The 72089-nt window shown below is 37.1% G+C and overlaps 1 protein-coding gene across 2 annotated transcripts; it reads left to right on the forward strand.

The window, feature by feature from the left end:
• Positions 1–245: 245 nt before the first annotated feature.
• On the forward strand, positions 246–41879 carry FHL5 (four and a half LIM domains 5). 2 transcript variants are annotated; one of them, XM_014843238.3, is made up of 6 exons: positions 246–504; positions 25958–26128; positions 26994–27168; positions 28126–28295; positions 33303–33489; positions 38122–41879. In XM_014843238.3, the coding sequence occupies exons 2-6, from the start codon at positions 25970–25972 to the stop codon at positions 38283–38285; spliced, it is 855 nt and encodes a 284-aa protein (XP_014698724.1). In that variant the 5' UTR covers positions 246–504; positions 25958–25969; the 3' UTR covers positions 38286–41879. The 2 variants fall into 2 exon arrangements, with proteins under 2 accessions (XP_014698724.1, XP_070352261.1); XM_070496160.1 differs by lacking the exon at positions 38122–41879 and adding an exon at positions 34442–34614.
• Positions 41880–72089: the final 30210 nt, after the last annotated feature.

Here is a 72089-nt window from a genome sequence, read left to right on the forward strand (position 1 = left end):
AAGAAAACAAAAACAGCTTAATCAAGGAAACAGAAAATACATCATCCTTTTAGTGATTTTTTAAAATTTTTAAATATGCCCTTAATAAGTTAGCCTAGGCGGTGGGAATTTCTCAAGTATGAGAGAGTCTGTATGTGCACTTTGTATTTTAAACTTTTTGGAGCTTATCCAGATATTTCAAATACTAATCCTAGCAGGATTTCCCTTTAAGGATGTCCTTCAGAGAATTCGTTACTTGTAATTTTAAGGAAAAATTGACAAAGAGTGCTTTTCAGTCCAGTAGGAGTCAGCTATGTGCATGTCATAAGACTCGGAGGAAATACACTCACCCTGCTATTTTCTTCCACAAAGCTGAAAAAGCTGCAATTGAGAGGGACGCTCTGATAGCTCTGGTGGCCCATTCTGTTCCTTCTGGAGTTGACTTACAATTGTGTTGGAGGGAAAAAATCATATAGTCTCTTTTCACACTGTTTAAATCGCAGGAAGAAGCAGCTTTAAGAAAAAGTAAGTTTTGTTTTCCTTGTTTCCTTTGTGTTTTTTTATGTGGTATTTTTGCTTCTTTGTTTTTTTTTTTTTAAGTAAAAGAGATTCTTATAAGCTTACTAGTGACTTCTTAAGAGAAAACTTGTACCTGGCAAATAAGTATGTATCTTGAAGTTTCTTAGAAGCTTTTCAAAAACCATTTGAGCCAACAGTTATTGTTTTATACACTGAACTTTTCAGATATCTTATTTCGATGATATGCGTGTGGAGGCAATATAGTGGCCACGTAACTCTTTGGAGCTGCCGCCTGAGTACTGAAAATGGTCTTTATACGTGGGACATAGCCTCATTGTCATAAAAAAGGGTGACAGGATTCTGGGATTTTTTTTGGTTTGATTTATTTGAATGACTAACGTTATCACTGACCCTATTTTATGAATGGATTTATATATCCAGAGCACAATTTCAAGTCATTTACAGATTTTAAGTGAGTTAGTGAGTGTATAATATGCTACGTGAATCTAAAGCATTGCCTCTTGAAACTGAGAGAGCGTTACTTAAGCAAAAGCGTGCATCCCATATGTGTTTATGCTTCCTCTCTCACTATTTTAGTCAGACCTTCCTTGGTGTCTGTCATCCATTTGAAATCCAAATGCGACTCCTCAGCTGTTAATTTGAGTTTCAGAAATGTGGTAACTAAAAAGAATCATTAATAAAATCTGTAATTCTTATAAATAAAATCTAAGAAAATCCTCATCATTTTAGCCGTCATTTCACATCTACAATACTGTCATGTATAAATTCTAGCATTTTTATTAGCAAAACATATGGATTAAAAATTAACACAAATATTGCAAACATATGTACCATACAAGATATTTCTTAACATATTTGTTATGATATATGCCTAAAGCCATAATCCAAACTGCTTAATGGGGAGGGTAAACTCTGATGTCTTTTTTCTACCCTTGTTCTATTTATTCCCACATATTATCATTAGTTGCCAATTCTGGGACCATTCTTCCTAAGCAACAGCAGCAGATTTGTGTTCTAATGTAACATCACCTCACTGACCAGTTTACCTCTTATTTTTGTTATATTTGCCATCAACATTTTGAGTAAAGCTAGATTAATTTGCGTTCCTCAGGCAAGCCTAGTAGCTTTCTACTATAATATTGGAAATAAATGTTTGTCTAAAACACATTGGAGAAGCTTTGATTTATTTTTTGTGTTTTCAGTCAAGGAAACATGATCTCCTTAGAATTGAAAACAAAATACTTGGGTTCACATGGGAAGGTCTGAGTCAGATGTGAATTCAACAAACTTGTGTTTCCATGTTCCTGTAGTTGTCTTTTTTCCTTCTGGTTGTCATCATTTTTCTTGGTTACCTTTTGGTACCCTGTAAGGAGCTGTGGAGAGGAGGAGGGGAAGGAGGAGGACTCTTTCCTGCCGTAACACCTCGAATCACTCCAAAATGATCAGTGTGAACGTTTATCTCCACATCAGACTACTTTGGGATCACAGAGCCCCTTAAGAATCTAATGGAATCAGTGGACCTTCTTCTCAGATTGCACATAGATATTTCAATGGCATTTCTGGGGTCGATGGACTCCCAAAATCTGTCCTTGAGTCTTCTCTGGGGTCCTGATTATGAACTGCTGTTCTCCATGAAGCTGTAGACCTCAGCTTCAGACATACCCTGGGGCCAGTGATTTTACCAAAGCTTTAAAGGGCTTAGGGTGGAAGTTTGCCTGAACTGTCTCTAAACTGCCTCACCTGAGGAGAGAGAAGACTAAGGCCAGGACTTTAGCTGAAGATGAAGTTTAAGGGTTAATTTTCAAAGCAGGTGCTTAGTTAATTCGTGGCAGTGTGTCATGGAAATAAAAGTAGAAGATTCAAGTAGCAGAACAGCTCCTTTTGTGGAAAGCAAGGCTTAGACCGGAACGGTGATAAGATTAAGCCTCCAAGGACCCCAGAATGTGGAACAGATGACTGCAGTGGGGTCTTCCTGTTTCTCTAGCCCTCCTCCCAAATCCCCATCCCGACCTATTGGTAGATTGGAACATAAAAGGGAAAATCTAAACTAGTGCCCATTATCTCATACCCTCCACTTCAGGGATGACAGTCTTTAATTTTTCCTCCTTTATTGGCTCCTTGCATGAGCATTTAAACACGCTCAAGTTTTCCATCTTAAAAAGTTTTTCCTTTATTACTGAGCTCCTCCAGTTACCCTCATTCCTCAGCTTCATAGATCAATCTCTTGAAAGAACTGTCTACACTCTATTAAGAATCTCTACCTCCTTAGCTCCCACTTCTCAATCTATCGCGGTCTGGCTTTAGTCCTCATCAGTTTTCCCCAGCTCTTACTGAGGTTATCAATCACAGCACAGTGCTAAATCCAGCAGAACATTTCTCATTCTCTATCTACTTGGAGTCTCAAAAGCATTTTATCCTGTTCTCCATTTTCCCCATCTTGAAACACTCTCACCCAGGGCTTCCATGAGAGCAAACTCCCGGTTTTCCTCCCACCTCTGAGACCACTGTTCTCAGTGTGCTTTGCAGATTCCTCTTCCCCTACCCCGTATCTTAGACTCCTGCTCTCTCTGTAGGCAATTTCACTGCTTCAATTATCATCTATTCTATGTGCTTACAAATCCAAAATCTGTCTCTCTAGCTAAGATGTCTTTTCTGAGCTACAGACAGATGTGTGCAATTGTCTGCTGAATACAGGACTGCCTAGAGCCAGCTTGGACCGCAGCAAATACAACGCAGGAGTGGGGAGGGGTGTCAGAGGCAAACTAGGTGAAAATTTTGATATAGAATTGGCCCTAGGACCCCTTCCAAAATGCCCAAGTAATTTATATGGTTTCCCTGCCCCACGTCTTTGGCCCCGGCTGAACAGATCTATTTGACTGTCAGACAGTCCTCTCGAATCTCATTTCAATCTAAAAGTAAATTCATCATTTCCCTCTCCTGCTCCCCACCTTCCTACCCAAAGAATCTCTAAGTTCGTCAATGCTACCTCGTACATTCACCTACTTCTCTCCTTTCTCACTGCCACCACTCTATTTCGAGCTGCCATCATTTTTTATGTGGTCGACAGCAGTCCTTTCATTCATCTCCCTGACTCCAGAGTTGCCATCTTCAACTGAATTTTCCATAGTGAAGCCAGAGGGGTTGACCTAAAACAACTGGTCTAAAAACAATTTGATTTTGCCAGTCTCTCACTTCAGACCTTTCCCTGACTTCCACTGGCCTGAAGATCATGTCCAGATTCCTTCTCAAGGTTAAAGAGAGGCAATAGAGTGTAGTGGATCACAGCAGATCTCCTCAAACTTTAAGGGGCTCAGGAACCACCTCTGGGTCTTTGTTAAAATGCAGATTCTGGTTCTGTAGGTCTGGGTTGGTGCCCGACTTTTCGCATTTCTAACAAGCTCCCAGGTGATTCTGATAACATCAGTTCATGGCCATACTTTTCCTGCCAGACTAGCTGGAGCTCAAGTCTCAGCTGCGTCACTCACTAGGTCTGTAAACTTAGAGAAGTCACTTAGCCTCTGTATGTCTCATTTTCCTTGTAAACAAAATGGAGATCATGATGGCGTACCTTTTCCTTAGGTTTGTTATGAGGAATAAATATGTGGTATAAAATTACTTGCAACAGTGCCTGGCACAGAATAGGTGTTAAGTGCTGGTTGTTATTATTACTAGTCAAGACCCTGAATAATTTAGCCTCTACATTCTTCTCCAAACCAATTTTTACTACAGCACTGATACACATGCGCGCGCACGCACACACACACACACACACACACACACACACACTACTGCTGAGTCATGCTGAATGACTTTCAGGAAATTAAGAGCAGGGCAAATGCCTCTTTTCAGCCAGGCCTCCACAGACACTTTTTCTTGGAGCTCTCTGCATGCAGACCTAACTCCCCTCAGTCACCCTTATCTTTTAGATCTTACCTCACATGCTGCATCCTCTGGGAATTACTTACAGACCACCCTGAACCCATGTCCATGTTTGGTACCGCTTTTGCATATCCTCATACTACCAATGTGCCCTCTTGGGCTCACATTATAATCTCATTTACTTGTCTGTATCTCTTATAAGACTACGTGCTCCATTAGAGCAAGGGGCTGTGGCAATTACCATTGAATTTCTAGCATCCCACACACTCTTTTGCAGGTTGTAGGTGATCAGTAAACGATGAATGCATTTTATAGACAGATTTTCAAAGACCTGTAAAATGAGACAAGAAACAGAAAGCTTTAAGATCTGTTTTGAGAAAAGAGAAATATGGATACAATAGAATGAACTTCCCTCCAAATGCTACCTCTAGATTGGATTGTTAAACCACTGGAAAGGAAATGAAAAAATTTTTCGTTCGTTAAATAGACCCAGGCCTGATGGCCTAGTGGTTAAAGTTCAGCGCTCTCACTGCTTCTGCGACCTGGGTTCATTTCCTGGTTGCAGAACCACACCACCAGTCTGTCAGTTGCCATGCTGTGGTGGCAGTTCACTCAGAAGAACTAGAAGGACTTACAACTGGATATACAACCATGCACTGGGACTTTGAGGAGGGGAAAAAGAAGAAGAAGATTGGCAACAGATGTTAGCTCAGGGCGAATTTTTCCCTGCCAAGAAAAAAAATAATTAAATTCATTAAATAAATAAACAAGGCTAGAAAGGCAATGCAAGAGTGATAGTGTGATATAGAGAAGAAAGTCAAGACTCTGAAGTCTGGTCCATGTTGAGTCCTCTGTGAACTGGGAAAAATTAATTTGCCTCCCTCCCTTAAAGATGGAATAAATACACCCATCCTGTAGAATTTTGTATTAGTGTAATGGTAACAGGAGTCACTTTTATTTTTATTTCTTCTCAAATTCTTCTGTTACGATCCTGTTGCTACTGGCCCTTAAACCCATCTCACTTGACTCTTAGCAAAGCTTTGAGATATTCCTTTGCTAATTCATTTTGCTAGATATGCGCTTGCCAAACGGATCCTGAGTTTTATTTTTCAGTAGATCATTTTGACGTATCAGATGCTCCCCAAACATATTTAAGAATTCACTTTTTGATTTTATTTCCAATTTAATTCAATTATAGAACTCAAGATGGTGGGGAGATGGGCTTTTGTGTTTCTCGTTTTCCAGCTTCACTCTGTTCTCTAATGATTTCTTACAATTGTTCATAAGACAATTTCAATAACGTGTCATGGTCATGTAACTCCTAATACTTTTTAAAAGAGTATTAGTAGTTATCCTGATCACAGTATCAAACTATTTATCTTTTGTTTGACAAAGCCCAAAAGTCATACATACAGGTAATTCATTTACTCATATATTCACTCATTCATTCAACAAGTTGATCAAGTCAATATAGTATCAACAGAAAAACTGGTGAAGGTGTTCAATCTTCTTTACATCATGAATCTCTACATTGTGCTGATGACCATTTCATGAAGCTCCTAGAAACAAGGAGTTGTCTATCACAAATTTTGACCAAATGCTCTCTGTATAGAAATAACAATGCTTCAATTTTGTGTAAAATTTTTTCTTCATGTAAAGATCAACACTTCTTTAGCAGAATCATGGGTATAATTTGCATGCAGGAAAAAAAAAGCATCTGACACCAAGCTGCCATGCTACCTAAATGAAGTAAGACAATTTTTAAAAATGATTTTCGATCTTAGAATTACATTAACTCAATTAATTCGTTCTCTTTAACAATTTTATAGTTATACTATCACATAAGATTCTAATCTTTGAGAATTTTTTAAAAAATTAAACAATGTACTCAAATTTTGTTCAGTATTTTATTTTTCCTTATTATCAAATTGACACATTATACATTGTACAATTTAGAAAGTACTGAGAAGAAAAATGTTGAAAAAATTTTATAACTTCAATCAAGAGGCTTAACATTTGAGCATATTTTCTTCTAAACTTGTTTTCTACTCTTTAAAAGTGTTTGTGTAGTTGAGATCACACTGATTATTCACTTCATACTCCTTTTTTTTTACTTAAAGCAAATCAGAAGCATTATGTCATGTCATTGAATACTTTTCCAAACACCATGTTAATGATTTCTAGCATTATTTTCAGTCATTTAGTAAATAATTTTATATTCTTTGAAGCAGTGTGTAGAAGTCCTTTTCAAGTCCTAGTTAAACTTGAGCATAATTTTAAAAACACTCAACACTCAACAAAATACAACTAAAAAACACAAAATATACTTCCAAACTTTAGATCAGGAGTCAGTAAGTGTTTTTGTAAAGGACCAGATCATAAATATTTTAGGCTTCAATACTACTCAACTCTGCTGTGGTGGTTTGAAAGCAGCCACAGACTTTATGTAAATGAAAGAGTATGGCTATGTTCCAATAAAACTTTATTTACGGACACTGAAATTTTAATTTCATATAGTTTCACATGTCAAAAAATTTTTCTTCTTCTGATATTTTTTTAATCAATTTAAAATATATAAGCTATGTTTGGATCTCAGGCCATACACACACAGGCTGTGACTAAATTTCGGTCCTTAGGGTGTAGTTGGCAGCCTCTGCTCTACAGCCTGCTTCCAAGAACCCTGGCTTTGCTAGGTTTGAGAAACTTCTCTGAGCATATGCATATGTATATATTCTTAAGAAGAAGTAAATAGCTTTCATTAGTTGCTAAATAAAGTCTTAAACCAAAAATGTTTAAGAACCACTGTTCTAGAGAATATACATGAAAGCACTTTGTAAACAATAAATCATTATTAAAATACATATTGGTACTTCATTTATGATATTATTCGCTTAGACAACAAATGATCTGAAAAAAATATATAATAGGAATAAACGCATGCCATTATCAGAATTCCACCTGGGAAACTGATACTCAAAATCCAAAAATCTTGTAAACTACAACCTAAAGAGGAAATAGATGTCAAATTCCCAAACACATTTAAAACAGGAATTAACAGTTATTTAGATCAAGGTTATTAGAATATTTCTTGTTTTGTTTGTTTTTTGACTGAGCTGAGAGTTTAGAAATAATGCTATTCGTTCCTTCATTTTGTTTTTTGTTAAATTTTAAACTACAAAGGCTGCATAAAGCAAAAATCCTAACTTAACACCCTGGTTAATAGAAGCTAGTTTATATATTATTCTCTCTTTTTCTTCTCCTCTCCCCTCACATACACATACACACACAATATAACAGACATAATAATAAAACCGCCTTTATTGTGACATCCTTATGGATTTGAAATTTTCATTTAATCACGTGCCTCACTTTCAGAGTTTTTAAGAAATTGTGAAATAGACACAGGTGTTACATATGAGATCAAGTTATTACCAATTTTATTATTGTTAAAGCTGGGTTGGAAAACAAAGCTTTTTCCAAAGACCGCCCCTCCCAGCCTGCATTGCGCTTTCCCAGTGTGGGTAGAGAACTTGGACTCCCTCCCGCAGTGCTCCCTCACCAGGCTGGGCAGCTGCAGTGGGCTCCCTCCAGGGAGGGGAGCACGGTTCAGGCCTGCACACTGGTGGTTCCCACCGGAGCGAGGGGGAGAGGCACCTGAGAGGCCCCTTTGTCCAGTTACTTATCAGTTAAATCACTCCCCAAGTGGAGTAGAATCAGGGAGCCAGGGGAGGGATGCTTTATCCCCACACTTTCAAAAAGAGAGAAATTCCTTTAAATGACAAGCATAGAAACCTGAAAGAATGAGAAATACTTTCATACGATTTTTAATTCAAAAAAGCACTCCTGGTTTCTTATAAATTTAAGTCATCAATTTAAATTGTTGAAATGCTAAGGAAGAGAAATTTTTAGTTGACAGCATATGTCACAGACCTGCTTTTACAGTGTGGTCTTCCTTTGGCCAAGAAGAAAACAGCGGGCTAAATATATTCATACCAATGTGTAGCTGAGTTTTTAAAGTTCTGACATGTAAAAATACTTCATTTCATATGTGACCTTTCTATTATCCACATATGGACGTAATGCTGCCCTTCAGGTATGGTCCATCTGGCATTTCCAGCAGTACTCTCTGGATGTAGTCCACACCTCTTGGCATGCTGCTTCTCTACCTCAACTGTGTGGACCCCCCCCACCCCCACAAAGACTGCTTAGGAACCTTCCCGCACCTTTTCTTAGAGACTGGCTTTTATTCAATCTTCAAGTTACAGCTCTAGAAGAAGCTTTACCTGAAATTTTCTAGAAATTTCCAGAGCAGCTTGTGCATACGTCCAAGCATTTCCACATGTCCTCTCTCCTTCCTTCCCTCAGTTCCTTCCATCCACGGTATTTACTGAGTGCTCAGCACATGCTGGTAATATGCTGGACACCAGGAGTCTGGTGGCAACATAGCATCTGTCCCACCTGAAGCTTACTGTTGAGCATTCACTAGGACTAAAGTGTACTGGGTGTTCAAAAGAACCGAGAGCCATGAGAACTTACAGCTAGGGTCCCGATCTGGTGGCAGAGTGATGGAGTGAAGAAATCATTTGTGAGTCTTTCTCGCACGCCAGCATGGAAGCTTTTCACGGGTAGAGAACTGGCCTTACCTGCCATGCTCCAGGAATGGCCCAGAGTTGGCACTCAAGAGCTCTTTGTGAAACCTACAGAACTAAAGTACACTGTGCTCAGAGAGCTGTTTGCTATTGTTGGGTCTGAAAGTGAAAGAGCCAGATCAAGGCAGACGCCAGATTGTCAAAGGTCTGAAATACCACGCTAAAGAACTTGGCCGATGAAGGTCACAGAAAGTAGTGTGATTCAAAGACAAGGCTGGCTCTGGGTCAGCCTTTTTATGTATAAAATGGGAGGGAAGTGACTGTGTCTCTCTCAACCTTCAGCTTTCCGAGGCCCAACATCTGACTTCTTCCTTCTTGCATTCAGTCAACACATATTTGTGCCAGGCTGTTTTAAGTGCCAGGGACACAGCCCCGAACAAGGCAGGAGAGGTCTCGGGTCCTGTTTGTGTGACACATGGGCATGCCTTAAAAATTCACACATTGAGTGATATTTACGGTGAAAATGAAACTAGCACTAAATTGGAACCAACATTTGTCAACTAATACTGTGGACATTTGGTTTTCAAGGGAATAATAACAGATTTTCCCCTTTACTTTACACACAGAATTAGCATAAACAACCCGAGGTTAACAGGTTTTATTTCCAAAGCTGTGAACCCACGGCTGCCGAGTGAAGACTGTACCTGGGCTACAATCATTTTCCTTTGACAGATGCTGAGAATCAACTTTGCTTAAATCTTTGAGACTGAGAACAGATAAAAATTAAATTAAAGCTGACTTTAAATATCATCTCGTGACCGTTTAAACGGTCACCCCCTCCATCACCAACAAATCTTAAACTGTCAAAAGAGTACCTTGTAATTAGTGATTAGTGCTATCACCAAAGCACAGGATATAGCTCTGCCTTGTATCTTTTTAAATCTCATTCTGGTAGCAGGAAGATTATTTTTCCGCAGGAATAAATACTGGAAAAACTGGTTAACATCAACTTCCACTCCCCTCCAACCTCAGCCCAAATACTTCCCCACACATACTCAGATACACACAAACACACACACCACACGCACACACATCACTACCTCATTTTTTAGGTGAGGATCCAGAAAAAAAGACAAATGTGGTTTTGGGCTTTTCCTCCCAAGCTCCACAGTAAACCAATAATAACTATAATAAATAAAAACTGATAGAAATGGAGTTGCCTTGAATGTTGGAGAGGACATGTGCTTGCTTTTGAGGATAATTGGTTCATTTTGTGCAACTAGTGGCAGCTTGGCTTCAACAGAGAGGGACGGACTGCGCCCCTCTGTTTCTGCAGGAAAGGCTGTTACCTGGTCCACAGCTAAAAGCTGGAGTGTCAGATACAAATAAGCAGAGGGCTTTCATCTCTTCTTTTTTGGAAAAATCACAGTAGTAACCAAAACTTTCATTCCAAACAAATGACTTCCATTAGGAGCCTGGAAATCTGAATTCCGGTTGAAGCTTTTTCACTAACCACTTTGCCAGCTTTAAAAAAATAAGTCAATTTTCCTTGTTGATGAGAAGAACAAACTAGAGAATTTCAAAATCCCTCCCAGCTCTTCAATTTACTAGTTCTGTGAAAATGGGCTTGGATCAGAAACATGCTTTTACAGGGAAGGAAAAATATCAAAATGATGCGGCACTAAGAGGCTTTTTCTCTAAATATCTGGCCATATCCACAGGGGATTCCTTTTACTGAGTTTCCCTACAATCTCCTCTCCTGGGCCTCCCCCTCCTCTTCCACCTGCTTTCTCTTTCTCTCCTCCTCATCTTCCTTGTTCTAATGCTTGAGATTTCATTTTTTTAGTAAACTATTACGGGAAAGACTGGCTGTGCAACTAATTTATTGGAGAGTGGAAGTCCATTTTTTCTTTCTCCTTGAGAAAATGAGGTCACACAGAGCAAAGCTTAGAAGAAAATTGGGCAAAATTACCAAAACGTTGGTAAATGTAAGAATCTTTAAACGGATCAGTAACTGGCATCCACTTTTGGCTCATCTTAAAAAAAATTCTTTCATTTCTACTTAACAATCTGGTCCTATATAGGTCACTCACTACAAACTAGTAATCTAGTCCCAAAAGAAGTTTGATAAAATTCATTTTTATTAGGAATGTGGGCATTTCCTATTAAGTATTTATAATATTTTATTTGGAAGACATATTTCATTTGTCCAAATTTTTCTGGAAAGGTATACTAGCTATATGAATACCCTTTTCAGAATTTAGTTTCCACCTTTGTAAGATATGGAATTGAAGCTGATCCATCTCTTATAGTTCTTGTGTCCTTAGATCAAGAACAAGAGATTTAAGAGAAATAAGTTTAGTCTTTTGAGTTATATTATGGCTTCATTTAATTTTTAAAATAGGCTACTCATGCATTTAGTACAAAATTCAAAAGGTACAAAAGCCTATACAGTGAAAAGTAAATCTCACGACCTTCCCTGTCTTGTCATCACACTGTTCTGTGGTTTCTTCAAGAGAAACTCCAGGGATTTTTAAGTTAAATGTTGCTTGATGAGAAGCCACGTTTGGTTTTGATCAGTACCAAATGTTACAGCACTACTAGGATAACAAGCTAAGTATATTCTTAAAATTTTGTTATTTTCCTTCTACTGTTATTTTAATTCCTGTATACTTTCCTTCTCAGCAATGTTTATATTTGTGTAACTCATAATGGTTTTTAAGGTATTTCGATATATATTATCTCATTTGCTCTAAAATATCATTTATGGATATAATTTACAATATTCTGCCTTGCAAGGAAGAATAATAAATGTCATCTTTTTTACCATATATGTATTTAGATGATGCCAAACTGTCTAATGGGATGCTGATAATGGAGTGGTTTTGTAAAGTGTTACTGTGACCAATCCCCAAACATCATGAAAATGATCAACTGAGGGTTAAGAATTTGGAGACTGATTGGAAAGTTCATGCATATGATAAGGGGCATATATGCCTTAGGATCAGCCCTGAGTGGCAGGCTGCTGGGCTTCACAGAAGTGCCTGTGGTTAGAGCCTCCCCAGGTTTGTGAAGGGTCAGGGAGAGCTCCTGCTGTCAGAGGTCTAACCCTAACCTTCCCCAGCCCTCCCAGGCTCAGTAGGAGTCTAAAGGCTTCAGTGGACCACTATTTTTTAAAACAGAATGTAACGGTCTAAAGAGATAGCAAGTACCTACTCCACACCTGCGTCCATCTGCAAAACTGCTGGTAGCCTTGCAAAGAGAGAGGACACTTCCTTTGACTTGCCCTACCAGTTCAGAGGGAAAAGAAAGTCAGAGTCACTGGAGCCTTCTCTCTAGAAGTCAAGGGAAGAATGCCTCCCTGGAGTGCATCTAGTCACTAGGGAATCATAATGACGTCTCCAACAGAAAAGCCCAAGACTGGAGGTGCTTCAGCTTATTTTCCTGGTCTTGAGCCATCATCACTTTCAATAAAGTAGAAATCCTTTCAAAATTACCATCAGTTTTATCTGAAACATTTTTAAAGATCAACCAGTAAGTATTGGGCACCACTAGGCTCCAATTAGAGTACAGAAAAGAGTAAGACACAATGGCTGCTCTGCATGAGTTTATGTTATGGTTGTAAGGAATATAACAAACCCCAAAATATTTATAATACAAAGTATAAAATTTTAAAAAATCTGAGAAACACAAAGGGCTTTCATTAAACTTATCATAATACAACTTACAAATGCTCCCTCATATACCTTAAAATTAAAAAATGACTGAAGCTGTAAGTCATAGGTGAAATAGAAATTACTGAGAGACTCTGCTTATTTCAAAAGGGCCAGAAATGAGCTCTTCTTTCCTCATTATGTTTTATGAATTTGAAGAAGATAATAAACCAACAGAGTCTATAAAATGCATTAATACCAGGATACATGAGAGCCAATATGTTATATGCTTAGACTTGGGATTATTCTCAGGAAAGAATTAGGTGACTGATTGTGACATCTTATTTACTGCTCCTAGTTGAGTGGCTGAAAGTTCTTCCTAACTAATTTATTTAACTGGAGTTATCATTTAGGTAAGTCATGGATTTAAAAAGCTACTTTATAGGCTCTATTAGATAAAGAATACATTTATCATTTTTTATTGGCCACCTTCCAAATAAAGCACACACTTCATTTTATTGGACACTTTCTAATACAATCCATGTATTATCAGAATAGAAATGGTTTCTTATATTTAAAAACACATTTGTCTAAAAGAAGATCACAGAAAGTAATTTTTGCTTGATTCTCCTATATTATGAGGAGCATGTACTTTTAATTTTTCAAGATTATATAGGGTTAAGATGAACCAACTGTACTGTGATAATTGGAGAACTCTGTACAGCTCCTCTGAATTCCCAGATCCATGGTTATTAAACTAATCTGCTCTCAAGTCATTGTTTAAATTGAATATGTTTGTCATCCTGTAAGGTGAATTAATTGTATAAGGATTGAGTCTTCTCATCACTAATTATGGAAGGAAATTAGAGTTTATTTTAAAACATCAGGAAAATAAAATAGCCATGTTGGTTTTACAGTGATCAATTTACAATCTCTTTATAACACGCAATATTGAATTCAAAATGGAAAAACAAAAAAAAGGTACAAAAAGCATTGTCTTTCCTCTCTGATAAAGTATATTTCCCTAGACCATAGCAAATTTTTCATGTGACCGTGTGCACTCGAATACCTGGCCCTGTGGGGTTATTCAACTGATGTGGCCCAGGTTGCAGATTTAGTCCTTCCTCAGTAGACGTAGTTCCTACAATGGCACATCACACTTCTTGCCAAATAAGCTTACATTTGTCATTAGATGCAAGAGAACGCAGATAGAAACAGTGTTGAACAGATGAATCAATGGAGCTCCCTTCCCACAGCTGAGAAAACAGCTACCAGGGTTCAGATACTGATAATAGTTAATGGGCATGATGAAGGTGATCTTCAAATAGAAAGGAAGACCAACAAGACAAAACAGAATAAAAAACTGACGCAACTACTACCCTTGAGGAATTCCAGAGAGTACGTGTTGAGTTTTCCAAAAAGCACAGAGAGGAGGCTGGAGGAACACTTTCAGATACTTATATTAGATCTGTACTGTCCTCGTAGACTCCAGCTGTAGGAAATGGGGTTGATTAGGGGATTCATATACAGGAAACATTTACCCTGCCCTTGCTATGTGCTGACCCTATGCTAAATACCTTTAGATAAATTATTTCCTTTAGTTTTCAGTCCTTATATCTACCAAACCTCGGCACTAAATCAGAACCTCGAACAAGACTTTGAGGAGACACTGAGGCAACCTAGGAACTAGATTTGCTCTTCCTGAACACCTTTTGCAGAAATAACGGCAAGAGTACAGGGAATAAAAGGGAAGACTTGACTTATACCTACTGAAATGATTTGGTTCCTTTGGGATCAAAATCATAAAGGCAAGCCTAATGATGGATTTAAAAGCAGAAAATTGGGACCTGGATAGACAGGGATCTAGTTAACCCAGTTTCATCTCAATAAACAGTGCTCTGTTTGTCTTGAAAATGTTCTTAAACCCCAGTGAGGAAAAAACCAAGGATGGTAGTAAGCCCATGTATTTTTTAAGAGTTCTTCTTTTTTATTTTTTGAAGAATACAATGTTTGGTATGATATAGTTATACTTACACATTACCATGAACTATATTTTACTTCTATTTCAGTAAAAGCTTCCATAATTTCATGATTTTAAATGTAACCTCTCCAGGAAAATCACACAAAGCACTTTTTTTCTTTGTTAGCATCCACAGAACAAATTAACCAGATGGAAAGCTCTAGTCAGCTGTTTCGTTTCATGGGAGAGTAGTTCATCAGCTCTCAGGAGAATTCGCATTTGACCTCTCCACACAAGACATTCAGCTTCCAACAAACTGGGCTTGCAAATATGTCCCTAGAGACTAATATCAAACATTCCACTACAAATCTATGATGCTGGTTTTAGGTTATTTTTGATTGATGGCCTGAAGTTACGGCTCTAGTTATTTTTAATATTGTTTTTGAGTTTTTAAAAAGTGGTGTTTGAGAGGGGAAGAAAATAGCCCCCTTCTTCAAAATGGGATATACAGTTAAAATTTCACATTTTCCATCAAGTCAAGCACACCTACATCAATTTACCCACGGCTTTCCATTCTTACATCTCACTTGATCCTCAAGCAGGATTGTAAGCAGCTGATATCGCTCTCATTTCACAGGTAAGGAAAGTAAGGGCTAGAAAAGTTAAATGGTTTCCACAACAGTGGGTCACTTATATGCTAGTGCTTAAAGCAACCAGTGCAACAATCTACAGCTTCTGCTTTCCAACCCAATACTCCTCTCACTATGTCTTGGATTACAAACAAAAACCAGGTAATGAAGTATACACAGTTCTTCTCACTGCACCCTCCAAACCAAGAAAGAAAAACTTAAAAGTAGAGTTTCTGTACTAGTTACTCTAACTCCTTCATATTTTTAAAATACGTGAATTTTAAATTAAAAATTTTTTTTTGCTGTAGAACATATATTTATCCCATCTGACCTAGTTTACACAGACTTTGGAGGATCTATTTTTTCATATGTCTCATTTAACGCCCCTAAATTTTGTCAAACTCAGTCACTCAGTCAAACAACACTTCAGTCAAGAAACACTTCAGCCAACATCATAGATCTCAGGAGACGAAGACCTTGCAATCTTGGTAGACATGGTTTGTCTCAAAATGTTGTATGCGTAGACCCAGAAAGGTGGTGTAGCTTCCAGTAGAGAACTGAACTATCCAATCAAACAGTCCAAAAACTGTTCATAGAAGCTTACTGGTGCCCCCAGTTTAGAGAAAAGACTTTTAATGCTGTCAACAGTTTAACTGCCTACTTCTGCTGTTTCTTGATAGCCTCCTGGCTGGTATTTGGAGAGCACTCCAGCTGTCTTCTTCAGCTGTCCTCACAGGGAAAGTGAAAGAACTCTCCTTGCCATGGGCAGGCCCCATGGGCTTTACCTTCTGTTCTCTAACCTTTATTCTCAGCCGTTTGACATATTTGCCAGAGATATAATAGATATAAATTAATTCACTACTCGAGTGAATATGTAGCACATGAATTCTTAACTCTTTTATGCTTGAGCCTTTATCCTTTATTCGGTTGAGAGAATCTCCTTTGCATATGTATTTCATTAGTACTTGTCTGGGACTCCAAGCCCTTAGAGAACAGACAGTTTTCCATTCATTTGTTTCATCAGCCATAAAGCATGTTCTGAGGTTCTGCTATGCTCAGACCTGAGATACACAGATGAAATAAGCAACATCCTTGCTCTTGAGGGCCTAACAAATGAGAGACAGACACACAGGACAAAACAACTGTTAGAAAACGTGGCAAGAGAAAAACAGACAGATATATGAACTAATGAGAGCAACTACTCTGTCCTGAGAGATCTGAGACAGCTACAGAGAGAAGCATTTTCAACCGCACCTTGATGGATGAGGAGAATCATAAGGTGGACAAGGTCGGTAGGTGACAAGGAGGAGGGCATTGGAGATAGAAGAAAAGTCACATATGAAGGCTCAAAGGCATACAAGGACATAGTGTATTTAAAGAATAAGGAGTCACTGGAAGCGGCTAAGGCATGGGTGGAGTGTGTGAGTGTTGGGCAGTGTGGGATTGGGAAAGGGCTGGAGAAAGAGTGGGAAAAGCAGACAAGTAGTAAAGGGTCTCTGTCCTACATAATGGAGTTCACACTTTATTTTACAGTCAAAGAAGAGCTGTTGGAGGTTTGTCACCAGGGAAAGGAAATGATCACAGGAGTCTGAGAAAGATTTTTCATAAGTGTTGTGGAGGATGTCCTGGAATGCCCAGGGAAATGGAGCTTATCCTTAGAGAACAAAAGCCATGTAGTAGAAATGTGTTTAGTTCCACTCAATAGAGTAAGAGATCTTTAATAATACCTTCAGCTCCATGTAAGCCACTAGAGTCCATCAGAGACATGAGGAGGGCCTAAACTAAGATCCGAGGGATGCTTCTGATGTGAAATCAATAGGTTGTGGTCCCCAAAAACATGTGTAGGGGATGCAGGCAGGGAGGGGCAAGAGGAAAATGATTGAAACAGTTGCCTTAGGAGACTAAGTATCTAACTGTGTATTGTAGATGTTTTCTATAACTCTTTATAGAGCATAAAGAAATATACTTTGCTCAATGAGGCTTCCAAAATGCTCTTGACTGGCTGTCAGAGCAACAATTCAAGTTAAAATCCTAAATAGGAAAATGACCATAGGTAAATTCAGTTAACTATAGTTCGAATTAAGATTCTTTATCCAGTTTCTGTCTTCATCCAACTTTGGTATATCAATCACACAAACTTCAAAGACTTCAGCATTTTGTACTGCATTTCCCAGGAGTATTTTAATATTCCTTACACCACTTAGATTTAAATTCTTCCAAGTTCTTTCCTAAAGAAAAGTGAAAGCAAATCTACAGAATCAATGAAAGACCAAAATGGGCACTTGAAATAGTTGCACAGCACTCCCAGATGAGCAGAGATGTGTTTATACAGGCTGAGGGAAGCTACTTTGAATAACCAGATGAAAAGCCAGAGAGCTCAACAAACTTTGAATTAAAGCACAGTGTGCTTTTTCGTTTGGGCAAAAGTAGTGGTTATGGCATTATTTGCATCTATTTAGCAAAACTTGCAGATCATGTGTTAGAGATAGAAGCAATCTTAAATACCATTTGCTGTACATCCTCTATGCTGTAATCAAATCAATGTAGTAACTTATAATTGATATTTAGAATAAAGCATATATAGTAATTCAACTCCCTTGAGTAAATAAAATTCCTCCAAACACACCAACATAGGGACATTATTGGAAACCAGAAAGCCCAAATTATATCCCAGTACATTTCAACTCCACCATAAGAAGGAAAAGCCCTCTCACTTTTGAAACTTGTAAGCTATAGCAGGAAACTCATAAGACTTATACAGATCGTCCTTGATTTCCACAATGCTCATGCAGGAAGCTTGTGCATACTAGAACCATGTCCTCGCTTTGCACACTTCCAAGGTGACTGAGTATTGAGAGAGAGAAGGAGAACTTTATTGTCTCCCTCTCCCCTCTCTTCCATCTAAAATGGTCCCCCTCAGCAGTCAAGCCTTTGATTCAGCCCACAAGCATCCTGGATCTTCCCAGTGTGAACAACTTCCATGACTACCATCAGCATACCAAACCCTTCTCTGGATATTGCTACACCCACATGGATTATTTCTCTGGTTACAAACATAAGGAAAAGATGGTTTAATACATACTACTTCTACTTATTTATAATCCACCGATTTTTTGAAAACCTTAAAAAAATAAAACATTACAAAAATAAAAGAGAATATTTCTAATATATATGCAAAGCATAAGAAATAACAACTTGGCTTAAAAGATCAAACATTTCCTACATATTTGAAACCCCCTTTGCAACGTCTTAATCTCCTATCTTACTCCAGAAGTTAATCTTATATTGCATCCTGACTTTGTGTTTATCATCATCATGCTTTTTAAAATAGCTTTAATAACATATATTTTCATGTATCAAATTTCTATATATATGTCTGATTTGATTCTCTGTTTTCTTCCACTGATCTTTTGGTTTATCCAGCTGCAACACTACATTATCTTAATTACTTTAGGTTTCGGTGTTTCATATGACGTCTTCCCACTATCATAAAGTCTTTAGATATATTGCATTGCATTTAATACAAGCATTATGTTTAGTGCTTTCAAACACTGTATTTTTTAACATCATATTTCAGGTACATAGGAATTCTATGATTTTATAATCTAATAATTTATTATATAATCATTTGGGTTTTCCCTACACAGAATCAGTCATCAGCAAATAATTATATTTTATTTGTTCTTCAATTCTTATACTTTTTTTTCTCGACTTAGTGCACAGTCTATGACTTCTAGTATAAAACTAAATAGAAGTGGTGGTCATGGCATTCTTTTCCTGTTAGTAAAAGCTATCAGCATTCACCATTAAGCGTAATGTTTGCTATAATTTTTTTTAAATTAAATTGAGGAAATTCCTTTTATCAGTTTGCTAAGTTTTTAATCATGTGTCGAAGTCAAATTTCATCAAGTGCCTTTTCTGCATTTGCTGAGATAATTACATGGCTTTCTTTTTTATTTGGTAAGTGTGGTGAAATACAGTGATTCTCTCTCTAATTTTAAACCAAAATTGGATTCCTAGGATAAACTCAACTTATCATACTATTAACATTTTCATATTTCACTGGATTCAATTAGCTATTATTTGGGGTAAGATTTTTGTATTTACAGCAAAATTTATTTTTATGAGTGTGATTGGCCTATAAATTTTTTCTCATGTTTTCAGATTTTGCTATCAAAGTTTTAATAGGTTCAAAATTAACTGGAGCATGTTTCCTGTGTCTAATATTTGGAATGTTGGTTAAGATTGGCGTTATTTCTTCCTTAAGGCTTGGTAAATTCACTGGAGAGGCCACTTGGACTTAAATTTTACTTTGTACATAGGCTTTTTATTACAAATTCCGTTTCTCTAATAGTTTCCAACTAGTTGAAATATTGTATTTCTTCTTGTGTCAGTTTTAATGTTTTATTTATCATAGAAGTTTCCTGTTTTATCTAAATTTTCAAATTCTTTAGCTAAAGTTTTTCTACATAGGTAATATTTTAGATTCATCTACATATTTACAATTTTTGTTGTTTTTCACTCCTCTCTTCATCTCTGAGCTTCAATCTGAGATCAACGTCCTTTTGCCGGAAGAACACTCTTTGGTATCTATTGTAATATGGGCATGATATTGATCTATTCAGTTTCTGATTATCTGAACATGATTTTTTAACCTTCATTATCAAAAGATATTTTAACTGACTGTAAACGTCTAGATTGGCTCCTAATTTCTTTCAGCAGTTTTAACTTATCTTTTCATTGTCTAGCTTCCGTTTTTTTTCTGTTGAGAAGTAGGCAACTTCTAAATGTGTTTTTACTCTAAAAGTAGTATTTTTACTCTAAAAGTAGTATTTTTTAGATGTTATTTGTCTTTGAGTTTTAATAGTTTTACCCTGAGGTGCCTATGTGTGTGTGGTTTTAGTCTTGCTGAGGTTCATAAAGCGTGCTTTTTAAATTTGTGGTATGATGTAATGTGTCAGCTTTGGTAGACTGGGATTCCTTCAACACGATTTCTCCTTCATATTCCCCCCAAAACACTTTAAAACAACACTTTTTACGTAGGAAGAGCAATAATATTTGTTCATTAAGTAGAATAGTGAAAAATAGACTCCTAATTGATTTCTTTTTGTGATATACCTCCCTTCCAATCTCTTCTATCACCATTTCCAAATTAATTTTCATAAATCTCAGCTCAAAACATTTCACTCGGCTATTCTCAATCAATGGTTATATCTTTTCTATAGAAAAAAAATGCATTCAACTCTAGCTTGAAACTTAAGCCATTGATGATCTTGCCCAGTCTACCTTTCCAAACTTGTCTTCCGATATTTACCTTCTCATGCCCTGCATGCCGCTTCAGAGAAATTACTTGCTGTTTTCCACGCATGCCTCAGATATCCAAACACAAATGTCTCCCTTAATTCTGTTGCTCTAGCTCAACTGTCCTTCCCTACATCTCCAGGAAGGGACAGGTTTACACAGGCTAAGATCCTGGGCTTCAGTTGCTGATGGCTGTGGGTTAAATCCTAGTTCCAGCACTTTTATCACCCAAGTGATCTTGGCCTCTCTAAGCTTTGGTTTCTTCATCATGGGGATAATATTAATCACTGGAATAATAATAAAAGACCCCGCCTAGAGGTTGTTGTGAGGATTAAACGAGACAATCCACATAAAGTGGTTGACACAGTACCCAGCACTGAGGAAGCACACAGGAGTATTAGATATCCTTGTTGGTGTTTTTAATATTACTCCAAGAGTTGTAGAGAGTGCACTTTGTCTTCCTCAATATCTGTTCTGCCCCATAATCCAGAGGTCAGGAACCTGCTGCTGCTGCCACCAACACCACTACAACAATCTCTCACAGCCAAAAAACTAGTCACTGGACTCCGGAAAACCTGAGTCCAGGCATTCTGAATGGTAGAAACCACTCACATCTCTATGACCCGGCCTGCCAACATCAACAGCAGTGGGAACATGTCTATCACTTCACTTCCATCTTCCAATTTACACACATGTTTTGAGTTAGAAGAGCCAAATTTGCACCTCGAACACTAGCTGTAAGAGGGTCCAGGAAATGTTTCTAGCTACCTGGCCTCTACAACTAGAAGGAGGACAGAGCCAAGGGTGAGAAAATCAATCTGTGCTATCTACCACATGATCCATTCAAATACGCCTTCTCCGAGTTGTCCCTGAAGTTTCCCTAGCTAGAAGTAAGTGATCCTTCCTCCTTCTCTAAACTGGTGCTTTCCAACCCTTGCTGGACATTAGAACCAACTTGAAGCTGAAAAATATTTGTTCTCATTCTCCACCTCCAGAATTCAGTATAATTCGTTTGAGGTAAGGGTGCACTTTGGAAATTTTTAAAATTCTAATGTTCACTCTATGTTTAGAACCACTGACCACTGCTCTAAATTCTTATAATCTTTCATTTCACCTTATCATTTCCTAACTTTCATAGTTATTTTAGTTATTTATAAAATGTCCTTACTCTTCCTACTAGATTATAAATTCTCTGAGGATAGGATTTGAATCTAATCTACTTTTATGTCTGTCACAACTTCTAGCAGATTACTTTGCAAATAAAAAATGCTTATATGGTTATTGAAAGCATGAATAAAAGAACAATGTGTGATGCCTTGCAAACAAAAGCATATTAAAGATACCAGGCATGGCATCAAGTCCTTGCCTCTCTCCTGCTTGTCATTGTCTCAAGTACGCTTCTTGTGAATCTATTACTTCCACTCAGCATAGTAAAAATTTAAGTGAATATACTGCTCACAGCATTAACCTTCTAATCAACAACTCTCCATAAAATATCATTTGATACAAAATTATACCTGGTTTAAGAAATAACATCTAAGAAATGACATTCTCAGCTACGGAAACTATAACCAGTGAACTCACATCTTTTAAGGTATAAATCTAAAATCTAAAGGAGGGACCTGGAAAAACAAAGCCAAATCCACTCATGACATTGGATTTCTGAACTAATTATTTTCTTCATGAGTTCTTCACGGGTACCTCTAAATCAATCTTCTAAACCCCGGTATGCGATGATAAAAATGCTGTGCTTAAACTGTTATATAATTGTAGAATGACTTTGAAAGAAGTTTGACAAGAATATCTAATTGATATTAACAATAGCATTTCTGAGTTCATACCTAGAAAAGTTAAATACTATCCATTTGGGGTACGTTGTTAATGTTAAGATTTCTTATGGCTAATAATTATGAATCAGCTTTGCTTGAGGATTTTAAATCTTTGAAAGCAAAAATTTCCCAATATTTTTGCCAAATTAACCCTCAGATGGGGGCTCCTGAGATAAGAATCACATAGTCCTCATCCTCTTTCCTACAGCTTTACCTGTTACAGAATGATTAAAAACAAGCCATTTGGTCTTCTGCTCTGGGAATAACACAGAGTTATTCCCAGAATATTTAAAAATATTAGTATTGGGGTTAAAGAAGAGGAAAAATTACACAATGATGTTTAGGAGAGAATAAGGTGGCAAAAAGTGATCTGATTGGAAAAATTCATACTCTTGCCTCTTTTGCTTGCTCTCACACAATTTAGAACTGCTTGTACCAAAGGTTCAAATAGCTTTAAAAAGTTTTAAATTGTTTCAAGGTCTTCCTTTATCCTGAATCTTCCCAGGTGAAAATCTGTTCACAGGACTCATCATTTCCCAACTTCAGATGAGAGCCTCTGCCGTTCTCCCATTTGTCTTTTCCCCATCCTTTCCTGCCAAATCAAGATTGATCCTTCCTTCCTTCTTCCTTCCTGCCTTCCTTCATTTCTTCCTAACAGATTTACAACACCTTTACTTTCTTAAAGTCTTCCTAGAAAGGTCTCTCTGTACTGCAGCTCCTCCTTCCCCTTTCTATTCATTCTGTAAGAACTCTATATGGTTCTAGGGGATGTGTATCATCTGATTGGTTATAATATCTCTATTTAAGAAACTTTATTTGGGCTTATTCCTATATCTGTAGTTAAATGATAGACTTCATGAAAATGAGGACAATTTCTCAGTGTATTTTCTCCAACCTAGAATGAGAAAGTGAACATTCAATTTATTCTCTTACCTCAGTTATATTCACATTACAAACGTAAGAGATAAGCTAAGAGAATCCAGACTTCTTGAGGACAGGAGTTCAAATATTATGAGCAGTTAGTCAATACGTGTTGACCTGGCCTAAATGCCTACTCTCACTGTGTAGTTCTATAAAACACAAAATCTCAAAGTTTTGAGATATTGAACTGACTGTTCTCACCCTACCCAACTCCTTTATGTTGCTTTTAAAAAACAGACGGAATAAGAAGTAACTTTTTCCTTTAAGAAAAAAAAATGAAAAAAATATGGTCTATTTTGTTAGGAATTTTCTTTTCTTTTTTTAATTTTTTTATTTTATTTTTTTAAAGATTGGCACCTGAGCTAACAACTGTTGCCAATCTTCTTTCCTCCATCCTCCGCTTTTTTCTACCCAAATCCCCCCAGTACATAGTTGTATATTTTAGTTGTGGGCCCTTCTAGTTGTGGCATGTGGGACGCCACCTCAACATGGCCTAATGAGCAGTGCCGTGTTGGCACCCAGGATCCGAATCCTGGGCTGCCGAAGCAGAGCATGTGAACTTAACCACTCAGCCACAGGGCCGGCCCCTGTTAGGAATTTTCCATGGAGCAAGGCCTCTTACGTGGTTAGGATGGGGATGGGAAGGACCATCTCTTCTGGTACTTATATTTAGACAAATATTTATATTTATTGATATATATTTAGATATCAATATTTATATATTTAAAAAATTAATATTTATTTAGATATTTAGATTTTATATATTTAGCCTTCTGACCTGATCACCAAATGAGGTACAAGTATTGTAATGTTGTTCTTTTAAAGTATTGTTTAAAATAAACACTTGAAATACTATCAATCTTGTAATTTTCTTGTTTATTTATTTTATAATATACTAAAATCCTCACAAAATAGAAGTAGCCTGAGAGTTCCCAACTCCTGAGAGGCTGTGCTTCCTGATACTACTGTGTACACCTAAAACTAAATGGATAGCAATTAAAATGTCATTTTCCATATTAAGTTAAAGGTATATATCTTATTTCACCATTGAGATAAACACTTGATCACTGTAAATGTGAATAAAGCTATATTCTAAAACCTTCCAAGTGACTCAAATCTATTTTCTTCCTGTTTCCAAACCTTCGGTAACCTTTTGAGTGTGTTTGTATTCACTAGGAGGGGACATTTCTGTGGAATTAATCAAATGGGGGAATTCAATGTTCCTTGCAGATAATTTTGGCATGTTCCATTGGGAACTTTCTAGTCTAAATTTTCATCTTTCCTGGGAAAAGATTCACATGTTCCAAATCCTCAGTCTTTTCTCTCCTGTTTGTGAAGAACAACATAGTAAAACTACCATACACAGAATTAATAACCATGTATATTCAGCAAGACACTCTGCTGGAAACTTTATCCTTAAAATAAAAGAAAGTAAAATGTGCGGGAATACAATTTGAATGTAGTAAATAAAAACTAACATTAAAAATGTTGTAAAAAGCATCATCATAATTGATTTTCTGCTTTTGCTAAAATTAAAAAAAATAAGTTTCTCAGGTGCAGAATGAGAAAATATTCATAGCTCCTAATATAGTCCAGTGAATCCAGAGATGACAAATCTCATTTTCCAAGAAAATCAGTGGTATTGCTTTTGGTGACAATGAAAAGCTCATGTTCAATGCTAATTAAACTTTTTTAAATCCATATGTTTTGTTCTTTAATGGTTTTTCTAAATTTACAGAATAGCTAGAATTCTTATCCTGGCCTTGACTTTATGTTTCGTATCAGTTTTCATTCTGTAAGATGTAGCTGCTATTACTCATTCTATATACATGTTAGCCTATAGCTCTTTTCTACCACTGATAGTTTTAACTGTATTTCTACATCTGGGCAATTGATCAACAGCAGTCACAAAGACCTTGCACATGGACTGAATCTTACCTGCCGAGGAGTTTTATTTGGCCAGCTTGGTGTGGGACATTTAAATGGAGATGCCCAGGAGGCAATGGACAGATAGGCTAACACTAGAGATTTTGGAGTCAACAGCATATTTGGGGAGGTTAAAGCTACAGATAAGGAAGATGTCCCAAGGGAGAGTATATATATATATATATATATAGTTCTGGAAGGTCTTGGGATTAATGTGCAGAACCCTCGTTAGGTTCCTAATAAAGATTTGAGAAAGAAAACAATGGCCTAGAAAATGACAATGTACTTGATTATTAATTTCTATTTCAGTTAAAGTAAAAAAGACTGTTGTTATTTCCATGGAACTCCGCCTTCAGAACTCTTCAGCAAGATAGTAAGTGATGACAGTTAGTGAAAGCCCTGTCAACAGTTCATTTTTATATCCTTGAGGTGAAACCATCCTATTTCAACACATATCACATTCTCATTGAATCCACATTAGTGAATGATGAATACAAGATGTTTTCCACAATCTGGCTCCTGGCTTGATGCATTTTGTTAGCAAAACACACAAGAACTGCCAAGAGGGGAAAGTAGCCTTTCCCAAATCACTCCAAGTATTACCATGACTACATCATATTTGCCTAAATTGGTGGTTTTTCACTTAAGAAAATAAGAATTCATTCAAGTGCTTGACTCATATTGAGACTTTATAATTTGTCTTATCAAAACATTCTGCTTTTATATACATGGATCATTTTCTTGTTCACAGGATTGAACCAAAATGACGACTGCTCAGTTTGATTGTCAATACTGCACAGCATCACTTCTTGGGAAAAAGTATGTACTAAAGGATGATAATGCATACTGTGTTTCATGTTATGATCGTATCTTTTCCAACTATTGTGAGGAGTGCAAAGAACCAATTGAATCATATTGCAAGGTACGTCTTACCTCAATTCACAGAATTATCACATATGAACAGCAGACAAAAGCTTTGGAATGTCTCTTTTCCTTTAATGTTGACTGTTCACACACTGTTGTCTGCTACTGGAATAAAGATCTTCAAAGTTTCCATCAATCAAGTCCCAGACACAATGCTTAGTCCTATGAAATGTAACATATACTTTAATCTTCACAATGATCTCAGGAGATAGTTTAGGATGCTAAAGGTCAAAGAGGATAATTTATTTGCCCAAAGTTACACAGCTAAAATGTTGAGTTACTCATGGAATGGCAAGAGTACAAATGAATAAATACACAAATAATTGGAGACATAATGATTCAAAAGATATATTTTCTGACTTTAAATCAACCTGATCTCCACTAAACCAACTGTGCCAATACCTTCAACATATACAGCCCACTCCTTCCGAAATGCTTATTACTGTATTTTTTTCCTTTTTCTTTTCTTTTTTTTTTTTGCCTTTTGTTTAGTTAGGTGGTGTTGAGATTTTGTTTAGTTAAATCTCAAACAGTAATACGATATTACAACCTAAAAACAAAAGTCATTCCATGAAAAACCTCTCTTGTAATTTATAAAAGAAAAGTAGAGGCAATTTGAAGAAATAGAGAGTCCATTTATTTTTCTCTCTGTCTCAGCAACCAACCAAGAAAGCCCTAGACTCTAGCTCTTAATTGCCCCAGAGAGTCTCCCTTCTATGAGTAATAGTATCAATAACAACTTTCCCTCAAGCTACCAGCACAACCTACCGGCACCAGAGTCCCAGGAGTGTTCAGTTTTATCTTATAAAATGGACTGTTTTGTCACAAACACACTTAATTAACTTTTATTTACTATCTCAAAGGATCTTTGTTACAAAGGTCTGCACTGGCATGAAAGATGCTTCAATTGCGCCAAATGCAATCACTCTTTGGTGGAAAAGCCTTTTGCTGCCAAGAATGAGCGTCTGCTGTGCTCGGAGTGCTATTCTAATGAGTGCTCCTCCAAGTGCTTCCACTGCAAGAAGACCATCATGCCTGGTAAGATCACAAGGGAATTCCGGTCTCTACCTGAAGCGGCAATGCTTTGAATTAAGCCCAAGCACAGGAAGAGTATAGGAGCTAACAAAACTCTGCTTTTGAGAAGAATGTCTTTCTTGCTATCTCTTGATCTCATTTAACGTATCTTAGAAATTTAAAAATTATTCTTTCTGCTTTGAATGGATAAATTACAGCGTTCTGTGTATTTTCATGAGCCTAACTCATAAAAACATTTCAGAATCTGAACCACAGAATAAAGATAAAATCTATACCAATAATACTAACACTATGTTAAACATCCTAGCCTAGGCATAAACAATGGCATCAGAAAGCATAATCCATCACAAGAGAATGGGGCCAACCATTGTTTTGTAGCTTGACACAAACTGGTTGGAGGGTCAGTCATCTTTATTCTCTCTTATGGAAGACAAGGATCTGGGTAAATTTTTACACTTTTAGACAAGCATTATTTTTCTGTGTTTTGTTTCTCTTCTCAAGCAGTATGGACAGCAGCATAAGAACACGATACTTTTTCATATTCTTATTGTGGATTCAAAAATTTTCTAGGAGACCATAACTGCACAACACTAGTCTCAGGAGTTGGTGCCCCAGGGCATTCCTAATATCCCTGTAATATTATTATGGCCCAATTTAGCTAAATCATGTGCAGCCTTTCAGATTCTCCACTTATAGGACTTTCATACCTCAAAATTTTAGCTTACATACAAGTGTTTCAGTGAAAGAGTGATTCACCATCATCATGGCTGAACTCTATCTACCTTTTTGTTCAGATAAATGTTTGGAAACTAACAAAACACTATTTTTCTATAAAGATGATTGGTTTATTGCCTTAACTTTAAAATATATTTTTTAGGTAATTTTGACCTATGTTTGCTTTTAAAAGAAAATAAAATTATGCTCGATTTATACTAACAGGTTCTTACTATTGGGGTACAGGTTCCCGCAAAATGGAATTTAAGGGACACTCCTGGCATGAAACCTGCTTTGTGTGTGAGTATTGCCGACAGCCAATAGGAACAAAACCTTTGATTTCCAAAGACAGCGGCAATTATTGTGTGCCATGTTTTGAGAAGGAGTTTGCTCACTACTGCAGCTTTTGTAAGAAGGTAATTATCTAAAGAGAATGAAGCTGGTGGAACCTTCCAGACCATTGCTTTTTAGCCACACTATATACTTGGAATGAACTGATACTATCATGTTATATCTGTCTTTACAAATTCATATTAGTTTTGAATTCCAACATGTCCAAAAGCACTACCTGTCACAGTGAGGATGGCCATCTATTTTTATCACCATGAAATTCCACCCAGAACATGAATTTAATACTCTAAAAGTTCAAGTGATTTAATATTCCAATTCCATTCACTGGCACTTACACAAGATTTCATGTTTTCTGGTAGAGGGAACACGTCTCCCTTTGAATACAAAATATTTCTTAGAAAACAATTTTTGATCCATTTAGTTTCAGAGAAATATCGATTTGTCTCACAGAGTAACTAAGGGAACCAATTTAAACAGGATATTTCACTCCTCACATTATGTCCTAGCAACGCAAATGTCTTCTTGGCTTGAAGCTTTTATCTTCCTCAAGAGTAGATAGATAGGCTCAAAGGAGTGACAAATCTTTAGGGAAATTCATCAGACACAAAGATGGAAGGAAAACTAAGAACTGAAAGTGATTTCCTTCACTTCCAGTTCCATAGTATCATGTGGTACCTTTCGACTTGGATACCCATTCAAAACATATTTTCCAATAGGAAGTCATTGTTTTTAAGTAAAATTTGTCTAATTCTTTTTTATCCTCTAAGCTTTTATGTGAAAAAGTCACTCATCTCTATCATCTTGTAAAACCTGTCTGTATTCCATAAAATGTATATTGATATTCTCAAAGAAATCCTTGACATGTGAGGCATCCTAAGTTTAACATAACATTATAAATTGTGGTGAGAAAGCTGAATCATGAAAACGTTGGATTAGTATAGCGAACTACTTTGATTTATGAACTACTTTGGCATATCTCTTAAGACCGTTTGTCCGCTTGTCTCTGGACAGCTAGAATTCTCACTGCCACTTTCTACAAATGAATATAGAAACATACATGCACACACATAACAATTTTCTACATATATTTACAATACTAGTACTGCATTTGAGAAGGCATCAATCAACTCCTAAATTATAATTATTAAATTACTCTACAATGATAGCTGAAAATTACAATTGATAGTAACATGATATAAAACTATCTTATACTCGGAGACTTCCATTAGTCTACCAGAAACACTGACTTAGAAAACGACTTTACAAGCAACAATCACACCCTATGACCCTGTAACGTATGAAGCTCCAAAGAATTGCCAGAGTCAACAACATGCATTTAGAAACAGTACTGGAAATAAAATGGATAGATTTATCTCACTATTTTGAGGGGCACCTAGGCTGGCCATTTTTAAGCTATATTTTTTAAAGACTTACGCTAAAATATTACTGAGACTTGTGGGAATTATCTCAAAATCATTTATTGGGCATAAAATATAAAGTTTCTTTTGATGCTATAAAGATTCAATAGGAACTGGCTTCATGGCCTAATGGTTAAGTTCAGTGTGCTCCCTTCAGTGGCCCAAGTTCATAGGTTTGGATCCCAGGCGCAGACATACACCACTCATGAGCCAAGTTGTTGCGAAGACCCACATACAAAATATAGGAAATTGGCACAGATGTTGTCTCAGGGCTAATCTTCCTCAAGCAAAAAAAAAGAAGAAGAAGATTGGCAACAGATGGTAGCTCAGGGCAAGTCTTCCTCAACAACGACAACAACAACAACAAAAGATTCAAGAGGGGAACTTCTCTATTACAACAGTGCTGAGTAGTGTCTGTCTGAGGCCAAAGCAGTGTCCTTTCCCAGTTTATAGGAGCCTGTCCTATATTTAGGACATGATTTGAAGTCACCAAAAATTTATGAAATGTTTATATTGGGTAGTAGACAGACCATCACATACTAGGTTATTTTTTATTTAATTTTTTAAGCCTCAAGTCCTCTAGGGAAAGTTAGATATAAATGTTTCTGATCAAGAAGATCCAAGCTGAAGAAAAACAATCTGTTTCAAACCAAGCCAAAGACCAAATATAAAACAAAACAAAATAGGCAAAAACTACTTGACAACCAGGCTCTTAGGACTTTTTTCCTAGATTGTATTTTGTGAAATGAAAATTTATTTTCTACCAAAAAGCAACTAACCTCAAACTACAAGTGCTTTGAATTCAAATTCCTCAAGTTTCAATCAGAGTATTCTGCAATTCATTGGCTGTCATCTACTGAGCACAAAATCATAATTGTCCCCACTTAGCCAGAGAAGAAACTTGTCCTAAATTCTGGGATCAGTCAGTGGCAAAAACAGAGCTCAAATATTAGACTCCATCAAGCCTGCCGGCCTCTTCAAAAGGAGCATAATCACAAGCAAACTACTTTTAATATTCCAGACTTTCTTCTCCCTAACGAGACAGTCTTTAGTGTATATATCAAGTTTTACTTTGCTGTGAACACATCTTTCAAGTTTTGAATCTTTTAAGAATTTCCTGCTAATCATTTGTCCAAACAAATCAAGGGGATCTTGAATTCTGCTGTGCCTGCTGTAAGGTATTTGAACTCAGTAGGGTGTATTTTAAATTGCTTTAGTTCATACCACCATTGTGTCCCATTTACTTATTTAGAACAGTATACTTTTTTTCCTTTAGGAAAAATAACTTTCTGTCATATATCTTTAATTTTTAAGATATTTGTTGTAAGACTTAAAAATATCTTTAGAATAATCTTTTCAAAAGCCTATTCACAGACAAATAACATTGTTTACTTTGTCAACAATAAGACAGCTTAGAATAGGCTCTACATTTTCTATATCTAGTTAATTTGAATACAAAGATAAGAACTATCTCAGGTATCACATTACTTCAGTCACTATAAGACATTTACGTGAACACCTTCCAGGTTCCACAGCTGCTCCAGGAGCTCAATAACCACAGATTTGAAAGAGGCTATGACTTAGCAATTGCTAAACAAGACAAATTGTCCACTATTTATTTATCTGATTCTAAATAAAGATATTTTAACTTTTTAAAAAGTAGAATCTATAAATCAACAAAGTAAAAAGACAACCTACTGAATGGGAGAAAATATTTGCAAATCATATATCCAATAATGAATATAGTCAAGATACTAGTCATCATGGAAATGCAAATCAAACCCACAATGAAATATCGCCTCACACCTGTTAGAATGGCTGTTGTCAAAAAGACAAGAAATAAGAAGTGTTGGGAGGATGTGAAGAAAAAGGGATCCTCGTGCACGGTTGATGGGAATGTAAATTGGTACAGCCACTAAGAAAAACAGTACGGAGATTCCTCGAAAAATTAAAAATACTACTACCATATGATCAAGCAATTGCGGTTCTGGATGTTTATCTAAAGAAAACAAGAACACTGACTCAAAAAGATATATGCATCCCTATGTTTCTCAAATTATTTACAATAGTCAAGATATGGAAACAACCTAAGTGCCCACTGACGGATGAATGGATAAGAAAGATATAGTATATACTACTCAGTCATAGTAAAGAATGAAATCTTGCCATTTGCGATAACATGGCTGGACCTTCAGGGAATTATCCTATGTGAAATAAGTCAGAGAAGGACAAATACCATATGATTTCACTTATATGTAGATTTAAATAAGAAAACAAATGAACAAATAAAACAAAACAAAAATCATAGATACAGAGAACAGAACAGAATCGTGGGTGCCAGAGGGGAGGGGGGTTAAGGAGTGGGTGAAACGGGAAGGAGGTCAAGAGGTACAAACTTCCAGTTATAAAATAAATAAGTCATGGGGATGTCATGTACAGAGTGGTGACTATAGTCAATAACATCGTAGAAAGTACTTGAAAGTTACCAAGAGAGCGAATCCTAAAGTTAACTTTGTATGGTGACAGATGGTAAACAGACTTATCGTGGGGATTATTTCACAATATATACAAACATCGAATCATTATGTTGTACATCTGAAACCAATATAACATTATATGTCAATTATGCATCAATAAAAAATCTTTTAAAAAATTAGAATCTATGGATTAAACTGATTTAGGGAAAAAATTATCTTATGGAGGAATAATAAGTATCTCTGACAAAACCCTAGTATGTCACATGTTAAGGTTCAATGTACAACCAGCATTCGCTACTTTGAGTCCTTAAGCTGAAAACTCATGAAATTGCCCACAGCACCCAATTTGTGCTGGATGCAGCATTGAAACTGCTTTCCAAACATTTCCTTCTCTTGGTTTATTCATGCATTCAACAAGGGCTTACCAACTGCTTGTCAATGCAAAGTAATCTTGCCTCAGTATTGTGTTAATGGTTAAGCTATGGAGTCAGATTGTGCAGGTTTGAATTTTAGGTCTATGTGACCTTGGCAGGTGACTTAACCACTCTAACCCTGAGTAGTTGTTCATCTCTAAAGGGGGAAGATAATAGTCTCTGCTGTGCGGGGGTAATGAGAATATTAAGAAGAGGGCAACCCTTAGCACAGGGCTGAGGGCTGAGAAAACACTTAAGGAAAGTTATTCATTATTAGCAGATGATGGTGCTTGTCAATTCCATTCAAGGTTACTACTGCTGGATATTCTTGAACCCAAAATAAAGCTTTCAGGAAAAAAGTAGCTTTTTTCAGCATCCCTAAAAGTTGGACATGGGAATAAGTACATAGTATAGAAAATATCTTAGCTCTAACGGCAGATCTTCAGAGATCAACAAGAAAGTCAGAGGAAGATGAGCCAAGGAATCAAGAGCCTACTTCTTTGTTCATCTTCCTGAGTCCATTATGGCCCTCTTTCTTTTCTGTTCCATTGCAAGAGAAAAATTAGGATATTTCTTACCAGTTCTATTTAACCCCTACAGCCTTTTGCTTCTCAAATTGATTCAAAAAATCACAGGGAAAGGTCATCCTGACCCAGGGTGACAGAGCAGCCCACAGCAACACTTGTAGACATAGAAGAGAATCACATAAAGTTTGAATTGTAATGGCTCCCATGGTCATTGCCTTTTTTATGATCCCTTGGCAGGTGATAACTTCAGGTGGGATAACATTTCGGAACCAGCCATGGCATAAAGAGTGTTTTCTGTGTAGTGGCTGTAGGAAAGAGCTCTGTGAAGAAGAGTTTATGTCCAGAGATGATTATCCATTCTGCCTGGACTGCTACAACCACCATTATGCCAAAAAGTGTGCAGCCTGCAGCAAACCCATTACTGGTGAGTTCTTTGGTTTAATGTGGTCCTACCATGAGACAGTTAGGGCTATGGATTAATTTAGGAAATGCAAGTAGAAGATAGATACTCTTTCCCTTATGTTTCCTTTAAGTACACATAGGTACCTATATACAAATACAAAAATTATACTGACTCCTCAAGGCAAATATAAAGTATAATGAGGATAGCTATGCTGTGTAGAGGGAGTTAATGCTGAACCTAATGGTACTAACTCTAAGTGAAGTAATGGTTCAGCGAAGGAGGAGACAAGAGGAGCTGAGAGGTCAAAGAACACCTTCAGGAGGAGGCCTGATCTGAGCCAGATCTTCAAGGATATGAGTGGGAGGACGGGATACTCATAAATCAAAATCCTGCTTCATTCCAAACAAGGGCAAAGGGACCTTAACAGAAAAAGTTCAAATTAAATGCAAGTATTGTACAAAAATTTGAAGCCCTATTAATTAGCGTAGCATAGGTCAGGAATTAATTAAACTTCATTTTAAAATCCTTCTAACAAATGTATTATTCTCTTTCCTTTCTATTCACTTGCAACAAGTGTTAATTATGAATAGATGAAATGAAACAAGATAGCAACCTGCTAAAGAAACAAAATACATGTGACATGATTTGAAAATAGCATAAATGGTAAATTGATCCATGTTAAATAGATTTTGAAGGTAAAAAAATGCATTACATTTTCCTCAGAGACACTCCTAAAATGCTAACGCTTCAGTAAAAGAATTGAAGCTAACACGACACCTGAAGAACCCAGCAGCTATTCTTTTAGGCAATTTATAATTTGCTGAGTAATGTGGCAGAACTGTACTTCTACTCCTCATTGCTAGTACTCCTAGATGATAGCTCATTTTTTTAGTTCAGTTTATGTAACATAGAATTAAAGATTATTTTATCCCTTTCCTCCTCTTCCATCTTCAAATATATCACAAAATAAAAGTTGAATCTTCACACATCTTCAAAGAAAGAAAAGAGTTTCACTGCAAACCCAGCTTGGCAGACTTTTACTGACTTACAAAGGAGGGAGAGAGTTACCTGGATAAGCAGAGTACGATGCTGTTTGTCTAAACAGGGCACCACGTTTTTCAGAATCTCACGCAGGCCCACAGGCTGCCTCTGGCCAGCAGGCATGTTTGGTTTGGCCTACACGTGTTTGAAACAACTAATGTAAAATTCATCTCTGCAGCCAAATGTAAGTGAGGAGCCTACCAGGGATGAGCAACTGCCCTCACATTCCCTGGCAGGGTCACTGTCATATGGAGCTGAGAGACTGGACCATTGTGTGGGGCATGCCCTCTCTGTTCATCACATCTTGTCTCCATCACTCTGCTATCTCACCTCCCCAACCCTTTCAAGGACTTGCATTGGCAATCCCATACTGTCGGGCTCCAAACTTGTACTCTTAACCACTCTCTACTCTCCTGCCTTCTACACGTCTGGCAACTCCTGCAGTCAAGAGAATAAGCCATCGTCTCCACTGATTTCAGTTAGAAAATGGGACTTCCAGAAATACAACAGTAACTGGAGCTTCAAAATCTCCTTAGCGGAATCTACAATCAGATCCCAATGGATTCAGTCAATTTACTCTACAACAATTTTCTTGAATTGACCAGGAGAAAAAAAGAGGGGCTTCCATGAGGAAATGAGAATATTAAACAACTCAAAATGATTTGAAAACTTTCCTGTTAATACTGATCAGGAAAAAGCCTACATGAGTCCTGAAATTGATGAGTTTCTATTCTGATCCATCACAGATTCATGTGTCTCAGTGATTTTTCCTGATGGGTTATTACAGGTCAATCACTGAGCCCAGCTTTAAGTTTAACGGAAAAATCACATTGTTCTGCATGTAACATAAGGATGATCAGGAACCGAAGATTTGACCCAAAAGTAATCCAAATGCAGAATTACATATTTAATTTAGAATAATCAGTCTTTTGATAATTATCTTAATCTTCTTTTGGCTCTGTGATGGAGACACATCAGAGACTAAAATGCCTGCAAAAACTTCCAACTCACTTAATATTTTTTGCTCCAATTCTTTAATATATATAGGTCCTGCTGTTGTGCTGCTTTAAAATTGAGCTGTTTGAACTAAAGGACCACAGGGAATTCTTCTCCATATATTTATCTTCTGAAAGTCGGGCATTCGTGCAAACAATAGGTCATCCTGAGAAACTGTGTAGAATGTTTTCAAAATACTATTTTACATTAACTAAATCTATTTGTAAGTCACCAGGTATAATTTTTTTTAAATCCCATCACAATGAAATTGATTCATTGAACAAACTAAAGGTATCACTACAATTTTTTTCTCTCCTAAAAATAGGATTAACCTTTCAGATTTTCTGGGATAAACGAAGTAGCTTGATGTAGTGGGAACTGCTCTGGACCAGAAAGTAACAGATCTTGGTCTTCCTCTGCCCCTGGCTACTGTGTGGCCGTGGGTAAATAAGTCACCTCCGAGGTACTCATTTGCCTTGTCTGTAAAATGAGGTGTTGAACAGGCCCTTATCTTAGCTTTCTTCCATTTTTGTTTATTTTGAGGAAAAGAAGTTTCAAATGTTATGGTTTCTTCAGAAAGGGATGCTATTGATCCTGGTTGTGTTCTTTACAAAAGATGTTAAAACTTGATTTGGTGAAGTTAAGAGAATAGGCTCTGAAGCCTCATGGCCTAGGATTGAATCTCAGATCTGCCACCTACCAGCTGGTTGGCCTTGGGGACGTTATTGAACCTGTTTCTCAGTTTTGGTCTGCCAAGTAGAGTTGATGATAATGTTGACCATAGAAAGGTGAGGTGAGAGCTCTATGAAGTAACACATGTAAAGAACTTAGAATTGTGACTGGTTCATCTTCAATTCTCAACAAACGCTAGCTCTCATTCTACTGATTCTCCAGGAATCAGTGAAGCCAGATAACACAGGCCCAGAGACCTGTTTTCAAGATGACTTTCTAACTGCAAGTGACCCTCATGCCCAAAGGGAGTAAACGTATCCAGTTGTTCCAAAATCGGAACAACTTACAAACATCTCTTGTGTTGGGTCAGGCCTTTTTTAAATTCCTGCTGCCAGATGCATCTATTTTTTTCTTCTTTGTAAAATTCTAGAAGAATTATTTTTGCATTTGCAGCTTGTACAAGGCTTACTAATAACATCAAGAAAAACTCATGAGCATAAAAGCGCTGGATGTATAATAATTAGCTTTATGAGCAGAGATGATTTATGTATATATAGAACATTATTCTTGCAGTCAGCTTATTAATGTTTTGAATAACATTAAGGGAATTAATTGGTACATTATTGATTTACTCTTATTAGCAAGTAATGATAGCCTCATAAATAAGCAAACTATAAATTTAATCAAGGGAAGTAGAGGAATTTGATGTAAATTTATCTATGAACTAGTAAATTATATGTAAAGACATCAAATAACATTTCTAGGATGGAAACAAAAGTTCATTATCATATTTTAGGAGAGTTTATCTGAAATAGAATGCTTATTCACACTTTTTGCTTCACCATCCCCAATGGAATATTTGGAAATTACATGTCTCCACACATGTACCACACACGTGCCACACATGAACTATTTTAGCTTCACTCTATGGGTGATAAGAAAATCACAGGAAGTTCATAGCACCAAGATCCCTTAAGAAATCTTGGAAAATAGATAAAGACCCAAGCCTAAGGCATCTCAACCGCTTCCCAATGCCCAAAACTTTTCTACGAATCCTCAAAATCAATTCCTTGAACTGTGCCCTGGATTCATATTAGGGATAGAGAGACAGAATTTTACTGAAGACTCAAATTTTACTACCTTTCTTAGAAACCCTATGGCTCAAGTGAGGTCCAAGTTAAAGTGGTGGGGCTGACCAGGCACTTCTTAGAAACCAATCATTGTGTAGCGTGGCCTCCATGGCCGGAGTGATCAGATTCACAGGTCTTTGTTTCATGCCTAGGCTGAAGTTATTTCTGGGCAAGGTAATAAGGTCATTACATTAGGCTACAGTCTGGATGAAATTCTCTATTTGAGGCTTTGGAAATTGTGTCCCAAACCACAATATGACCATGGGACCCTATCCTAAGCAAAAGTAAACACAGAAAAAGAGGGACAAGAAGAGAAACAGAAGTCATAAAAACATCAGACAGGCTAGGAAATATACGTTTATTTTATTTTATCTTAATTTTGCAGCTAAGAAAACAGATCATGAAGAGAGAAAGAGGAAAGATATTTATACCCAGATATCTCTGATTTCACAACCTACACTACATTGCACTACATTTTTTTTTCCCAGGGCACTACATTGTATTTCCTTAGCAGTCTAGATAATCTTTATCTGTTTGCAAAAATGTATGCTTTGTATATCCAGATTCTACCTACTTGTGTAGATTATGAAACAATTTGGACGGGAATCTGGCTGGGTCCCATAGGAGTAAGTTGCCTATTCATGACCTTCTCGGGTGGACACGGGGCCACTGAGGGCAGCATTCTTTTTCAGGTTACTTGTCTCTACATTGTCTTGCTCATTGCTTTATCTCCAGTTCCCACAAGAGTAACTGATAGAATGCTCGATCATTCACTGAAAGAATAGATTATTCTTTTTCTCCAATTCCTTTACAGGTCTCAGAGGTGCCAAGTTTATCTGCTTTCAAGACCGTCAGTGGCACAGTGAATGCTTTAACTGCAGGAAGTGTTCAGTCTCTTTGGTCGGGGAAGGCTTCCTGACCCAAAACCAGGAAATCTTCTGCCGCAAATGTGGTTCCGGGGTAGACACTGACATCTAGAAGGAGACAGTCCTTCCCCACCTGATATCCACCTTGCTTTTGTGCTCATTAAATCCAGAATGCTGTTGAAGTAGTATTTCTGACTTAAGCTTTAGAAAACTTTAAGGTAGTATTTATAGAAGAGTTTTTGCACACTTTCCTGTTGAACTGATAATATTATAAGAACTCAAAAAAAGCACAATCTAACAGAAACGAATATATACTAACTCACAAAGGCACTGCTCCTTGCAAAATACTGCACTCTGCTGTTAGATACTTAGGAAAATATCTATTGTCATCAAGTATATGACTTATACCTAGAAGTCACGGATGTTATTAGCAAAGATTGATGTATTTCAAAACTGCACAGTAAAAAGGAAATTAAGAGATCAAATTGAAAGGCCTGCATGAGACTCATGTTTGCCTTAGCTAGCTAATTACACACAACATGATAGATTGGCTATGAATGGTGAACAAAACTGATCGGGGAAAACCGATTAGCAATCATCACATTTAAGAATTCTGTCATTTTATCACTCTTTTATTGTTCACACATACTGACTTTGGAGTTGAAAAACAAAACTGCAGTTTGCCCTCCTCCGTACTGCTTCCACAGCTGGTTGGTTCCAGTGTTTAATCCATGGAATTTGAGGATTGAGGACACTATGGCTCTCATTCTCTGCATAGGTATAAGGGGCCCTTTCTACCTAGGGATAGCCAAAACATAGGTTTCAACACATTTTGTATTAAATGTATTTTCAAAGCCCACAATACTGATGGTATTTTCCAAATACTTAGATTCCATGAAAGAAAATTCTACTCTTTCAAATGAGCTAACCAAGATTATCATTGTCCCCAAAGGCAAGCCTTTAAAGTAAATAGATCATTAAATCATCACTTGTGGAAATAAGTTTTAGGAAAGGGATAGAGTGTTGAACATGACTTTCATCCAGATATCTAAAGGCATAATGGATTGCATAATTAGCTCTAAGCCTCATGCATTTTGCCTTCTAAAATTACATAGATGATTAATGGGAAGACAAAAAAGTGGGCTTTAAAGAAATCTAGTAATAATAAGAACTGAAAAAGAATAATTCACTGCTGATAATTCCTGCAAAGCAGTACAAGAGCAATGTGAGCTACAGAAGACCCCTCCCCATTGTCGCTCCACACGTGTGCCTCGCACCTCACCCCATGCCAACCATGTCCCAGAGTTTCAATCTCCTGCGTGACCCGGAAGTGCACTCCCAATCCTAAGCAGCCATTTTACAAATAAGTCAGTATTTGTTGGTCACAAGAGAAGTAACAACCTTAGTGAAAATTCTATCACCGTATGTTCCTCTTTCTACCAGACATCAACTGATAACGACCCTACCTAGCTGCCCCACAACAATATTTCCCACTTTATGTGGGACAAATGGAAAACAACCTCTGCTCTCCATGGTCAATTATGATCCTTGTCATAGTATCGTTTGGGTGGGTAGAAGGAGGTCAGGAGAAGAAATCCACATGGACTTAATATTTTTATAAGTGTCTACCCTCAGATTACTACTTAGCATTAAAGGTTCTGATTGAAATCTAATTATATGCTGTGGCTGATTACAGTGAGTAAAATAGCATCACAGGAGATTCAATTAAAATTGTTATGGAAACACAATTTTTGAAATAGCTTAAAATTCAAGGACATTTGGAGGTACTAACAATTTAGAGGTACTCATAAAAGGTCAGGATACTTAGGCTATTTGAAAGATATAATTGTTATTTTTATATTAACAATGCCAAGATATTTTCTCATGTTCACATTATAAAACTTAGGCAAAACTATCAATATTTTTCCTGCATTGTTTGAAACTGCATATGCGGAACTGAATATGCCAATGGCTCTATGATCTAGAAAATAACAGTGCATTACGTATTTAGAAAACCAAGCCATTCTAAGTCTCGATAGATATACAACATGTAACATTGTCTCAGTTAACCAATTATAGATAAACATAAAAATGTAAAGTTTTCTTGTTAAACAGTTAGTAATGTTTAGGCATTTTGCTGTGTTTGGGGGGTGAGTATGCATGTGATCAGGCTTGCATTCTATCTGTTACAATTAAAATTCACACAATCATTTCTGAGACTGAAGTTTTGTTGTCTTTTGCGATGTATGTTTAAGTATATACACTTTCACATATAAATAATTTCGTATTTAGAGCGTAGCTTAGTCATCAAATATGTATTAAATATGTACTAGACGCAAAATCAGAGCTCACACTCTTGTGGTTCTGGGGTGTGGGAGAGTAGATCAGGATATGGAAATGTGACAGTGCCAGATGTAGAGATGCTTCCCCACAGCTTATAAAAACTGCCACCGTACACACAACACACATGCAAAACAGCTAAGAAAGAAGACCTTCTTAGACTGACATATTCACAAAGATAAAAGTAAAAATCTTATACTATATCCTATCTCCTTATACTACACTATCTGACCTGATTTCAGGTCAACAAAGGGAAAAACCTCCTACTGATCCATGCAGAGATGGAACTGACTGCCTCAGGAAGCGGTGGGCTCCCAGGGATTCAGGGAGAGACATCTGCCGGGCAGGGAAGCAGTTAGAAGCAAATTCTGTGTGCTAATAACAACCAGATGGCTTGGAAGTAACAGAGAGACTGTGCCAGAGCAAGAAGAAATGAGATTGCTAAAAGAAAAAGGGTCAGACAAAGGGAGAATGTTAACTCTTAGGATAAAAGGTTTATATTTAATATAACAAGCAATAGAAAGTTACTAACTGTTCTCAAACAGAGGAGAAAAAGCATTATAACAGTGTTAGAAGAACATCATGCTAATGCTTCTGTGTGGCCTAGATCTGAAGAGGGCAAGGTTCCCAGGGGGCTCGGACTCAATGTAGTGATCTGTTTGGTTAGTGGCTACAGAAATAATAAGAGAAAAGAAGTAATAGGTAATTCAGGCCAAGAGCTATATTTGTTGATATAGATGAGTATACAAGCCAATAAATCAAAATATCCTATGTTGTCATGTTGGGATTAAAGATGACAAAGAAAAATGCAGAAAAGAATTTCTGCTTCCACGGTAACAGGTAGGGTGCGTAAGTGTTCAATTTTCACTTAATAAAACCATAAACGTGTCATAATGGAACAATCTAGGTCCATTGATTAAGTGAAGTATGATAGTGCTATGATCTTGAGTTTAAGCTTACATAGTCACTATAACAGTAAAAAAAATAAACATTATGTTGTACATTGGAGTGAAAGTCTGGCCACCCATTGTGAAAATGCCTAACACTGATCACAAAAGGTCTTGATTAAAAATCACTACAAAATTTAGTACCACAAATGAAAAATCAACGCAAAAACTTACATCTGATGTTAGTGATACCATTTTTGGATTTAAGAAAAAAGTACTTTTTAATCTACTTGGTATATTGATAATAATTCATATTTTAAATAAGAAAATGATCATTACAGTATGTTTTAGATATATTTAATTGACCGCGTAAATTATTCTCACATTTATAGATAATATTTATTATTGCAATAGTACAGTTTTTACTTGTTTTACAAATCATGGCTTTCATAAGTTTCTTGTGCCAAATAAATTTGCATAGTATATATTTTTCAAGTTGTTTTTAGAGATTTATTTCTTATATTAACTGTGCAGTAAAAAAAATTGGTGTGGAACAACTTTGTAGTGTTTCTACTTCTATTACATAAGGGAGTGTGATGACTTTTATCTTCTTGTCCCATCCATTTTTACGACATCCAAATTAACTATATGTTCAGATATTATGTCAGGGAATTAATACAAAAATAACATAATTGAACTGTCTAACCCAAACAGTAAGACCTCTCCTTTTAAACTAGGAGAACCACATCTGTGCTCTTTCTTACAGTGATCAAATTTTAAAATATTCTAAACTAAGAAGAACTATTTTATTTCCAATTATCATTTTTCTCATTCTAAATATATTCTATCAGAAATAGGCCACTTCAATTGGGTTTTCCTGTTTTGACTGACATAGTCTTTAGCTAATTTCTTATTGTTTCTATATTGGAGGAATTGTTAAACATCACAAAGGTTCTAAACTCTCATTTATTTTATCTAAAGTAACTTTGTGTTGGTAACACAAGCCTTCACAGAACTCTAGCTAAACTACACTATAAGTATCAGTTAGGTTCTCTCCAGAGTTACACTAGATTATGAATTCATTTAACGTCGGAATGTGTTCCACTAAGAACTATTTGGAAGAACACCTCTCACCAAACATTTCTGGCTCATTTTTAAAAATAACTTGGCTTTGAAAGATAATAAAATTCTTATGAGTACTCAAAAGATAAACTTTATGTCTTGGGATAGTGTTTCTTTGATGAAAGACTCAGAATATCACTAGAAATTATACTTGCTAGGATATTACCTTTATCCTGAAACTTCCCCCAGAAGCATGAGACTTTTAGATCATTATTCTGCCAGAAACATACCAAGAGGCAGCTGAGATACCTGTAAAGAAACGTTTAGGGAACTTTGAGTTCCTCTTTCCAGGGAGAGGTAACGGAGACCTATCAAAACTTGGAGAAAATGTTATGAGATAGATTTGACCTTACAACTTCTCAGAAGTTACTGCGTCTGGATTTTGTTATGCCAAAATAACAGAAGGACACCAAGCAGCAAGAACACGAAGAGTCTTCATTTGAGTCACCCAAATCTACAGATATTATAAATGAGTCCATCCACTCAGTCATCCATGTGGCTTCCTTGATGGTACTAAAAATGCATCATCCAGAGAGAATTAGAGAAGTTCTTTTCCAGAATTCTGAACATTCTGAATTTTCCCAGATGACCAGTTTTAGGACCAGATACCTTGTTAAATATGGGCTTGGGGAAGATAGTTCTCAAACTGGGAATCAAAAAGAAGGGGAAAGAAACAGAAGAATTTCATGCTAAAGTTTGTGTCTATAAAAGAAACAACAGGATTTAAGTTTATTTGGAACGACTGGATTGTATATCTCTGTGGTTGAGAAAGGGAACAGCTCACTGTGATAGAATTATGATCCATGTCATACGGGAGCAAAAAGTATTTGGGTCAAATATTTTCCCACGAATGGTAATAAAGTTATGGAGGAGATGTCCATAAAGGGTTCTCTGAATGAGGAACATTAATGAGCTCAAGAGACATCCATCCAATGACTCAAACAGTAACATTAAATGCTATTCCCACCACAGGCAAAAACACAAATCAAGTCTGATGTTTATGGAAGTCCACACACTGAATCCCAAAGGTTTATTCTTTCTTTATACAAATGACTTCCCATCCCTGATTTCTCTCTGTAGCAACATTTACGAAGTTGTTTATCTGAGAACTTCAGTCCAAGTTCTGAAACAGGAAATGAATGAGGGAAAATGAATAAAGGAGAAATGGAGAAAAAGAGCGGTGGTGAAAAATTGACATTCCTGATAAAATAGAAAATTAAATTGAATTTTTAAAACTTTTTTCGCTGTATAATAATTTTTTTCAAAACTGCAAGGCATTCGAAGGAAGCAAAATAAATGGACAAAAGAAAAGAAAAATATTGATAAAATTTTGGACTTGAGAACTACAATTTGGTGTCTATCTCCTCCTCTCAAGGGAAATTACTCTCTCAGATTCCACCAATGGATACATAGTCACCAAAGTTAATAATCTTCAACTTCCTGTGCTGTTGTGAGGTATTTGCTACTGTTGTCCTTTCCTTGTTCCTGAAAAATCTGATTGATCATTTCACTATGTATATGTATATGAAATTACCATGTTGTACACCTTAAACATATACAACTTTTATTTTAAAAAATACAATAATTTTAAAAATTAAAAAAATAACAAAATGCTCCCAGGAAGTTCCCATCAATAGGTGCTCATAGAAATCTTGGAAACACATCCTCTAAAATAATAATGACATCAATTTTCCCTAGGCTTATGAGATTTTTTTGCTCCTGTTCAATACATTTGGCTCATACACTGCTGGGAGAGAAAAGTTTTTCTGGGAGGCAATTTGGCAATGCATCTAAAGAGATAATATTTAATTATGAATTATATATAAAAGCATTTTTTCATATGCTTTGACCAAGAAACTCTGATTTCTAAGAATTTGTACTGGGGAAATCATTGGAGAGCCACACAAATATTTCCATACTGGAATGTTTATTGCAGTGTTATTAAAAAAACCCCAAACAATAAACCAACTTAAAGATCCAAAATAGAGTAAATTAATTATGATACCTATTTACGATAAAATACTTAAAAGCCGTCATTAAAAAAATTATTTTAAGACTATTTAGTGACATGGAAAAATGTTCATGACATAAGATTGAGTAGAAATAGAATTTTATAAAACATTTACGGTATGATCTAATGTTGCTAAATTTATTAATTTATGTGTGAAGAAAAACTCTACAAAGCAGTACAATGAAATATTATTAGCAAAATAAAAACGTTTTATTCCAATGGCACTCACGACACCAGTCTCCTCTTTGTCTCCTAAAGCTCTCTCTCCCTCACTAGTATACAATTCTTTATTTTTTAAACAAATGTTCCCAAATATTCTCTCCTCCAGTGTCTTGCTCTGCATTTTCTCTGTTGGTGAACTCATCTAGTTGCATGATTTCAACTGCCCTTTCTGCGGAGCTGAGCCCAAATCTACACGTCCTGTCATAAATTCTCTTCTGAGTCCTATACCCGAGTTCCTCTCTGCCTTCTGGACATCTGCAACTCAGAATTACGTGGACACCTCACAACAACTCTATTATCCTTCCTAGAAATTCCACTTATCTTCTTACGTTCTGCATTGGAGTGAATACATTATCCAAACAGAGCCTTTAGAATTTATGTCTTGGGCACACGAACATATGCTCAACACCATTAGTCATTAGGAAAATACAAATTAAAACAACAACAAAATACCATTTCACACAGCCTAGAATGTCTATGATTTATAAGACAGACAACAACGAGGGCTGTTAAGATGTAGAGAAACAGGAACCCTCATACATTGGTGGCTGGAAAGTAAAAGGATACAGCCAATTTGGAAAACAGTTTGGCAGTTTCCCAAAAAGTTAAATATAAAACTACCATACAAGCCAGCAATTCTACCTCTAGGTATCTACCCGAGAGAAATGAAAACACATGTCCACATAAATGTTCACAGCAGCATTATTCATAATAGTCAAAAAATGGAAAACCCAGTATTCAATTGATGAATAGGTAAACAAAATGTAGTATAGCCATACAGTGGAATATTATTCAGTCATAAAGAGGAGTGAAGTGCAGATGCATCCACAACATGGATGAACCTTGAGAACATTATGCTAAGTGAAAGAAGCAAGACAAAAAAGGCCACATATTGTATGATGCCATTTATAAGAAATGTCAAAAACAGGCAAATGTAAAGAGACAGAAAGTAGATTCATGGTTTCCTGGGGCTCAGAGTGGGAATGGGGATTCTCTGTGAATGGGCGTGAGGGATCTTTATTAAAGGGGATTAATAAACTGGTTTATAGTGACAGTTGCAACACTTGGTAAAATTACTAAAAATCGTTGAGTCATATGCTTGAAGTGAGAGAATTGTATGATAGGTGAAGTGTATCTCAATAAAGCAGTTTTTTAAGAAAAATCTGTCTTGGCTCCTCCCTCTCCCCAATCCCTTACATATAAATCCTGCAAGAAAAGCCACAATTTTTAAATTTCCCCTGGCATGCTTTTTATCCCCCAAAATTCCATTATTTTTCATTTTTCTGTGCCTAAGATTCTCCTCGTCTCATCTGCCTGTCAAAATCTTAATCACCTTCTCAAGCCCAGATCAAAGTTACCACCTAGGTAAAATCTTTACTAATATCCCTTAGAAAAATTTAATCATTCTGTTCAACTTCTTTTACAGTTTTGTGAGGAATTTCAACAACTTGATTTATATTACAGGGAAGAATGGGAGGTAATCTAATTAAGAGACGATTGTCTTTGGAGCCAGCAAAAGTGAATTCAGTTCCCAGCTCTGCCCCTTCCTTGGTGTGTGATGTTTGGTAGCTACTGAACTCTCTGAGCCCCGGTTTTCCAGTCTTTAATTGGGGAATCTATAAGATAAATTTCAAAAATCTGCTGTGAATATTAAATGAAGTAGATGCAAACTGCTTCACATCTACCTAGAACATATTTAACTTAATAAAAAGTTATTAAACATCAATTATCTTCACCTTCCTTCTGACCCCTACTCCACCCCTAGATCATGCCTTTACTCATCTTTTATAAACCCAGTGCTTAGTGTAATGTCTGGCACCTGCTGGACAGCTAATAATTACTTACTGAATTAAATTCTAGCTGTGAAAGTGTTATTGCTACAATAATATTCTCCCTACGTTGTTGTCAATGACCATGATAAATATGTAAATCCCTTTTGCTACTCACCTTGATCATGTTATATGGAGTTGCCCATGTGAGAAGCAGCTAGATTGCAAATCAACACCGGCAATTTCAAGCATCTGCTTTGAATTTTTTATCTTGATATCACTGTTTCCTCTGTCTATAGACTACTGATCTGCAAAGTGTTCTTCTTGCAACCAGCATTCGTGTGGGTATCTTGAGACACCTAATTTTCAGGTGCTCTGGAGAATACCTACATTTGAAGTTTCCTCCTGGGCCCCAAAGACGATTTTGCATGCACTGCATAGCTTTTATATTAAGTGAGACCATCCCGAATATGCCTGCCAAATTTGGGATCAATCTGTTCAACAAGTTTTGTACCGTGTATTTACAGACAGTTAGAAATGTAATTGTACTTGCTTCGCTTGAACTGCAAAATGCATTCTCTGTGTCTCTCAAAAGTGCAGACAATTTTAGTTTAAGCTGTTGGGGAGTATATGTAGTTTTTGATGAGGATTTTTAGGCTGCTTAATTTTAAAATGGCTTATGATGAGGATTTTTAGGCTGGTTAGTTTTAAAACTACAGATGAGATTCAGGCTCCAAGGAGTGGAATTTGTTTGCCCCTTTGTTGGGAAATATTTACATTTCTAAGGGAAACCTCTATCTGTGAAGATGCCTCCCTCTCTGTGCCAGGAAGAAGGGGGGATGGTCTTATCTCTAGAAGCTCTTAATCAATGCCAGAGGCAAGAACTTAAGTTGGTTACTGTCTGGCAACCTCACATAACTGACCCTCCCCCCTACAAATCCTCCTTTGTCTTTAGCTGAGGATAAAATTCAAGCGGTGACTTCTGCCATTTACTCAGTCCGGTTTGATTCTTATCTAAAAGTTGTGGGACCGCCAAATGGCCAGACCATATGGGCACTGATACCATTTTAACTTTTTTACATATTCTTTGTCTTGTAAAGAGATAACTCATATACCTATGCCTTAAATTTAGCCCTAACCCTCAACTCAGGGCAGCAGCAGGAGCTCTGCCTGCCCATGGGTCCTGTCCCCATGCCAGCGGGGGCAGCAGCAGCGGCTCTGCCTGCCCATGGGCTCTGTCCCCATGCCAGCGGGGGCAGCAGAAGCGGCGGCAGCAGAAGCTCTGACTGCCCATGGGTCCTGTCCCCATGCTATTCTATACTATTCTCTAAATAAAAGAGCACTACTGCCAGATCTTAAGAGTCTAAAGAAACCTTTCTTTCGACTCCTCGGCTCACCGACCCCACATCAGTTTTGAGCATTTTAAATTCTCTTATCGTACTGGAACAGCATTCATGGGTTGCCTCAGTCCTCCCAAGGTATCGTATTTCTTTTGTTTCTCCTAATTAAGCTTCCCCTTTTCTTGACAATTTCACCTCTCCTATTTCAGTTTTCTCTTTTTCTAATGTGCATTGATTCCCTCTGGACATAGAGTCAGACTCACATAATTACTTTAGATGGAATTCTAGAAAATAAATGTCTAGCCACATTTCTTGATCCATATTGCCTGGTCTTTAACCGGCACCCACAGTTCTGCCATTTCATATTAAATTCTATGTGTAGCCTCTAAGGATGGGATAATAAAAGTCTACAGCTAGCAAAGGTACAGAGACAGGTCCCCAGATGGGGGGAAATTAAAACACTCTGGGTATTGAAACTTAGTCTAATTCTCCTTCTTGGGTTTTTCATAAAATCTCTCTTTATCCCTTATAAGAGGTATATTTCTAGATGCTGAAATGAGGCCTTTGCGAGTTTATGAGGAGAATAATATCAAAACTCACAACTATTTTGATTCCCAAATGCAAAACAAGGTCCTTTAATTTGTGGTTCATTTTCTAATGTAGAATAACTGTTGAAAAATTCTCTGCTAATTATCTTCTTCGGGAATAATTGTCAACCTGAAGGTGAGAGCAACCTCCCCTTCAAATGCGTCTGATGCTACGTGCAGGCAGGTGCAGGTCACTCTGCCTCAGTCTTCTTCACTCCCCCCAACAGCAGCCTCAAGGGTTGAGCACCCACCATATCTCCAGTTATGTGGGAAGTATTTGTCTTTATTTTCCACAACAATCTAATAAAGCAGTACTTTCAATTAGTCCATTGTATTGATGAGGAAATTCAGATTTAGGAGATAAAATGATTGCCTTGAGTCATTACCATACAAGTGGGTCTGACTCCCGGGTCTATGCTGCCAGCTATATAACAATACACTGGATACACTCTGCCTCCTCTCTCTGCAGCAACCCCAAGATCATCCATCATCTCCCATCATCTCCCACATGCCCACTTCCTGCTGGTCGCAAGCCCTGCTCCGCCTCTTATATGTCTTTTAAGTCTTTTCTCTCCTTTTCACTTCCATGGTTCCAGGCTTCATTACCTCTCCCCTGGACTCTTTAGATCACCTCCTATTGAAATACATTTCTATGCCTCCATGGCCTCATCCTTTTGTCTATCTTACACACTTCCTCCACCAGAGAGGTATTTCTTAAGTAGTGCCTGATCATGACTCCATCTTACTCTAGAGAATTTGTTGGCTCTCTGTTAGGTCCCCTCTAAAATCTAGCCCCACCCTCGCTTCCCAGTCTTCTCTTTCGGTATTCCTTTCCCACTAGAATATACATCCTTGAGGGTAGAGTCTTCATCTGTTCTATTCTCCATCATATTTGTACTACCTAAAACAGAGTCTGGCACAGAGTAGATGCTCAAACAAGTGCTGGGTGAAAGAATGAGGAAACTTTATGCTTTAGCCAGATCTTATTACCCATTGCATCCATAATAAATAAATCCTAGATTTTTTCCAACTTGATTTCTTTTCTTAAAATACCTGCCTGTAGAGTTCTCTCTACCATCTCCACTTACGCAATTTAATCTCCATTAAAATTTATCGATTATTTAAGTTACAGCTCATCAGTGAACTGCTCCAGCTGGAAGCACGCTCCCCCTCTTCTGCACATTGTTTATGACAACTCTGGTCTCACACTCATTATGTTTGCTTTGAATTATAGTTCATTCTCTCCCATCCGTTTTTGAGAACATCAACTCAAAAACAGGGCAATGTCTTATTCTGCTTTGTATTCCTCACGATGTTGAGTAAAAAATAAGCCTAAGCAAACGCTTGTTGATTTTTAAAATTGAATTGAGCCTCAGTACAAGCCACTTCTGAACTTCTTCCTCATAATTATTAAACACTGATACACAGGTAAACAACAATAGTAAAAATAATAATGACATTGAACACTGAAGTGCTCGGCATGGATTTAATCTCTCCAGCAGTTCTATGATGACAATACCTATTATCATCAGATGGGGAAACTGAGGCACAAAGAGACTAAGTTCTCCCAGTTCCCACAGTTAGTACAAGGGAGAGCCCAAACTTTACATCAGGAGGTTGAGTTTTGAGTCTATGCTCTTAACCTTGGGCACGACTGCCTCCAACAGTGAAAGGAAAGTTTTTTAAAAAGTCCAATATAAATACATTTATCTACACCACAGGCCTGTAAGTATGCAGACATTTAGAAATTCAGCATATTTGGATGTATATTTTGTGAGTGTCCACAATTTTTTAGTAACATTCAGAGAAGGTAAAGGGACATAATGAATTTTTTTACTTTAGGAAAAGTAAGTCAACAAATCAATAAAAATGGAAGCATACATTTGAGGCACAGTTTGTGGGAAACTAGTTGTTTTACTAACACAAAAACGTTTCCTTCCAGTAGCAGGACACTTAGAAGTCATAGTTTTGTGATAATGCTGATTCTTTAAAATAAAGACATGGTTTATTCTTGGAATGATCCACTAGATGGCAGAAAATTCTAACTGTCCGCAGCAGCGTGACTGGATTAGTCGGGCTCCTTTCTAAGCTTCACATTTATGCAAATTGCTTTCACCTCTACCCCTAGCAATGCTGGCCTTTTCACACATGGCATTTTAAAGCAGACAACTATTTTTAAGCTGGGAAAGAAAAATCAGAGGTTTTCACAGTAAGAAATATTAGGTATGAGCATACTAATTATATGTTTTTGTTGCTCTGCTTTAACATAGTAAGAACAGACGCACAGACACGTTGGGAGAAAGGCTGGAAGCCCACATAGAATGTTCCATCCAGATGTCAGATGTTAGAATTAAGATGAAAAGCCTGCAGCAGGACAGTTTTCTGTAACTTTCAAGTCACATTGCTCATCCCTGTTGCACATTAGACCCATCTGAGGTCCTAATCCCGGATCCCAGCTCTCTGATGGTGGAGCCCTAGAAATCAGTATTTTTTAAAGGCTCCTCGTATAAAATAAGAAGATGAGGCTAAACATTCTCCGCCTTTTATTCCAGCTCTAACATTCTAGAATCAAGGTTTAACAACATATCTATTACTATAAGCTCCTTGACTGCAAGAGCTAATTCTTTTCTAGATCCTTTATGAACATTAACCTAGTTAATCCACAAAACTATAACAAAGCTGAGGAAAAATGAGACACAGAAAGTCTTTGCAACTTGCCCAAGGCCACACAGTAAGAGGGAAAGTTGACATTCGACCTGGCGTTCTGACTCCAGAGCCTGAGCATAGAGCGTTTTGCCATAATTCCCTCAAAAATAGTTGATTAATAAAGGAACTATATCCATCTCTCTCTGTTTTCTCCCTATGTCTGAGATTGCACCTGCACCAACAATAACTGTTCTTACACTGTTATTTAAGTCACAGCTGCCAACCTGGCTGGAAAGTTAGCATAACATATCTGGGAACTGACCTATAGCAAAGGCCAACTCTAAAACAATCAGTCCTTTTGGGAGTAGTGTTGTTTGTCTGCATGAAATTGTAATTGAACTCACTAATCTTTGGTATTTTGCAAAAGAAGAGCCTTTGACATACACTGATTAGAATTTTCAGGAAAATTCTAATTGAGTAAATCTTATAAACATCTATTGGCACGGATTTAACTCCAGGGCTCATAGAGACTAATAAAAACTGAATTCTGTCCACACTGTGTCCTCTGTTTTTAGAATCTCATTTTTTTCTTTTTGGCATCTGAACATATAGGTCTCTTGACCCAGCAGGGAGGGCATGTGGATACGGTATAGATTCTTCCACACACAGCTTGTGAAGCCAAGTTCCCTGGAGCCTCTCTTTGAAAATTCATTAATACTTTTTGTCAACATTGCTTGATAAGCGAAGACCTAGCAGACAGAGGTAAGCAGTAAGTATGGTATACAATTGCTATGAACTTTTGGGTGATCGGTGTTTTGGGAGAGTAATGATGTTCACAAGAACAAAATGCCTTTAAGGGTGACCTTTATGTGATATTTTTTTTTTATGACAGGAAACATATGCAAAAATAGAGTGAGTGGTAGAATAAACACTCATGTACCTGTCGCCCAAATTCAACAATTATTAACTTCCAGCCAATCTTTTATCTAGACCTCTACCTATTCCCTTCCCCTCATATATGGATTATTTTGAAGCAAATCTCAGACGTCATATTATTTCATCTATAAATATTTTAGTATGACTCTCTAAAAGAAAAGGGCTCTTTTTAAGAAAACATAGTCATTATATTATATTTAAAGTAATAATTGCATTTTTAGAACCCATTTAATCTAGATCCCAATCGTTATGGAATGCCCTGGCCCTGAGGAGGGTAGGTTAGCATTGAGGAATTAAATTTTTATTTCCAGGAAGTAATTTATCAGGTAAACTTTAACCAGGAAGAATATAAAAGGTCTCAGTACTGCACCAAAGTTTATGTTATTTTCCCCCAGCACTTTGTCCAAATTTTAGACCATGTTGGTTCTTGTCAAATAGTTGCAATTTCCTTAGTAACAATTTACTTTTAGAAAAAATTGTTTCTTTGGTGTTAAATGTCAGTAGCATACGTTGTGTGAGATACTGGAATATGGTAATTTGACAAACCACAGAAGTCAATTAATTGTACCTCCCCAGAACTGTGAATTGGGTAACAATTTTTAAACTATGAGGAGAATTCCATTGCAACTGGACAGCGCAATGGAGGGAAGCTGGCTTTGGCAAAAGGACTCTCAACAAGGTAATGATCTTGAGAATGGCTCTTCGGGCCCAGACTTTCTCTCTTCTTTGAAGACAACTGGATGAACATGGAGGCTGTCTCCCCAGGCAGAGCATCCTTACATGCAGTCACCTGGTCCACAAAGTCCCTGAGGTGTGGGCCACAGCAAGGAGCATTTCTCCCATGGTATGTGTGAACTCCCTGAAACCAATGAGAGAGAGGCTTTTTCTAAACCATTGTCCCAGCTAGGACTGGGAGCCACCCAAAAATTATCTAGGAGAGCCAAGCATAAATTCTGGCCTCACTAAGTGAAAAGGTGCAGGAAGGAAAGCGGACAATTTAAAATTGAAGACACTGTATCTTTGAGGTTCCCAAAGGGCCCTAATGGTTAATTTTAGAGTGAGAAAGAGACTTGGCACTTGGTTATGGTTCTGGTCCCTGGAGTGCGTTTTCAGCAGCAGAAATCCAAACACAAGGAGAAGTGAGATACAGCAGGCTACGTGAAAGTGATATTTCTATCAGCCTAAAATTAACTGAAAATCATGCACGGACATAATTCAGCATAGTGAAGCATTCTGTCTTAAACAGTTACACAAAATGCATCTGACATTTCCTTGCCAAGACCTATTTCAAATCTATCAATCTATATTGGACTGATTTATGGTCAACTCTCTCTTTCCTTCTCTTTTTCTCCAACTTAGGAGTCTGGTTTTCTTAATCTTTGTTCTGGCACTGTCCCTTTTTCTCCAAATGTGCCATCTAAACAGGCTTAGCCATTATAACTGTCTTGAGTCACAACTTCCACATACACTTCACATCACCAACCTTTCCCTTGCTGTCAAATAGCCACCCTCTAGCTCATTCTTTGTCTGGTTAACATCCTAACACAGCTAGCAGAACCGGGAAATAGAAGTATTTCTTTCTCTTTTCTTAATTTTCTCTGGTAAGAGGCACAAACACATCCTTTTCCCTGGTACACAAACTCAAACCCTTTGTTCTTTTCTACTATGTTCAATTTTTTGACAAAATACTTTTCATTCCTTCTTCAAAGTATGCATTTCCTTCATGATGACCCAAGCATTTATGATATTTCAGGCATTTCATAAACAGACTACTGTAATATGATCAATGTATTACACAATTCTCCCTACATTTGAATCTTGGTTCCATCCCCACTAATTTATGTGATGTTGGGAAAGTTGTTCACCTCACTGAGTTTTATTTTCCTCATCTGTAAAAGGGGTATGATAATAATACAACTTTCCTTATAGCATTGTTACATGGATTAAGTTAATTAGTGTGTAAAATACTTACGTGGCACCTGGCATGTAAGCATTGAATATATGTGAGTTCTTTGGGATAGAAAGTATATTGCGAAATAACTAGAACCCAAAGACTAAACTATAGGATATGCTATTTCCCCTTCCTTGCTCCCCCTCTGCCTAATACACACACACACACACACACACACACACACACTTTTGCAGTAACAAGAGATAAGAGTTGAGTCAAGAAAGCAGACAAATGAAATGGACACTGATTCAAGAGTTAGGAAGTTTAGTTACCCAACAGCCAGAGCTGACAGAAGAGAGTTTCCAAAATGATGATATCAAATGAAGAATATCAAATGAAGAAATGAATATGAAAAAATAATTAATTAAATTTGGTGAGTTCACAGTTTGTTTATTTCTCATACTTATTACTATCTTTTATGTTACCACTCAGCTTCCAGCTTTATCTAATCCATTCTTCATGTTCTGAATTTTTATTCAACAAGATTTGACCTTTTGGTAAATCTTCTAACTCATTTTTATAAACCAATTAGCAAGCGTTTAACAAATTATTAGAGAACTAATTGCATGGAGACTGGGCAGGTCAGTGTAAGAGAACATATATATATGGCCTATGGGAGTTTATAATCTAAAACAGAAACATATACAAATTGGAAAGTTAAAAAGTATACAATAAAAAGTCTCTTTTCTATTCTTGTCCCCCATTTTCTCTCCATCTGTCCCTCCATAGGTGACCACATTTTTAAGTTTCTTCTGGATCTTTCCAGAATTCTATTATTAATTTACAATAAAACAATTATAGATTTTTTATCACAGTTTTTACATATAAAGTAGCATATTAGATATACTATTCTGTACCTTCACTTTTTTCAATTGAACTTTTTTTTTAAAGATTTTATTTTTTTCCTTTTTCTCCCCAAAGCCCCCCGGTACATAGTTGTGTATTTTTAATTGTGGGTCCTTCCAGTTGTGGCATGTGGGACGCCGCCCCAGCGTGGCTCAATGAGCAGTGCCATGTCCGAGCCCAGGACTCGAACTGACGAAACACTGGGCAGTGTGCAGCAGAACTCGCGAACCTAACCACTCAGCCATGGGGCCAGCCCCTCAGTTGAACTTTTTATCTTGAGATAATTGCAGAGTCACTTACAGTTTTAAGAAATAATACAGAGCAAGTCCATGTATCCCTCACCCAGTTTCCTCCAATGGTAATATCTTTCAAAACTATAGTACAATATCACAACCAGAATATTGGCATTGATACGGTCTGGATACACAACATCTCCATCACCTCCAGTATCTTTCATGCTGTCCTTTTGATAAACCACACCCACTCTTACCCCCTCTTTAACCCCTGGCACCCACAAATCAGTTCTCCATTTCCATAATTTTTGCCATTTCGAGAATGTTATATAAATGAAATCATGTACTATGTAACCCTTATAGGATTGGCTTTCTTCACTCAACACAATTCTCTGAAGATTCTTTCTGATTGTTGCATCTGTCAGTAGCTCACTCCTTTTTATCGCGGAGTAGTATTTCACGGGACAGATATACCACAGTGTGTTTAAGTTTTCACTCACTGGGATATTTCTAGTGTTTGTCTATTACAGATAAAACCAGGGCTGTACAGGAAGGCCATTATGCACCCACAGACCAGAGAGGCAGCTTATTTTTTAAGTTGTTTGTATCAGTCTGAGAAGAACAGAAACCATAGCATCTGGAGATAGATGGCGGTCATCTGAACTCATTTTTTATATCCTACTGTAGGCAGCATAAGGATATTTAACCTTTTGTATCAGCCATTCTGGCAAGTAAACATGAAGCTACTGTAGAGTGCTGTTTCCAACACCAACAACATTTCAGATAGGTTGAGTTGAGGCCATTGCTAAACAAACAACATTCCCCTAAAATTAAAAGCAAACAACCAAAAACTCTCTGTCCGTTCGAAGTATCTAAATATGATTAAGACTAAGTGTTACTTAAGACGATATTTATGGTGAAGACCATATTTATCAGTGTGGCTTTCACCATCTAAAATAACAACTTGCATACTTAAGTAAACCTCCCTCTAATGGATAATCAAGGCTATTTTCTAAAAATATCACAGAACAAAATAAGGACTTAGAGTGTCTTAGAGAAAATACTTCTCCAAGCAACAGAATGCCTTATTTGGGCTAGGCACAAAGCTGCCACAAGCCCTAAATAACCCAGTGAATGGATAGCTTAGTCCTATTTCAATGCCTGTCATGCAGTAGACTCCCTAGTCCACGTCTAACATCCCCACCTGTTTTCCTAAATCAAAGAAAAGACCTAGTCCAAAAGGTACTATGTGTATGTTTTTCATACGTCTGATCTAAAACTGAAGTCCTTCCAAGCTCCAATTTTCCTCTAGGTAATTTTTCTCTAGGAAGTTTCACAAGTATTAGATTCCTTGTTCTTTAGCCTCTGAATAACTGTATATAAGTTTCTTGAGTGCAATATCAATGCCTTTGCATGCTACTCTTGTTCAGTAACAATGTGAGAGGCAATGGTAATCAATAGGTTCACACTTAAGTTTAAGCCCACAGTTCCACTTTGGGGCATAAATTTGTAGACTTCTACACATGCAAATAAGGTACAATTTTCAAAATACTACAATGTAAGGTTTTCAAAGAGATATTGCCCGATAATTATCCCAAACACAACAGACCTAGTAAGAGTGCAAATGAATAATACTTACTGGATCAAACTACACAGGAGAAATGAATCAACAATTAATGATTACAAGCAACTATTTATTATCAACATATATTTCAATCCACTCTTGACCCCTTAGGCTGTTCTTCTTTGAGGTCAAGAGGATGCCTCAGCAGAGAAAACAGAAAAACCTTACAGAAGGTGTGACTAATGTGAATACACCAGAACCTAAAATCTAAAAGAGAGAATCATCCAACCAATAGTGGTGAACTTTATACTATATTAACTTTTTGAAAAATATATATATATTAGTAGATTGTTTGAGAAGTTGTACACTACAACAAAGCTACCATCTTAAAAATCATTGATTATTTATACTTGATTTTGTATATATTCAGTAGAGTAATTCCATGCTGTGAGAATGTATTTAGTTTTTGAAATCAGCCAGAAGTTCCTAAATCCAAGTCACATGACTAAAGTAGGTGACAAAGTTGGTTAACACCATTTTTTAAATTACAAAACAAAGAGGGCAATTTGGGCATAAAGTAAATAATGATAATAAAATATCACATCTTATTGAATAAAACAAAAATCCATGAGTCCAAACTGATATAAATAAATATATGAATAAATGCATAATGGAGAAGAAAAGATCCTTTGTGATAAGATATCCATTAATAACTGTAGAAGGAAAGAATTAGAAAATCATCATTTTGAAACATCATAGTAATAACTGATTAAGGCAAGAATTGTCAATGAATGCCCCACAAATTATTTATTAATTACAGATAAAAACAGTGACTTTATAGAGGAGAAATTGGTAGACACCTCCTTAATTCGGTTATGAAAGTTAGGGTCCTCAGTAATGTCACTAAGTGAATCTGGTGCCACCTGCTATAAAGCTCCAAGAGGGACGCAACATCATTCCTTTGGTATTCTTGCTAAAAGTACATAACCTAATGTCTAATGATGCGTTAATAGCAAACAAACCCAAACTTAGGGACATTCTATTAAATAACCAGTCTGTACTGTCTTAAAATGTCAATGTGGTGAATGACACAGAAAGACTGAGGAACAGTTCCAAACTAAAGAGACACGATAACTAAATCCAATGCATGATCCTGGGCTAGATCCTAGAATGGGAAAAAAATAACTATAAAGAACATCATTGGGACAATTGATAAAATTTGAATATAGACCATGGATTAGATAATAGTAATGTATAATGTTAAAGTTTCCTGATTTTATCATTGTGGCTATATAGGTTATGTAGATTATGTGGGATAAATCACACTGAAATCATTAGGACAAGGGGGCATGATGTCTAAGATTTATTCTTAAGTGTTTCAAAAGAACATACAAATAAACATTTAGAAATGGTGAGAAAATGATAGAGCAAATGAGGCAAAATGTAAGCAACTGGTGTATCTAGGTAAGGGTATGTACACAATTCTTTGTACTATTCTTCTCACATTTCTGTAAGTTTGAAATAACATAAAAATAACAAGTAAGGAATAAAGGAGCACATAGTAATGAAACTTTCTTAAGAGACTATGGAACCAAGGAAACATACAAGATACCATACTAGGAATTATATAAGTCTATGCCAGGTGACCCTTAGCAAGAAGGGCACATGAGATTGCATGCTGCCGAGCTGTAAGCAAGCCCAGGCCCAGGTAGGCTCGATTCCCTTGGTGGAGAATGTCCCCATCTCCAGTGGCCACCATGTGCCATGGTTCTTAAGGCATCCACATCTTTGCCACATGGTTTGAAGCATTCAGGTCCCCATTTATGCAGCTAGTTAAATAAAGTGTGCTTATCTGAGAAATAATCATTTATGTTCCTTGATAATACAAAATTATTCTTTATCCAGCATTAACAGCAGGACCCCTTTCAAGTAGAACTGTAAACACTTAGCAAAAAAGAAAATATTGGCCCACAACGTTGTTTTATTTTTAAAGATTGGGAGCTAACAACTGTTGCCAATCTTCTTTTTTTTTTTTTTCCTGCTGTATTTCCCCAAATCCACCCCCATATATAGTTGTATATCTTAGGTGCAGGTCCTTCTAGTTTTGGCACATGGAACGCTGCCTCAACGTGACCTGACAAGCAGTGCCATGTCCGCGCCCAGGATCCGAACCGACGAAACCCTGGGCCACCGCAACACAGCTTGTGAACTTAACCACTCGGCCACAGGGCTGGCCTCAACCCACAACTTTTAAGGAATACATCCATTTCAAAAAATGAGGGACCCTATAAAGTAACAATAGATTTTAGACAACATATATGAACATATGATTGAAAATACCAATCAGAATAGCAGTACTTTGCTGAGTTTTCCCAATAAGATGAACATTTCTTAGACATAAGGACTCTCTCTTGACAAATGGCTAGTGCCCCTAAGTGAGGATATTTTATTCAATCTTAGTTGTTTTGCCCCAAAATATCACTCGGTTTTCAAATGGCTAGGATGACGGTTCTCCCCACTAGGAGCTTTAAATCCCACATACCAAATCTCAAAATGTAGGAAAGTCATTTAACTGAGTCTCAAATTCCTCCTCTGCTAAGTGGAGTGATACGAGTATCTATGGAAGATTGTAATTATTAAAAATTGTAAATGCTTTTAAAGCACATAGCCCGGTGCCTGGCACATAATCAGAACTCACATGAGGAACACACATCACGGGGTTTTTACCTAGAAGGATGTGTGCTTGGTAATCATGAAGGCCATTTCTTATTGAGCTTTTCATCAGCTCTCTCAAAGTGATGTATGTAAATAAGCTTTTCCTTATGTGTCAATCAGCATATGCATTGAAAAGCGATTCAAAATAATTTAAAAAATAATCACCCAGTTCTTGTCCCCAGCTTTAATAGCAGTTCATTTCCTGGGATCTATCAGATGCCGATGCAGAAAAGCATATCGGTTCTGCTATGTGCACTCTTTCTGTTTATACTGTCTATGAACTAGGGCTGCAGGAGCATAGAGCTCAGCATAGGAGCCACCTTCCAGGGGCTGTCTCCATTTACTACTTGTTACAATAAATGCCTTTTTCACATCCTGAGATTAAATGCAGTTTATTTTATTTGTGATTGTTTTCTTTGGAAGTTTTTTAAATGCCTCTTTAATTATATAAAGACTTTTATTTCACCTCTCAAGTCTCTTTTAAACACACACACACACACACGTATACACACACACACACCTGCTACTTTTATAGACAGATGACATCACTCAACTACCTTTTTGGAGAAGTTAAAATAGAAAACAGTTTTCTGACTGAAGCATAACACTTTCTTATTCTTCCCAGAGGTGGCATGTTAGTAGGAAAAGCTATCAAAAACAGCTATGCCTCTTTGGGCATAGAAAATGATCCCTAGATATGTGATGTCATTTCAGATCAATTTCTCTCAGTGTTCCTTTGCATATGTTGTTATTTATTCCATAAAAACATACACAAAAGAGATATACAAGACAAAACACACTCTCCCATGAGGGATTTAAAATAGATCTTATGTAAGAAGTGCCAAAAATAATAATTCTTCTTTTGGGATTTATAAATCACTCTTACGTGAGAGGGCAAATAGACGAATCAGAAGAGAACAGATCCTCAGGGGCCCTGCTCTCTCCTGTGTAGTCTTTCCCCTATGTTTTCCCTTTCTTCCTTTCTGGAGTTTTATTTATTTGCATGTGTAAACATTCCCAAATCTCTCCCAGTTCTCTCTCATTTCCAGACAAGCTTCTAGAAAGAGTGGTTCACTCCAGGAGCCTTAGTTTGCTTTCTTCATGTTGCAGCACCTCTGCTTTCTGCCCTCCGGCTCCTGTGTCCTTGGACCACCAAGGTTGACATCAACTCCTTAGGTGCTAAAGCCAGTGGACATGTCTACCACGTTGTCATGTTTGAGTACACTGAAATGCTCCTCAAAATTGCTGCTTCCCTATGTTCCCCAGTAGTTCTCCTCCCAAATTGCTGATTTCTCTTTCTTAATTTCTTTGAAGCCTCCCTTTCTCTTAAATATTGGTATTTCTGCCCTTTATTTCACCTTTCCTCGCTCTGCTACCCTTAGAGAACTAATCCATTCCCATTACTTGAAATTCTACCTGGATACCAATGACTCCTATGTGTAACCCAATTTCTCTCCTGTAAATCCTCTTTATGGGACAAGTCACTTGGATAACCAGTACCTCAAACTCAACATTCCAGATAGTGTTTAAGATCTTCCCACTCCCCAGTCTGAGCCTTTTCCTGTGCTTCGTCTCTATGAATGTCTCAACCTTCAGTAATAGCGGTTAACGTTGATTATTTAGTCTGCACAAAGTAATGTGCTAAGTTTTTCATATGAGCTCTTGCATGTCGTGTTCACCACAACTCTAAGAAGGAGGTACCGTTATCATTTCCACTTTACAGATGAGGAACAGGAAGCATGGTATCACCACAGAAGCTTGCCAAAGGCAAACATGGAATGACAGACTCAGACAGAAGGGCTCCAAAGACAGGATCTTCCCACTTTGTTGCACTGCCTCTTCTGCATCTCCTACTTTCTTCTTGTGGTTGATAACGCAACTCTGTCGGTACTAGCTCTCTAGTATTTCTTGACCTGATCCTCTCTACAATAAGTTTGGTTTGGTCTTCATTACCGGCTATTTGATTGCTATGAAAGCCTCTTTCTTTATTGTTTAGTATACCTACCAAGTCTTTCCCCTTGCGGTCTGTCCTCCATACTACTGTGGGAGTTATCTCCACAACACCAATCTGATCTCGTTAAACTGCAAACTCCTTAGCATGATTTTCAAGGTCCTTCAAGATTAGATTCTTGTCTACTTTCCCAGTGTCGGCTTTCTTTTTCTGTGATTACAAATGTTTTAATAATACCAATACATGAACCTGGTTAAAAAAAGATATTAGATTGAAATATATGAAATTGCTGATATTCACCTAATTTTGGTATACAAAAGTAGCAATTACATACTATTGCTGAAACTTATAATGGAAAAACTGTACTTCCTTGCTTTGTCCCTCCCTAGCTCCAGGCCTGCTCCCCAGAGACAATCATTTTTTATCCCTTCAGTTGGTTCATCTGGATGTTTGCTCCATATTCCTCATAATATGTTTAAATAATATTAGGTTTGGCTCTGACAAGCTCAAAGCAGAGCTTCAAATAAGATAAAAGGGGTTTTTCCATCAACAAAATGAAAAGGCAACCTACTGAATGGGAGAAAATATTTGCAAGTCATATATCTGATAAGGGGCTAATATCTAAAATATATAAAGAACTCATACAACTCAATAACAAAAAAATAAATAATTCAATTGAAAAATGGGCAGACCAGAAGAGACATTTTTCCAGTGAAGACATACAGATGGCAGACAGGCACCTGGAAAGATGCTCAACATCACTAATCATCAGGGAAATACAAATCAAGCCACAATGAGATCACCTCACATCTGTCAGAATAGCTATCACCAAAAAGACAAGAGACAACAAGTGTTGACAAGGGTATAGAGGAAAGAAAACACTTGTGAACTGTTAGTGGGAATGTAAACTGACGCAGCCAGTATGGAAACCAGTACAGAGGTTCTTCAAAAAATTAAAAATAGAACTACCATATGATTCAGGAGTTCCACTTCTGGGTATTCATCCAAAGAAAACAAAAACACTAACTCAAAAAGATATCTGTAGCCCCATATTTGTTGCAGCATTATTTACAATAGACAAGATGTGGAACCAACCTAAGTGTCCATCGATGGATGAATAAATAATGAAATTGTGGTGTATATATATATATATATACAGTGGAATATCATTCAGCTGTAAAATAGAATGAAATCTTGCCATTTGCAACAACATGGATGGACAAGGGCATCATGTGAAATTAAATGTCAAACAAATACCATACAATCTCACTTAATGTAGAATCTAAAACAAAACAAGAAACCAAGCTCATAGATACAGAAAACAGATTGGCGGTTGCCAGAGTGGGGGATGGGGGTGGGGGTGGGCAAAATGGGTGAAGAGGGTCAAAATGTACAAACATCTGGCTATAAAATAAATAAGTCATGGGGATGTAATGTACAGCATGGTGACTATAGTTAATAATGCAGTATTGCATATTTGAAAGTTGCTAAGAGAGTAAATCTTAAAAGTTCTCATCACAAGAAAAAAAATTTTGTAGCTATTTAAGGTGATGAATGGTAACTGGACTTACTGTGGAGATCATTTTGCAATGCAAACATCAAGTCATTATGCTGAACACCTGAAACTGACAGGAGGTTATATGTTAATTATGCCTCAACAAAAAATAGTAAACAGGAAAATGTTTAGAATACTTAAAAATAGGAAAAAAATAAAGAGGAGTCAATCAGTGTAAAAAGAAAAGAGAGAGAGAGAAAAAAAGGGTTTTTGTTTGTTTATTTTTTCTCTTACATAAAAGATTTTCAGTATAGGTACCCAGACTTTTCCCAGTTCACATTCCACCACCACTGGAATGTGGCCTTTGTCCTCAAGGTCTGAGCTAGAATCCATTTTCAGTCAGTAAGATGGAGAAAAAGCCAAAAGAGCAGCAAAGGGCAGAAGAGCAAGATCTCCCTTAAGAGACATTCCAGGTGGCTGTCACCTGAAACGTGCGCTCACGTCTCGTGAGCCAAAACTTCATCCCAGCTGCAAGTGAGGGTGGAGACGTAGTGCTTGCACTGGCTGACCATGTACCCAGTCTTCCTATTGAAGAAGGGGAGACAGGCTATTGAGTGACAACTAGAAGTGCCTGCTACATTTACTTGCATTTCTATATCTAGATTTATCAATAGTTTCGACATTACAAATTTCCATTCATGACATATGTGCATTTAGCTCTTATACCTCCACTTCCCCTCTCCTATTCTTGGAATATAGTTAAAAGCTACTTTGAGTTGAATCAATTTATTAATATGGTTCAGGAAACATAATTCACTGCACAGAAAAATGTTATCAAGACTATTTTCTTTCTTATAAAGCTTTTTATTATTGTTACAATAAATTTTTTGACATACAATTTCCACATAAATATCTTTAGTACTATCTCTAATTTACTATCTACAATTTCATAGATTCTATTGGGTTGACTCTTTTCCTGGAGCTCTCCAGCATGGAGGCCTCCATTCTGTTCCAGACAAGACTGGTTGCTCTCTAGGCCTGCTGAACAGCTTTTATTCTGCACTTTTCTTTGCTACTCTCCTTTGTTAGACACATGGTTTCCTAGATTCTATGTTTTCCTTGTTTTTAATTTATTCCCTCACTTTGCTGGAACACGTCCTCCATTAATAGTTTTTAAAAAATGTTGTGTGGAAGGCAAACCTGAATGGTTCTTCATCTGCTCTGCTTTTCATAGGTAGTTGGAGTTATAAAGGCGTCAGTGAGATACATAGAGATATGTACAATGTAGCTAGCTAGATGGCTATATATGTAGGTAAATAGACTTTCCTTCAGAATTTTGAAAACCTTCTTCTATTGTCTTGTTGCTTCCAGACTTGAGATGTCCGATGCTATTCTGATTCCCAGTCCTTTGCGTGTGGCCTTTCCCAATACTTAGGAGATATTCATATCAGTGTTCTGAAATTTTCTTTGTGTCTGTGCTCTGAAATTTCACGATCAAGTGCCCTAGTGTGGGTTATTTTCATTCTTGGCACTGGTGACTTGGTGAGGCCTTTAAATCTGGGTATACTTATCTTTCAATTCTAAAATATTTTCTTGTATTTCACCTGCTATCATTTCCTTCCATCCATTTTCACTCTTATTTCTTTATTTCAGAAGCTTAGTCAGATGTGGAACTTCCTAGATTGATCTTCTAAGCATCTTCTCTAATTTACCCACCTCTGTTTTTGTATTATTTTCTGAGAAAATTCATGGAATTTATGTTCCAAGCCCTCCTTTTTTTAATTTTGGCTGCTAAATTTTTAGTTTACAAGTCTTCTTATATGTTTACCGATTTTTAAAGGAGTATTCTGGCTTTTTTTAATAGCTGCAATATGTTCTCACTAATCTTGAAATATTAGGGTTATGGAATTTTTATTTTGGAGGACTTAATTCTCACTCTGCACTGTTTCTGTATTCTCTGGGTATTTTTTCCATATGTTATTTTCCTCTCTTTTTTATTTAGGGAGCTTTACCCTTACACCTAGAGATCTTTGGTTGTTAATACATATGGAAGGTGAAGTTTTAAAAACTAATTGGGAGCTTTCTGTGCATGGATGAGATATGTCAACTCGCATGTTTCGCTTTGGGGTGACTGGGTGGGAGCCATATTTTCACTGGAGGATTCTTGACTTCCTGCATTTGCCCTAAATCCCAAGTGTTTCTTGTTCAGTTTCTACAGAGAAATAACCTACAATCTCTTTTCTGAAGGTTACACATCTTGATATTTGTTCCATGTACACAGGGAAAAATAGTAGTTGAGGTTTCAGTTCCATATACAGACATAATCAATGCTTTTGTTCACACCATTTTCAGGTCTGTATTTCTTTTTTTTTTTTTTTTAAATTGGCACTAACATCTGTTGCCAATCTTCTTTTTTTTTTTTTCTTTCTCCCCAAAGCCTCTCGGTACATAGTTGTATACTCTAGTTGTGAGTGCCTCTTGTTGTGCTATGTAGGACACCGCTTCAGCATGGCCTGACAAGCTGAGCCATGTCCACGCCCAGAATCCGAACCAGCAATACCCTGGGCCACCAAAGTGGAGTGCGTGGACTTAACAACTCGGCTAAGGGGCCAGCCCCTGGACTTTACTTCATATACTTTGATATTTATACATCTCTAAGTTCTGACTCTTAGTGCATTTGAAGGGGTAAACAAGACTTCCTCTCTCCCGTGTAACAATGTGCTCTACTAAGTTTGTGATCCTATTCGAGCCAGTGCTGATACTCAACTGGCCCTCACCAGTTTAGCCGTGCCAGCTTTTGAAATAGAAAGACTCTTGTACCTTTTGGTCATCAGCTACCATCCCAAAACTCTTGTGTATCCACTTGCCACCAGGTCATCTCCTGGCAACACCTCCTTCACACTCACACCACCCCCCCCCCCAACAAGTGATGGGGCAGGGCCCCAGAATTATCAAGATCAGAAAGCTCTCTTCTCCCCTAAGCCTGAGAGATAAGGAAAGGGAAGAGTTGTCATAACTACATAGAGCTATAGCTACAGAAGGATCACTCTACAGGGGCTGTGGCCTCAGGTGGAGGATAGCAGGCACTTCCAAGCCATGGCCCAGCAGAGAAGGAGTCAATGGAATAAAGAGGCTGACACTTCCTGGTGCCTTCATTAGCTAAAGCAACCGGAAGCCAAGAGCAAGGGAACCCTTTCAGTTCTAAAGGTTGGGTGGGGAGTAGATCTAAAGAGGCAAACACAGGGTTGACAGAGACTATGCAGCACGTGATGTCTCAGCAGAGGTTCCCCAGTAAACTCCTCTAGCACTACATCTGGGAGTTCTTTTTGTTTGCTGGGACCCTGGGCCACATTTTCAAATATTTTACACATCATCTCTACTCCTATTAACTTTTTAAACTCACAAAATGTAAAAACTTTTATCTACTACTAGCCCCTCTTTTATTCTCTTTTTCCCTGTGGATTTAGACTTATTGTAAAGAATTCAAAAGTAACTCTAGATTCAACTTTAATGACTTTCTTTGGATTCAGTTTCCAAAACCATTTGCAGATCTTCACGTGTGGTGTGCTGGCTCACATGTCTATAACTTGTGCATCTGCCTGGAATGACCTCCATTCACTCGGCTAATTCCAACTCTTCCTTCAAGTCAGCTCAGAAATCCCCTCCTCTAGGAAGCCCTGCGTAGCCCTTCCTCAGTCAGTGCTAAGTGCCCTCCTGCGTACTCTTTTAGCACCAGCATGTGCTTACCACTACCACAATACTGTTCTCGTTTTGCTGTAACTATTTATTTCTACCTCTTCAATGACAATACTAGTTACCAAAGGGCGGGAAGAGTATATCTCTGTTCAGTGGTTCTCAACCTGATCAGATCAAGTTCTCCTATTGAAAAGTGTATTTAGTCCTTTTACCATTCTGAAATGAAATCCGTGGTTAATGCAACCTATATAAACACACAAATATCAATATCTATATTAAAATATCGATAGATTCAAGGGCCTTTGCAGCAGCCTGAGGTGCTGCCTGTTGCACAGGAGTGGAACACAGACTCCTGGACCCAGAGCCAGAACCAGAGTAGGAGCCACATACCTGCAGCCACCGGCGGTACCCTGGGAAGACTGAGCCCATTCTCCCTGCGACTTCAGGAAGGAGACTACATCAGTGCCCTGTACGTGTTCAGCATGCAAGCACCATAGAGTTCAAGAAAGTTCCTTTGCTAGCAACCAAATGTGTATTCTGAGAGGATTTTCTGGAGGATTTACTGTGGCTTATAAAGGAATTCGCACACAGTAAAGAATTGTCTTTCCAGGGAGTGAAAATCAGAGGCCAGTGGATCCCAAAACCTTTTTGGACAGTCTGGGATTTCCCATCAGGAGAAGTTTTGGAACCAGCTTTTGAGTTAGAGGCACTGAGATGGAACACACCGAGATGGTCAAGCAATAGACCAACTGCCAAAGGTTATTGACACGATCAAAACCAACCCCAATGACAAAAGAATCATCAGATGTGATTAGAATCCAAAGCAACCTCCCTTTGATAGTGCTGGTGTCAAGCCAGTTGTTGTATGGGGAACAGTGAACTTTACCAGGGGACAGGAGTTATGGGTCCCCAGGAGCCATTCAGCATCACCTACATGATCCCACACATCCCAGACTGAAGCCAAGTGACTCGGCACAGACTTTGGGAGATGCTCATGATTACTTAAATCACACTGCACCGTGAAAAGTTAATTACACCTTTCCCCAAGCTCACAATCTTCAAAAAGTTGAGATAATTAGTGACTGCAAGGCTGAAGATTTTTAGATTGAAGGCTACAAGACTTATCTGACTATTAAAATGTAAATGGCTATCTGAAATGCCTTTGAAAGAGCTCTGTTTCAAATTTAGTCAGTCTTTAGGAGGGAGTCTGGATGCTTAGGTGAAAGTTTTTGGTTGTGCTCTAAATGAGAAAGGAACTAGGTCAAAGCTCATCAATATCTTACCAGTTACCATGTGTCATTAAGAACAGCTTCTTTGGCAGATAATCATTTTAGTACGATAGGCCAGTCCTTTTAGAAAAAAAAATCTTTGAGCTTAGTTAACTAGTTAAAGATGTGTGAAAATTCTAAGAATGTAAATAAGGTCAGATTAAAAGTTTAATAGACCTTAGAAAAACATGTGGATGCATTTCAGATCTGCATCTGTATGAAGAAATTTCAGTGAATTTCAAGTATGATTTAGACACTATCCTATGTTAGTATATAAAAACTATCAACCATAATATATATAATGTGGTTACGATTATTAGTAATTATATTTGTTTTATATATTACTATAAGTATAATAAAGCAACACTCTGTGTTCAAAAGAGATCAACAAAATTCCCTCACTATAGTATAAGGGAGTAATAAAAGGAAATTATCTATCATTAAGGAGGCTACATATTAACATGTAAATCCTTGAACAGGACAAAATTTGAATTAGCTATTTGCAACTGTATGAAGAATTACATTAAATATAGTAGCTCCTAATGCAGACAGTCATAGGTGTGTGGTGTAAGGGACTCAAAAACCACAAATATCTTTCTCATCAGTGACTTAACTTTCCAAAATGATGAACAACTCTTGATATGTTCTGAATACAGCAAAGTCCAATCTTACTGTAATTTACATACTATTTGCATTCTTGGAAAAGTCAACATGCATAAATAAAACGGAATTAGGCTCTGGACTCAGATAACTACAGAAACAAATCCTTCTCCTAAGTCTCTGGGTACACTTATTTCTCATATTTTAACATCCTTCAAATTAGGGAATTCATCTTTTTTTCTTTTTCTGAGGAAATTTCGTTTGAGTTAACATCCATTGCCAATGCTCCTCTTTTTTTGCTTGAGGAGGATTAGCCCTGAGCTAACATCTGTGCCAATCTGCCTGTCTTTTGTATGTGTGGGATACCTCCACAGCATAGCTGGTGAGTGGAGTAGGTCCCCTCCCAGGATCTGAGCCGGTGAACCTGGGCCACCAAAGTGGAGCACACGTGAACTTTAAACACTGGGCCGTGGGGCCAGGCCTGGGAATTCATCTTACAGTCGATGGCTTCTCACAGCCTCTTTCAACCAGGAGGCGGTCAAGATCAGCAAACTTGATGAGCTGCTCATACTGTCATCATTTCAATTGAGTTATCTGCTTCGTGGGTATTATATGTGTTGAATTTAATTACTCCATAAAACGCCATTTTAAAAGATTATGCAATGAATCAGCATTGAAATAAATAGCTATTCATAGGCATGGAAACAGTGTAACAGGGCATTATTTTGAAATTTAAAAATATTCATTATTAGAAGAATGACTATCAGTTGTTATTTTTTTCCAAAGGCATACCTAAATGGCTTCCTTCTTTGAGAAGGAAAGAGCACATTCCCTCTTATGAAAGTGAGACACTATAAGTAGATGGTGGTTTACATTTTCTTAATAAAACATGTGCAAGGATTACCTATCACATGCCACTCAATCCAATAGATGACAGGAGAATATGTAGATCCCCAGAGGAGGTAAAAGGAATTTCAAAGGAACAAGAGCTGTGGAGACTGATCTGTGTTTTGTACAGAACTACAGTAAAGACATGTGTCATAGTTTAACTAGTAGCATTTCTCCCTTCTCAGTTATACGTAAAATAATGATATGTCTCAAAATCAATGGCGTCTTATGTTGAATGAAATATGGCACATGAATGTCTTGAACACTATTTTGAAATCCTATGGAACCTGGAACAATTTTTCATTGTGAAGGACTGTCTTAACAAATGGAAAGATGTCTAGAATTATTGGCTCCTGACCACTGTATATCATGATTATGACAACCAAAAATATCCCATAAATTGCAAAACACTACCAGGAAGGGAGGTGGGTGTCGCTCACAGTTTATTCCAGGAACTAGCACATAATGGGTGTTGAATAATTGCTTTTCAAAAGATGACTAATAAATGACTAAATTTTAGAATTTCCCAGTGGGTTGAATATTACCGGCTCAGCCATTGACACTTGGTCAAGGATGGATCATTTGTTTATTCTTACTGTGGGCTTTACTTCTCTTATGTAAAAATTTTGCCCTACATTTAGTAGTGCACTGTTTCAGCAACTGAGATCATGGCATTATTCATTTATTTATTCGTCAGATATACATTCAACAAATACTTATTAAAAATTTACCATGAGCCAGACATTGTACTAAGTACTGTGAAAACAGTCTAAAACAAAGTGTATATAAATCCTGTCCTTACTTACCTTACACTGCCAAAGGCAAACAATTAAATAAGCAATCAAAAGGGTAAAGGGGCACATATGTATAGTGACGTATGGCAACTAGACTTTTGACGGTGAACATGAGGTAGTCTACGCAGGAGTCAAAATATAATGATGTATACTTGAAATTTACATAATGTTATAGACCAATGTTGCCTCAATAAAAAAATAATTTTAAGAAAGCAATCACAATAAAACTAGATAAGTACTCTGCAGGCAGTGAGAGGGTAGAAATAAGATTCATTTGAGTTTTAGTCATACTAATTCACTTTGCCAGTGATAGATACGTTCTTATCTAGGATTCAGATATCACCGTCACTTCAATATCACTGGAGGCTACCATAAAAAATCCACTTCTAGGAGATTCTTTTAGCTCAGTGGAAAAAATGATTAGCAGAATACATGTGGGTATGGAATTTTTATTTTACTTGGTAAGAATAAGAGGTGTTTTAAGTGACAAACATTGAAAAGAGAAGTCTTTTACATCAAGCTATCACTCATTTATTTTTTCAAAAGCTCTACAATTTTAGTCTCAAAACAGAGCCAGCAGTGCTCAGTAGGATGCCTCCATGGCCTGTCCAGCCAAACAGGTTCTGAACATAGAAAGACAATTTACATGCCATCCATTCTGTCAAACATAATATAAAGTGGAAGAATGATCCACACTCCTCATTTCTTTAATTTAATGAGCAATTTGATGATATAATCCCTAAATGACATTTTTATTACTAGATACATCTTAGTGTACTTTTTAAAAAGTATATTATTAATGTTATTAAATTATAAAAAGAAATTAATTATTTGACAGACTATGACCAATTTTTTTAAATGCACTTTCTCTTTCTCCTCTTTCTTATACCAACATATACATCTACCTCAGACTCCAGAATTTTGAAAGAAAAAAAAAGAATGAAACATGACTAGGCATCAAAAATATAAATTAATAAGTGAAGTAGGTTTGCCACAAACCTCTTGTTGAGGCTTGTTGTAGGCTAAAGAGATTAACCTAAGAGTCACCCAAATCTAGATTTTATGTTATTATATTTTCATCATTATATTAATATTTTTTTTTTACAAAAATGGTAGAAAATAACTTAATCAAACTAAATCCTGGGTCAAAAGGGTGATAGCTGATCCTTCAATGATCTCATACACATTTCCTTTTAAGTAAAGGGTCAATGCACCTCTTTAAGGGACTTAATCTTTGAGAAACACATCTCCAATATAGTTGAAAATATCCTTCTACTTTGAAAGAACTAAATAATTTAATATAGTGAATTATGTATTCTGTGCCCCAATCACTAGAGTATTTTATGCATTTTATCTCCCTTCATTTCTGACCACTGAAGTCTTTTCATGTTGATATGTGACCTTTAATAGAAGGACTTTTTTTCTCCTGTCTCTTCTTTCTTTTTCTCACCCTCCTCCATCACACCAAGTCTTTTGTTCCACATTTCTGAGTCGTAAAGATGAGAAGTTCACTGCTTGTCAAGGTGTTAACAAGATCATCTAAAATAAACCTAGTGGGTAGCACTTACAGATAAAATACAGCATTATGAATATGGATGTGAAAACAGTCAAGTTTAAAACCTTAGAAATTCACAAGTACCACAGTTAAATCTTAAACCTAAAAAAAGTAATTTAGTATTTTGCTACTTCTGTCTTTTAATGAGCTAAACACTCTCCAATTCCGCTATAGTAACATTTCTCATACATTTAAAAGTCACAGTTGAAAACTCTCGACACATGATAACCTGACACACTACCATAAAACCCACAAACACTGATGCATCTGTATATTCTCACAATTAAAAGCTTGTGAAGGAAGTCATTCGAAAAGCACTTTTTCTCCTCCTCTTTACCACTTAACTGGTAAATCAGGTAACTATAAATGTGGTTCTGACTCTTATTATTCTTAAAGATGCCTCCTCTCATCCCAGGGGAAAGTGAGGCCATCCTGTGAGGTACTTTCATAGGTGTGCCGTCATGAAGGTATTAAACACCAAAACTTTCATTTTGCAGGTA

This window comes from Equus asinus, chromosome 24 (genome assembly GCF_041296235.1).
Source record: "Equus asinus isolate D_3611 breed Donkey chromosome 24, EquAss-T2T_v2, whole genome shotgun sequence".
Lineage (NCBI taxonomy): Eukaryota > Metazoa > Chordata > Mammalia > Perissodactyla > Equidae > Equus > Equus asinus.

Coding starts and splice junctions, on each gene's coding strand:
- FHL5 (XM_014843238.3), top strand. CDS start 25,970: ATGACGACTGCTCAGTTTGATTGTCAATACTGCACAGCATCACTTCTT. Junction 26,129..26,993: donor CAATTGAATCATATTGCAAG/GTACGTCTTACC, acceptor ACTATCTCAAAG/GATCTTTGTTACAAAGGTCT. Junction 27,169..28,125: donor CAAGAAGACCATCATGCCTG/GTAAGATCACAA, acceptor ATTGGGGTACAG/GTTCCCGCAAAATGGAATTT.